Source organism: Oculina patagonica, chromosome 9, assembly GCF_052425735.1.
Source record: "Oculina patagonica isolate OP01 chromosome 9, crgOcupat, whole genome shotgun sequence".
In the NCBI taxonomy this organism is placed as follows: Eukaryota; Metazoa; Cnidaria; class Anthozoa; order Scleractinia; family Oculinidae; genus Oculina; species Oculina patagonica.
Genome location: NC_135766.1, coordinates 38,461 through 90,096, shown reverse-complemented (window position 1 = coordinate 90,096; position 51,636 = coordinate 38,461). Strand labels below are relative to the sequence as shown.

At 38.5% G+C, this 51,636-nt stretch overlaps 3 protein-coding genes across 6 annotated transcripts; all 3 read right to left on the bottom strand.

Annotated features, from left to right (window-relative positions):
* Positions 1-6,480: 6,480 nt before the first annotated feature.
* LOC144665353 (pancreatic secretory granule membrane major glycoprotein GP2-like) lies at positions 6,481-19,361 on the bottom strand. 2 transcript variants are annotated; one of them, XM_078526593.1, is made up of 5 exons: positions 19,058-19,089; positions 17,633-17,714; positions 9,829-10,184; positions 7,846-7,995; positions 6,481-6,848 (listed from the first exon to the last, which is right to left on the bottom strand). In XM_078526593.1, exons 3-5 carry the CDS (start codon positions 10,136-10,138, stop codon positions 6,487-6,489), a joined length of 822 nt encoding a protein of 273 aa, XP_078382719.1. In that variant the 5' UTR covers positions 10,139-10,184; positions 17,633-17,714; positions 19,058-19,089; the 3' UTR covers positions 6,481-6,486. The 2 variants fall into 2 exon arrangements, with proteins under 2 accessions (XP_078382719.1, XP_078382720.1); XM_078526594.1 differs by lacking the exons at positions 17,633-17,714; positions 19,058-19,089 and adding an exon at positions 19,294-19,361.
* A 3,145-nt stretch (positions 19,362-22,506) lies between these two features.
* On the bottom strand, positions 22,507-33,263 carry LOC144665298 (uromodulin-like). The gene is made up of 7 exons (XM_078526523.1): positions 33,149-33,263; positions 29,286-29,693; positions 28,623-28,772; positions 27,761-27,883; positions 27,011-27,145; positions 23,917-25,132; positions 22,507-22,595 (listed from the first exon to the last, which is right to left on the bottom strand). The coding sequence occupies exons 2-6, from the start codon at positions 29,593-29,595 to the stop codon at positions 24,765-24,767; spliced, it is 1,086 nt and encodes a 361-aa protein (XP_078382649.1). The 5' UTR covers positions 29,596-29,693; positions 33,149-33,263; the 3' UTR covers positions 22,507-22,595; positions 23,917-24,764.
* A 2,977-nt stretch (positions 33,264-36,240) lies between these two features.
* On the bottom strand, positions 36,241-47,822 carry LOC144666071 (uncharacterized). 3 transcript variants are annotated; one of them, XR_013573112.1, is made up of 5 exons: positions 47,594-47,822; positions 45,726-45,812; positions 42,406-42,705; positions 38,919-39,713; positions 36,241-36,743 (listed from the first exon to the last, which is right to left on the bottom strand). XR_013573112.1 is itself a non-coding variant. In XM_078527422.1 (4 exons), the coding sequence occupies exons 1-4, from the start codon at positions 47,744-47,746 to the stop codon at positions 39,645-39,647; spliced, it is 609 nt and encodes a 202-aa protein (XP_078383548.1). In that variant the 5' UTR covers positions 47,747-47,822; the 3' UTR covers positions 38,454-39,644. The 3 variants fall into 3 exon arrangements, 1 of the variants encoding a protein (XP_078383548.1); XR_013573111.1 differs by lacking the exon at positions 36,241-36,743 and adding an exon at positions 36,778-37,107 and having other exon boundaries at positions 38,888-39,713; XM_078527422.1 differs by lacking the exon at positions 36,241-36,743 and having other exon boundaries at positions 38,454-39,713.
* Between the last annotated feature and the right edge of the window lie 3,814 nt (positions 47,823-51,636).

Here is a 51,636-nt window from a genome sequence, read left to right as displayed (position 1 = left end):
TTTCTTTGAAATTCACGGAGGTTTTCCTCCATCATAGCTTGCAAAACTTCTGACGAATATCTTGCGGCAGCCATCTGTTGTATATACCAAAGAAAATATTTGTTCAATTGAAAAATAAATATAGCACACAGGTGGCGCTCTCTGTTGCTGCGGGCCGTTAGAGGTGCCGCCAACGCCTTTTTTGCAACTCGTGTCGCAAGAGGGGTAAGAAAGGCGTCTTGCGTTCCGCACACACATGTAAATTAGGAGTTGTGGACACAAATTGTGACAAGGAGCGAGGCGAGCCGAGCGAGTTGTCACGGTTTGTGCCACAACTCCTAATTTACATGTGTGTTGTCTTAAACTGTTACGAGCTTAGTATTTCCAAATTATTGCATGTCAATGTAAGGCAAGACAAGACATGCCTTGGTTCTTATGTAATTCTCTTAAAAACATATAAGATATTGACTATAATTTTGTCTGTGCTATGGCAATTCACAGTGGGGTGGTCTTGATGTGTCTTTAAGTTGTGGACTGGACTGGACTAGTAAAACGCGGACTAGTAAAACGCGGACTAGTAAGACGCGGACTAGTAAAACGCGGACTAGTAAAACGCGGACTTGTAAAACGCCTCTAGACACTTCCTTGGCCACAATCATCTTACGGCTCTCTACAATACATAATGTCTCAAAAAAACAGTAACCTCAGAAAGAAGTCAGAAGCAAATAAGGTCGAAAGACCGAATTTGAACATATAACGGCAAATGTTCTAATGTCACGAACGTAGGAGTCGTGTAGGCCCGTCACCTTTATTTATCACATACTGCCCCCAAATTAAAACAGTACCCTCAGAAAGAAGTCAGAAGCAAATGAGGTCGAAAGACCGAATTTAAACATTTAACGGCAAATATTCTAATGTCACGAACGTAGGAGTCGTGTAGGCCCGTCACCTTTATTTACCATTGACTGTTGATTTCTGGACGGGCCCCGTTCTACCTCGTGCGAGCAATACAAACGACTGCACTCAACAGACGTCAAGTAGTGGAAAGAAAGAAACATATGCACACAACTCATAGCATCAATCCCGTTGTTTTAGTAGGGGTTTGCAGAACGAACATGTGCTATACTGCAAAAACATCTCCACGCTAAAACAGACCATAGAGTGCTCAAAAAAGCTAGAAATATGCCGTCGAAGAAACACACAAGAGCTTCAAACACAAATTGTTTCGCTCGCTAAACCGTTTAGTTTTATCCGATTTACAAGCGCTTGTTTTATAAGTCCGCGTTCTACAAGTCCGTGCTTAACAAGCCCTCGTTTTACAAGTCCGAGTTTTACTAGTCCGCGTTTTACAAGTCCGCGTTTTACTAGTCCGCCTTTTACAAGTCCGCGTTTTACCTGAGTCCGCGTTTTACCTGAGTCCGCGTTTTACTAGTCCGCGTTTTACAAGTCCGCGTTTTACTAGTCCGCGTTATACTAGTCCTCGTTTTACAAGTCCGCGTTTTACTAGTCCGCGTTTTACTAGTCCAGTCCAGTCCTCGTTTTACTAGTCCGCGTTTTACTAGTCCGCCTTTTACAAGTCCGCGTTTTACCTGAGTCCGCGTTTTACTAGTCCGCGTTTTACAAGTCCGCGTTTTACTAGTCCGCGTTATACTAGTCCGCGTTTTACAAGTCCGCGTTTTACTAGTCCGCGTTTTACTAGTCCAGTCCAGTCCTCGAAATACAGTATGCCAAAACTCCCCGCCCTCTAAAGATAAGTCCTTGACGGTTCTTGTCGTTTTTCGGTGCCTATTCATCTTCGGCATCTTTCTCATCCACCTCTCGTTCTGTCCTGTGTCTGTCATCACACGAAAGAAAAGCTGATTCTCAAAAAATCTGCCACAAAAGGAAATTGACAAAAACAATATGAAAACCACTTATTCTAAAATTTTATCATACGTCTTAATTCAGAGCTACAAAGAAGTTCCTCCTTTTGAGTTATTGATACTGTTCTTACAGTACCTCTTTCCACTAGCGAAATTTTACAAAATTCCTTCGCGGCGAAAAGGTAGCGCGAATCCAGAACAGACTCCAATCGAGAGTGGGTTAATTCTAGATTACTATTAATTAACTATTACAACATTCATTTTTAAAATAGTTTCCCAAGCCGACTAAGCTAACTAAACGTCGAGTGTATCTTTCAGTAAACAAAACATGCCGTTATGACGCCGGAAATCCAGCTCACGCATACTATACCCCGTGACTCACGCAAACCTCCGACTTACGTGCTACTACAGTCATTCCTTTCTAAACATTTTTTTTTTTGACCACCACCGTACCTTTCTACCCAAAAAACTCATGAAACCGCCCCGTTTTAACCTGTTTTAACCTTTCAAAAATTAGAGCGTTCGAAACTAAATAAGATCTGTAATCACAAACAACATACAGCCGTTTACCAGCACTCTTTAAAACTCCTGAAACCCTTCAAAATCAGGCAAAATAAATCTTTGAAATAACCTTTATCAATGTTTCTTATTTTTTATTCAGTTCTATAAAATGCCTTTCATACACTACTGTCAAACAAAAATTTCAATTTCCTCAAAGTTTCAAGACAAAAGAATAACAAATATTTCGTGCACAATGTAATTTGATTAAGCCAAATTATCACGTCTAAAAATACTTCAAGCAATTCAGTGAAAACCCGTTTTTTTTTTCGTATCAACGAAAACCACTTTCGAATAATCAATACATGAAAATAACAATAAGATCAAAAGGAAGAAAGGAACCTTTCTAATTATTTGAAGACTTTCAAAGCCGTGATATTATGCATCCAATCCGCGATAAAATTTAATTACAACAAAATCCAAGTTCTCATTTTGAAGTCCATTTTTTTCAGTTGATACCTTTATCCAACTTGTGAAAAATTCCATTCAAGTTCCTATTAATACTGTACATTCCCAATGTTTTGCTCGGGTCTTCAGAAGCGTCTTACTAACCAAATCTAAAATAATTCCAAAACATGCTGTACAAACATTCTACTCTTTGTGACAAACGACTTGACGACCAATTGTTCAGAAATGAAAATCGACACAGTTCTTGCTAAATAAAAAAAAAAGTTTTACGGCGGAGTCAGGCTCAAAAAATATACCGCAAGATCACACCCCCATTCATAGTCAGAAACCAGCAAACCATCTAGTTTGCTAAAAAAAAACACTGCGTGACATCAATGACGTTACCTTTTTCATTTACAAAAATAACTTTAACTTGTCAAAGTAAGTGCAATTTCACAATGGTGAATATCAGTACAGTATGGGGCCCAGTTGTCGGCCGGGTCCAGTTCTCGGCCACTTTGTGTTTAACGCGTTTTTTCACACTCCAGTTGAATTAAAAGAAAAAGGTATTTCCTTCAAACGATAGACTGATTCATGTGCTTTAAGTATCTTAAGTTTGATCGTTCAATTCGATATAGAAAGCTCACACGTCGAGTTTACGCGGAGGTAGGTGAATTTGCATTCCCGAAAAATTTGTTTGTTTACGGCTCCTTAAAATTCATGGATGTAGTTAAATTCGTATTTTATCCAAAAGCCCCCACCATACGAGCTAATTTTTGGCATGTGAAACGTAGAATAATTCAGCTTTCTGCTTTAGTTAACTTTTCGTTGAAGCGTTGTATTTTTTGGTCTTAATTTACTTCGAAATTTTTTCTTGCGACGTTTGCGTATTTGCCAGTTCTCGGCCACCCTGCTCGCTATCACAGCTTAGCGCTTGGTTTTTAATATAATTTCATCTGCTGCTGCCAGAATGAAAGAAATAAATGTTTTAAAAATAAAGTTCAATCTTATCTCTAAGTTTTGAGCTGACTCTTGTCTTGTCTATTATTTCTACAACACCTAAATCTTTCAAGACCTTTTCACTGCAAAATAAACCATCTAAATGCACGGGTCACACAATGCGGTTTTGCCAGAACCTGCACATAGGCAACTAGGCGCGTTAAAATCCTTCTTTTCTAAAGTAAAACAAAGCCTCATAAAAATAATTTGGGATCGATATAACATAAATAGGTTTACAGAGTGATTTTATGACTGTGAAAATTAATTGAGCATTTTTTTTACAGATAATTACGCACAAGCTTTTTAGTGGCCGAGAACTGCGCCAAGGTGGCCGAGAACTGGGCCCACAAATGGAGCTTTTATTTTTATTATTGCTCGGGAAAATTAATTTTTAATCGGTCGATAGCTTTACACCAAAAAGCTGAATAATGTAGCTAGCTCTGGGAGAAATTTCAAGTTCCTGCGGTTCTTCTGAGGTAAGAAATACAAGTTTACGTCAAAAGTGGCGGAGAACTGGGCCCCATACTGTACTTTGCCCCGTAAGCTTTTTTCTCTGTCCTTCCGCCGAAGCAAAAAAACACAACCTGATTACACATTAACCCAAAAGTCGACCAAGTGTGCCTGCAACGATTTCCTGTCAAAACTAAAATGAAAACCATTGCAGTATGCGTCACCCGTAGCGGTTTTGTAGCAACCCCAAGCTATCCCCGTCTTTTTGGCCGCGCCAGGAGACTACGCTCTAGGACGACCAAAGGGTAAACTATAAATCGGCCACGCCCGATTAATTAAATACAACTTAGAGAATAAACTGTAGTCAATTTTCAGGCCAGAAGCCGAGCTTTGTTTGCAAAGAGCGCTGTAAGAAATGTAAACCAGACAAGTGTTGGCATAAATTTTGGCCACGCGAGGTGGCCTATTTTTAGATTTAATCATACATAGTGTATTGGACATGGATGCGAGACAATTAAAATACACAAAGCAAATGAATTAAAATATACGAAGTGGAGGAAGGGTGGAGGAGGGTTGAACTCGCAGAACGTAAGGTCGGGAGACAAAGAGGATGAAATCGAGGAACACGACAAGTCTTATAGCTCTCAATAAAAACGAAGCTATGTACTTTTCCGTCCCAACTCTACCCCTGTGACCTGTAGACACAAGTATTATACCTCCCCCCCCCCCCCCCCCTGCTCAAAAAAAGTAAATAAATAAATAACTAAAAGATAAAAACATGCATAAAATAACGAAACTTCGAGTTAGGCACGCGCAGAGGATATTCAAGTTTAAAAGGCTAGGTCGCGGTATTTTTGGTACACTATTTATACATATATTTTCGTCAATTGCATGTTTAAAACTTTCCTTTGGCAGAGCAACAGTCTTTTTTGGGAAAATTACGGCTACATAATAAACAGCGTTAATTTCTGAGCCTATCATGACATTTTCATACATCAGACTCAAATCCGCTTTAACCTTCTCAAAGTTTGTCCATCCATGCCTATCTTTGACTTTCTGTGTTTCGTATGCGTTCTTCGACAACTTTTAGCCGCAATTGCAATATTAATATTTTTTTTTCAATTACAGTCAACTCACGCTTTGCGGACACCTCTCTATTACGGACACCCCGTTATTACGCAAAGGATCTGAAGTCCCGGCAAAAAAGAAAAAAATGAAAACAACTCCAGCTACTACGGACTTTCTCTATTACGGACACCAAATTGTGGTCCCGGATGTGTCCGTTATAGTGGGAGTTGACTGTACCAGTTAAAGGGACTGTGACACAAATCTTAGCCAAATTTAGGCATGGGAAATGGCCATAAAATTCGGTGAAATATAAAACGAACTTCTTAAAAGAGTGAATGAACCTTTCAAGAACACCGCAAATACAAAAGAAGGTACGGATGGCAAATAGCGACGAAGATTGAAACGGATTGCAATATGGATTTTTGAAATATTGTTGGGCTTTTCACCTAGATCCACAGAGGTAATTTCTTTGCAAGCATTAAGTTTCACAGCAAGTATTTGGCAAAGCCTAATAAAATAAACCTAACTCAGCCGTGACACAGTCCCTTTAATCGGCGCTGAAATTGCCTGAACTTGCGTGACCTATGATTGCTTGACCCATCGCCTTAACCCTATTCAGACCGGGCTTTTTTGGACCTTCTCTGACCGGGGGAGATTCGGAAGCCCTCCTATGTAACTTCCAGAATATTTAAGCAATCACAATGAAACTTATAGGATATATTTTATGTCCAAATATCTTTCTTTTGGTATACGACACGTGGGATGGTGTCGTCACATCACGTGACAATAACATCATGATGTCAAAACAGCCGCCATCTTAGATCTGCCATCTTGGATTTCAAATTTTTTTCCAAAATGCCAGAAAACCACCCAAAATTACTGCAAAGTACTCAAAATCAGTAAAAATTTGCTTTAAACCCGAAAAAATGTCAAAATAGTTCCATTTAAGTTGATTTTATTAACAGAAACACGCAAAATTACAAATTTGGGAAAATATGCCCGTCAAAATGCCGTTGATGACACATCATCCAAACCCTACCAAATTATTGCCAGATAAATTCTAGGAAAACTCAGAAAGTTTGACAGCGTTGGAAAATTTTTAAAAAAGTTATGAGTTCAAAGTCAGCGCCGGCCTCAAAAGCCCCCCCCCCCCCCTCCCCGTCTGAATAGGCTTAATACTCTTTCAGTCGGTGCCACAGTAGCGGAGATGACAAGGATTAGCTGGAGGTGTTCCACTGAAGCGATAAACGAAGTAATCACCACAGTTTCGTACTTGGATGTTGATGGCCCATTGACAGCAATTAGCGTAGCTGAAACAGACTGGTCTGGTAACCTGATCCTCTTCCACTGTAGGATGAGTAGCGTTTAACCAACCAGAGGCATGGGTTCCACAACGGCTATTAGGGACACATGTGGTTGGCATTTTTGTTCCTGCGTCTCCGAGGAATCGAAACCAGGCGGGGCCAAGGAATCTGTCACACCCTCTGCTTGGGCCGTATGTAGTCTTCCTGTCACCATCGATCAGGGCTTGGTAGTTATAACATTCTAATAAAATAACATGAACACATTTTAACTCTTGCTTGTCAGGTCAAAAAACAGTCAAAATTTACTACATTTTCCCTTTATTTATTTTCTCAGGAGATATTTACAACTGAAAGGGAAAGCCATATCTCGTTTGAAAGGTTATGAAACAGGCTTTCAGAAAAAAAACTGTTGACCGAAACAACCCATAATATTTTTGAATATATTTATCTAATTAGCATAAATTAGAATAAAGTGACCAAAAATTTGGACAAAAAGCAACAAGCTTCTCAAATGTTTAAGGTTGGAGTATGAGTACGAGATCGAGTACGTGTAACACTTTTGAATTTCAATCACGTAAGGCTCCCAGAGCTCTCATCCTAGTATATACCAGTTGAAAAGGTGACAATGAGTACCAGATTGGTGCGAAACAGGAAAAGCAGGTTTGAAAAGTCGTATTCGTTCTCCAATCTGAAGGTCGCCAGTTAGACTGCGAGACCAAGTTTTCTATGAGCAAATATACAAAGTTGACAACTTCTTTTAGTAAACGAGAGCGAAAGTATAATTGTTTTAGTAGAAAATCTAGGGGGCTGCAGATCAAAACCAGCTGAGTTTTATGACCTTTTAGGCTAAAAAATAAGGAGAAAAAAGGTCCCATGTGCGCGGTCGTGTTTTCTCAGCGAAAAGATAACAATAGGAGAACCTGTCAGATTCGCATATATGCGATAGAACACGGCTGATTTTCTATAAAAAAAAATAGAAAAAACAATTTATGCAGCTGCTTAATCGAAACACTCAATTTGATGTTCAGGTCGGAAATTTTGAAACTTGCAGATTTGAACGTTGACGAACGATTGCCCCAGTGTTTAAAACAGATCGACTTGTCGTAGTATAAGTTGTAACAGTACTAGAAAAAAATATAAGGGGCTCCATAAAATACATTTTAAGGAACTTGCACTTACTGTCATACAGAACGTTGCACATAATCAAGTGATAAGTAATGAGAACGCGGCTTTGATACCTTCTACCAACATGTTGCATGGAACCTGCTTGGCCTCTCCTGGTATGATTGAATCGAGCCAGTAGTTACCGCTGTCAGCATTTTCTCCTTCACTCGCCTTGATCTCGGCGCACGACACAGCAGGCAACGCGGGAGTTGAGCCCAGGGGAACTGAAAACGAATTTAGAAATCGATCTGTTAAATAATTACAATGATAGCATTATTATCTTTGATACCGTTCAACGTAGCTTCTTTAATTTGTTGCATTTTCCCTTATTTTTGCAATATCTTAAAACGGCAAGATTTCACCCGGAAAGCCATAGCAAAATCCTAAACCCTTGTGATTACAGAGCTGATTTATTCACATATTTTTAACATGAACAGTAGTTCCCTTCATACAAAGTTTCAGGCTAATATACTTCTTTCTTCTTGAGATACAGATGTTTTTAAATGGCTTTGCGGGCCCGTTAAGTTTCCGGGGCTTTCGAGAAACGGGCTCCTGACCCTCTAAAGACGATTTATGATATGGTAAGTTATTTTTTTCTTTGTTCGTGAGCGGGCGGTATTCTACAAATCCCGCGCTCTGATTGGTTCGGGGAGCGGGCGGTATTCTCCAATCCGGCCCGCTCACAGCGAGCGGTATCCGTTGCGAGATAAATCGTCGAGTGTACTTTCCGCGCGAAATCAGTTTGCAGCGTTGAACGAACAAACACACGAAAGATTTGCTCGGCAAAATCGAAATTGCCGCTCACCGTACAAACTGTTGTAAATGTGAAAAGACAGAATAGAAAGGGAATTAAAGGCATCGAAGTTCTTCTAAAGGCGAGTATTCATTTCTTTATCGACAAAACCAAGTTCTAGATTCATAGTTTGTTGAGTTAGTGGCTGATTAGTGTGCATTTACAAATAAAAAATTTGAGTTAAAACTGTCTTTTAATCGGCCACATTATTGCCAAAGCAAAACACCAGTTGCCATCATTCAAGAAAATGAGTTTCGTTAATTAAAAACAGCCAAACTAATTCTCGCAATATTGTACTGTACGTCCAAACTTCTCATTCCATTCAGTTTCACTTTCACACTGTTTATAACAAAATAATTATGCTGGGAATCAACGCAGAGCTTTTTAATTCGTTAAATACAAGTGTGTATAGCTATACCGAAACTGTCTTTCCGTCAGATTGTATTTTTTAGTCAGAGAAATTCTCCAACTTAGCATCATGCGAACAGAGTTCTTTATCAAAACATTCATCGGTAAGCCGGAATCGGCGTTTAGTTTTGTCAATGATAATGCTTTGGCTCGATTTTACATTTATGATATATTTACTACTTCAATTTCTTTGATTGAATCTCTTCAGTGTTTATTAAATATGCTGAACCTTTCTGTAAAAACGGTTCATTTAATTTATTTCGAACTAAATAACAAACAGCATTTTACACTCTTGCTAACCCGTCGATCGACTCAACATTGAAATTAAATGGCGCGCGTATACAAACAAAGATTTTGTGACACAATCTTTCTAGGTTTCTTTTAAAAACAAATAAAGTAGGAAAAAATAAAAACGTTATTCACCAGCCTAGGTCGGTCCGTATTGGGAAAAACTGTGCCCGAGGTCTTGGAACCGCCCTAGGCCTGCGCCCGGGGGGGTCCAAGACCCCGGGCACAGTTTTTCCCAATACGGACCTCCCGGCTGGTGAATAACCTATATATATGATATGGGTGCTTATATAGCGCATTTACAAAGCTCATGATCAATGCGCTTTACAATTAAAATCTATGGGATGAGACCGGACATCAGCATATAAAGCGCCTATGGCAGCCGCTATCCGTCCATGTGCATGATCTCACCCCACCACCAACCCATGGAATAGAGAACAGACCACAACACCGGGAACTTTGTCTGTACAACATAAATTATACATTTATGAGTTATTAAATATTAGAAAAAAATGTAAATTTAAAAATAAATAAATAAACAAAAACACACGGCTTGGCGTCACAATACCTCTTTTACTTAATCGCGTCATGTAAACACGACCTTTGCCGGGAACAAAGTCGTCAGGTCTGGCTTTTTTGGTACGGTTGTTTAACTCGCACATGCCCTCACTGATGACGTAATTTACGCTCTGACATACTACGTCATCGTTACACGCCTGCACACACTTGGGCCAGTTATTGGCTTTTGTTTTGCTGAAGGTGTGTCCCTTTAGCGTCATGCCGGAGGCGGAATACTCGTTTCGACAAGACTGGGCCTCTGCTACACAAAACATCTGACATAGAATGAGGAATGACAATGCTACGATACTCCGATACATGATCAAAGAACAAGGAAACCGCTAACAGGTAACAAGGTTGTGGATCCTGTGAAAAGAAAAAAAAGATTAATACATGATCAAAAACACCAACTGTGCCCAGTATTAACCCTCGGACGTACAAGCAAATTAAAGGGACATGGTCAGCGTTCTTACTGCGCTGACCTGGACACTAGTTTTCACGTTTTGAAAAAAGACCATTGTGGACTTTTTTCAAAACAAACCTTCAGAAATCTGCTTCAATCTTCTCAGTGTTTCACTAAATGGGAAAATTTAGAAGAAAGAAAAACACTGAGAAGATTAAAGCAGATTTCTGAAGGTTCTCTACGCGTATTTTGATTTCGGGTTAAGGTGGACTTTTTTCAAAACGTGAACGCTGACCATGTCCCTTTAATACCACCACAATCGTACAAGAGGGGGAGGGGTAATGGACAAACATTGATGTATAATCAAGCCAGATTTCTTATGGAATTTAAAGATAATCAAATCGTACAATTATGTTTCAAAAAACTGTAAAAAAAAATAACGAAAAATGCTAAAAATGACGATTTTTGCCAAGGCCTGTTTGTAAGTATGACGTTGACATGGCAACGTCAAATACCACGGACACATGGTTTACATATCATAATTTTTGCAAAGGATGAATGAACAGCTGATGAAAGTTTCAGCATTGTAGAGTAAATCCTCTTTTCAAAATTTCGAAACAGGGAGGGGGGAAGCAACTTCCCATACATTCTCTTATATGAAATCTGAGCGATGCTCTAACAATTTGCAAAGGAATCATCGGGACGGTAGTCAGCGGATGTCTCCTAGGTGCATGAGCAGCTCCTTTTTTGTGAACTTGCCAAAACAAAAATTCTTTTTTTTGTAGTGAAAAAAAAAGGTTTTCTAAGTTTTGTCTTTAAAGATCTTTAAAGCGGCGAAAATTCTCCGAATAGGTTCTTAGTGTCAATATGTTGTGTTTATTATAGTATAAAACTATCACGAAAATGGTAATGAAAACGTGGCGATCAAATATCCCCGCGCCGGTCAGGGCTATTGTCCTTGCTCTATTGTTTCGAGGTTTTTTGTTGACTTGGTCGTTCTTTGTTTTACCTCATTTACAATCCCCATCTGGGCCAGTTGAAAATCGTGGTACAATCATTTGCATTTCAGCACTAAAAAGTAGCACGGCATCACAAAATTCTGCGTTGACGATGAATAAATTTTCAGATTAACACACTGCTTTGAGATTTATAGTTAAGAGAATTAAACCCCTTTATAATAAGTGATTCCACGGCATGGTAGTCGTGATTGCCATAGCTTCCATTTCGCGTGTAAAGATTGCCTCTCTCGTCTAAATTCACTAAATATAATCCACCCGTGCGCAACAGCACAAAACAAAAAACCATAAACACAACTTTAATTGCTATTGTGTGCTCACTGGAGGCCGCACGGTTTATTATTGACTGCAGACGTACAAGGAGTCAAATATCTTGAAAATAACGAAAAAACCTGATTGACATAAAGAACCTAGAAAAACAAAACTAGGAAAGTACCAACGAGCATCCATAGGATGAAAAAACCTCACCGCGCTCGTAGCGGAAACGTGGAGGAAAAACCCCAGCCCTATGGATAGTACTCTCCGACCTGCTGGGCTCGGTCTTATTAAATTCCTAATGATTTCGAAACAGAGAGCAAAGATTCAAAATTATCTTTAACGTATCCATCTTTAGCATTTTCACTTTGCCAACGACCGTGTCTCTTAAAGAGTCTATCAACAATCCCTGCATTGGCGGCAGCAGTGGCTCCTCCGGCCCTGAGACTGTGAAGACTTATGCAGGAAACGTCAGTGATGTCCTAGAAAGCGTCCTTAACGATCTCCCTGGTTCTAGTGTAGCTTAAGCCCTGGCGCCGAACTGTCGAAGTGGACCGAGGAGACGAGAGGGCTCTGAACAAGGGTAAATCCTCACAAAGATCAATTTTTGCGGCAGCAATGTATTGCTCTAAGGCCTTCACAGGACAAGTTTCCCGGTCTGATCTCGCGATTGCAATCCAAGCTCCGTCACGGAATTGGTCTGTCTTGGACGATTCTAGAAATATGGACACATAAGTAGGAAAGAACTTTATGTCACAAGCTCTTATGGCGCATAGCTCACTGAAACGAAAAAATCCAGCATAACCTATAAGACATAGAGCTACTGTTCTCAGATCCGATAAAGAAGGACACTTATCTGAAATCTTGGAATTAACAAGCGTCTTTAACATTTCCGGAGTGACGGGTTCCTTCTTCGATTTCGGTTTCCCCAGGATCCTTTGGGAAGCGCTGACCAAAGAAGCAACCATGGAATGTACTGAGACCTTCGGCAAACCGGCCAACTGTTGAGCCCAGTCGATACTGTAAACTGCATTGAGAACTGGCGATGGAGAATTCGCATCGAGGATAAGGCATTGAAGGTAGACCACAACATGGAAAAAGTTGGCTGGCATGTGGATAAAACAATTGGACAAAGCCCAATGTTTCCATCGTTTGAAACCGGCCAAGTAACTGCGGATAGTACCATCTGCTTTGGACGCCAGCACGGTTTCCTGGACGCGGCTAGCCAACGGCTGCAGATGATCAGGAATTGACGAATAGAATTCACGCCACATCTCCGACTGGAACACATCTAAAATTAAAAAAGAACTAACAACCAAAAAATGAAACTAAACAGGCACAAAATGAAAAATAACCCAACTTTCTGGGCGCAAAAAATAGCCAAAAAAAATATCATGCACAGATGGTCCAAAACTCATCAGACGCAAATATAACTAACGTCCCGAACGGACACAGAAGGTCCTATACCTCTTGGACGCTAGAGGCCTCTTGCCTTCAAGGAACAGGAAGTCCGATTCCTCTGGAGCGTAAATAAGCCTATGAAATTTTGTCACAGACGGTCTTGAACTTCTTAGGCCCAACCTGTCGGACACAGAAGGCCCCATTCTCCTCGGGGCAGAAAAAAGACCGCTCATTTTTCTAAACATTTGGACACAGATAGTCCCAAAATCCTCGGGCGCACAAAAAAAAAAAAAAAAAAAAAAAACCTTTAAAAAGTTTGGGCACAGATGGTCCCATTCTTCACGGGCGCAAAAGGCCCTTGAGATATTTGGGCACAGATGGTCCCATAACCCTCGGGGGCACAAAAAGCCCCTAAAAGGTTTGGGCACAGATGGTCCCATTCTTCTCGGGCGCAAAAAAGGCCCCTAACATATTCGGGCACAGATGGTCCCATACTTCGCGGGTACAAAAAAGGCCGCTAAAATATTTGGGCACAGATGGTCCCATTCTTCTCGGGCGCAAAAAAGGCTCCCAAAAATAAATAAGTAATTGGTCACAGACGGACATAACCTCCTAAAAACTACAAAGCAAAGGTACATCGTCCTAATCATCTGAAAAGGAAAGAAACAATTCTAATCATAAGAAGATAAATATAAAATTCAGTCGCCTCCAGAGAAGAACACCAAGATGAAGAAATTAGCATACAACGACTCCTAAAATACTCTACCAAATCCCTAGACAGTTCATACCGACGAGAGAATATTTTTCCGCTAATTTTTCAAAAACGCGGAAAAATTCGACTCTCGTCTAAATTCACTAAATATAATCCACCCGTGCGCAACAGCACAAAACAAAAAACCATAAACACAACTTTAATTGCTATTGTGTGCTCACTGGAGGCCGCACGGCCCAAGAGTACAAAGAAAGAAATGGATGACAAAAAAAAAAAAAAAACCTACGAAAATACAAAATACTAAAAGAAGAAAACCTAGCATGCAAAATGAATTCTTAAAGCAAGCATTCTGAAATTCAAATTCTCGTTACCAAACATACTATTACATCTTCCAGGAATGAAAGCTTCTTTAGCAGTTGGTAAGTCCATCCAGTCAACAACAAAGTCAGAAAAATTATCACCACCGGCACTAATCATCGGCCAGAACGGAGCAGAATGCCACAAAGGAACAATAAGTGTCCCAGACGCTTGGCAGTTGCGCATATGTAGTAACACTCGCGGAATAAGGCAAATAGGGGGACACGCATAATTGTTCTCCCCCGCCCAGTCCATAACAAATGAATCAATACCTTCTGAACCCGGATTCCAAAATCTAGAATTAAATCTAGAAAGCTTAGCATTTAAATAATTAGCAAAACGATCGATAGAGTGTGGGCCCCAAACTAAATCAATGTTTTGAAATGTATTCCACGAAAGACCCCAGTCATCGGAATCATAAATGCGGCTGAGAAAATCAGCTTTGTCGTTCTGAGATCTTGGGATCCATTCCATCTCGATCGAAATACCGCGAGAACAGCAAATGTTAAAAATAGACAAAGCTTCGGACTGCAAATGACCTTTACTACTGCCAGATGAAATGATCCTAGGAACGTTCTGGTTGTCCGTGAACCATTTAACAGTCAAGCCCGACAACTGGTCTAGCAAGGATAAAAGAACAAATTTAACAGCCAAAATCTCCCGCATAGTGGAACTCGTGCGCATTTCCTTGTCGGACCACGTACCCGAAACTAAATCCTGACCGCATTGAACGAAATAACCACCAAAACCAGTGTCACTTGCATCAGAATAAACAACGCCAACAGCACTAGACTTAGGTGACATAGGCTTCCCATTAATAAAGTCGATATTGTTTTGCCAAAATAAGAGTTCATTGCGAATCTCAGGGGACACGTACAAGGGTTGATCCCAAGAGGCTCTTTGCTCAATGGCGGCATAACAATTTCTGGTCAACAATCTCGTAATGTTACCAACAGCACACACATCGATATAATTTGCCCTGTAATAGAAGCAAGACCTCTGGCTGAAATATTGTTACTTTGAAGGCAAACATCAATGGAAGATTTCAGTTTGTGTATTCGCTCTTTAGGAATAAGAATCAAACCCGTTTCAAAGTCCAGAACTGAACCCAGAAAAACTAACTTCTGAACGGGCTCCCAATTCGATTTTTCATCATTAGGTGTAAAACCAGCCGAAGAAAGATCGTTGCGGACTTGAACACTGATGTTTTTGGCACTTTGAAAAGACAAATTTCCCCCGATGCCATCATCGAGATACATCAAAGCCAAATGGCCGCGACCCCTCCAAAACTTAACTAACTGGCGCATCACTTTGGTAAAAATATAAGGTGCTGAAGTTAGGCCAAAAGGCAACACCTTAAACTCGTAGAATTTCATTACGCCGTCTATCGAAGGCCATTTGAACGACAGAAACTTAATATGCTCTTCACAAATGTCAATGTGATGGTAAGCCGATTTAAGATCGAAAGAGAAGACAAACATTCCAGGCGAAAACATTTGAAGAACAGTTCTTAAGTCTTCATATTTGATGGACTTCTTAACAATAAACTTATTTAGATGAGACAAATCTAAAATGAGACGCAGTTTCCCAGATGATTGAACCGCGACATGAAGGGGATTACAAAATTGCGGGTAGTATCTGACTTCTCGTATACAACCACGTTCCATAAGTTCTGAAATTGCTTCTCGAACAAAGGTGTCCTGACGAAGGGCTGATGATCTGTTTTCAATCGAAAATGGCAAAGGAGATTCCTTGAAAATAATCTTGTAACCGTTTTGAATAATGTCTAGAACAAAGTCAGAGGCCTTGACTGAATCACGCCAAAATGAAAAGTTAGCATGCAACTTTCCCTGTGAAAAGCTGGATCCTTCGACGCCCTGTTCAAATTCTGATTGCTCCAATAAATCAAGATTTTGCTCCTGAAGACGAAGGTTTATCTTTGGTGTTGCACATATTGGCCCAATGCCCTCGTTTCCCGCATCGATAACACAAGTCGAAGGCTCTAAATGAGTTATAGGAGTATCGACCTTGGGGGCGAAAATAATTAGAAGCTGAAGGAGAGCCAGACGGACCGCCAAATCTGGGAGCGCTAAAGGTCGAAGGCGCAGTAGAGGAAACTTTTGGGCTGGTTTTTCTCTTCTTTTCTTGCAATGATTTAATCTTAACACCAGCTCTTTTTTCCGCCTTTTTAATCTTTGAGGCGTCGGCCTCGTCGTCGGCCAAATCATCGTTGACATATTCTTGGACTGTCGCCCAACCGAATTCAGATTTATCCGCCAATTTAATAATCTTCTGTCTATTATTAATCAAAGAAATACCTCTATTCAGCTCTTCCTTGGCTTTGGGAACATTTCCACCTTCAAGGGCTTTCAAGGCTGAATTGCTTGTCTTGACAACTTTGCGATTAAAGCTGAACTGCTGCTCGTTCCCTTTCTTCTTAAAGACGTAATTGTCCGGTTGAAGATCCGACGCAATCTGGACCGCTAAATCGGACTGTGCTTTAAGCAAATTGGTCTGAAGACCTTGAATTTGAGTGTTGACTGCCGTTAATATCGCATTTCTCTGTGCATCTAAAATGGCACTTAGTTCCGGCGAAATAGAGGCACTAGCTCCTTCTTGTTCTCCCATACGATCAACGAAGACTAAAACTAACTACCAACACGAATAAAAGTCAGTCGCCTCCAGAGAAGAACACCAAGATGAAGAAATTAGCATACAACGACTCCTAAAATACTCTACCAAATCCCTAGACAGTTCATACCGACGAGAGAATATTTTTCCGCTAATTTTTCAAAAACGCGGAAAAATTCGAGTTGCATCCTTGTCCAAAAACCGCTGATTACATCGTGAATTGAGCGCGATGCCAATCTCGAGCCCAGAGTCCGTCGGTCAGCGGTATGCGAAGGTCTCTGGGAAATGGAATTGATCAGATCGTTTTCAGGTCGCTTTCAGGTCAGAAACTTGGTCTTACGGTTTTTATTGCGCATGCTCTTAGGTCTAAGCGGAAGTAAATTTCCCAGAAAGGAAGTAAATCGAGAAAGTTAAACTATTTCTAACACACTAACGACGGAACTGGCGGTTATCTACATAACAAAAGTATGAATAATATTGCAAGAAAGAAGAATAATGATTTAACTACAGAGCGTCTGGCGCTTTGATTTTGATTTTTTTGAGCAATACACCGAATCCAAATATGGCGGACCACTCGGTTGTTGCCTGGGACGAGCTGCATGAAAGCGAGGCTAGTCAGGCTTCGGTGTTGTGTTTTGACAATGCTTTCGTACAGAAGTCTTGCTTATTCATCGATCTGGTGTGTTTCTTTTCGCTGCTGCTACGAGTTGCTGTGTTTCTGAATGCCACGAGAAGTGATAGAAGTGTTCACTGTTTGCCTCTAAGGGAAAAAGTGGATCAATGCAATTCGTTGAGACGAAACAAGTTATTACTTGGAATCGAACAACGTCTTCGATATTTAGTTTTTCAGCCGAAACAGAGATTTGAATGAAAACAGTAGTTCTAGCGAGATTTCCGAGGATGAATTTTAGACTTCCTGGTGGATTTCTATTGGTATGTGAATGACCATGACCCCCCCCCCCCCCCCCCCCCCCACCCCCTGCAATAAGCTTTTTATTTTGGCTATTCGCACGAGCTCGAGCTGACAGCAATGACTTACCTTCTCATAAAGTATCCATAGCCTCGAACTTTGAACGTGAATGTGCCCAAATAACTTGAGTTAATAATTAATCACCTTATGTCTACAAAACAAACCAGGCAACTCAATGTATGCATTTTTTTCGAATCTAGCGCCCAGTAGCGACATATTTTCCATGTTATTTTAACTCGTCGAAAATGCAGTACAAAAATCATGGGTTAATGTTACATTTTTTAAGCTAAGTTTGAAAGGGTGTGTGTGTGTGTGTTTTTCAAGTCGAAAACCGTAATTGTCTTCATCACATTTTGTTTAGAAAGTCGTTTATATATTGTTTTAAAAAATATATATTACAACATATCAATTATTAACCGACCTGCTTTTGTCTTATTGTATCACTCTAGGTTTAGTATGAAATAACAATCAAATCGACTTAATGAAAATTATGTCTCAAATATATATTTTTTTCTTTCGTCTTTCCTAAGTAACGAATAACTAAGACAAGCGAGAAGTCTGTATTGTAGTTTTTCAGAACAATTTCACGTCACGAATGTCAATTTATGACAAAGTGTTCGTCCCCAACTTTTTATTATATATTGAGTAGTAAGAATAGAAATATATAAATTGACTAAGGCGTTGCGTTTTGGTTGGTTATCTTGCGACTCCTTAAGATTTTAAAGGGGCTACGTCACGAGGATTTAGCAGATTTTTTATCCAAACTGCTCTGAAATAAGTGGTGGGCAACTTTACCCATGGAAATCATTATCCTTGAACATCTAAAGGAAGATGCAACGCTAATTTACTGTGACGGATCAAACCTCGCCGGAAATTATTGATTTTGTGAAGACTCGCCGAAACCATTTGAAAAATTAAGCCTCAATGTTAAAATCGCAATCCATTTTCATCCGAGCCATCCGCAGCCAAAGACACTTGTTTTATTTTAATTTACAGTTCCAATGTCTAATATAGCAATTGTTAATGAAAATGGACCATTATTTTTAGGTTTCTTACAACCGAAATATAAATTTTGGCTGTTCAGAAATTTGGTAAAAGCCATGACAAAGCCCCTTAAGATTTCGCTTTAGAAATCCAGATTCACGATAAAGTTAAAATTATTAGCCATTTCCCTCCTGTATGGTGATATTCCTTGTGTTAAAGGAGCTACGTCGTAGTATTTTAAGTCATTTTTCTGATTAGTTTCAAATTTAAGGAAATTCAAAATAGTAGTTTTTTTTATGGAAGAAAAACAGAAACGGATTTATAAAAACCCGAAATAAACATGGAAGGTTCCGAATGAAAAAGATTACGACGGAACATAAGCAAGAAACTTGAAAAAAACTTGCATATTTTTTCAACTTGAGTTGTCCGTAAATTAGTTAAGTTTAAGTAAACCGAGACTCGGCAAATTGAATTATTTTGAATCCAGTAATTTGCCATAGTTCAGCATACCTTCCTTCACCTTTCGAGCACTTTGAGAAAACATACCGAGTGTTGATATAGAAAGTTCTCGATCATTATATGTGCAATTATACTACACCAGTGATATCTTGAAGTATTTATATGCGATCGATCGCGATAAAGCGTAGTTTAATTTTCATTTAAACTGTCAGTGACAACTCGTTTGAATAATTATATCAACGTTATTTCGATGATCACTTAAAATGAGAAATAAACTGATTACGTACCTCGGTTTAGTATTATTCGTTCTTGGTTTCCGCATTGAACTGCAGACCTCGAGTCGTTTGTATAAGAATCTTTGAAAAAAAACGCTGTTACCATGCAGTGATTGCATAAGTCAGGATTTAAAAGTAACAAAAACAAACTCTTCTTTTTGAAAAGGCTTTATCCGTATTTTTTCTTTAGAATTGAATTGCATCATGCAGGGGAATAATGTTTTAACAAACAGCTTCGCGTCCTTTGCATTTCAAAGGATTCTTCCCGTATAAAGAGTTACTATAGTTCTAGTACATTCCGAATGTATCCAAATATAGCATATTGCGAAATATTACTGGCTGATACGACACCCCGAGTAGTTGCTTCCACGCAATATTTTATTATTTAAACCGGTTCAGTGTGAATTTAATGTAAGCAAGGATTTCTTTCACTGAGAAAATCTTATCTGTATTTTGTAAAGGCACGCGTAAAGATGTTGCTGACGTCATGTTTTGTTAAATGTTTCTTTTATTCATATAACGTTTACTAGTTTGTTTAAGTACACTCATGTACATTCATGGTTAAAATTGTAAGGGAAAGCCTTGAATAAATGAGCTGAAATTTGTTGATATAAGGCTACAACGTCATTGGATCTTCATCCGTAATCTTTAGTAACCTTCAGAATATGTTCGAAACTAAAGAAGGCTCGACGTAGTTTTCTTAGCGACCCTTCATTTTTTTTATGACGTAGGGGGTGCTGGTGGGATCAGGGGGGGGGGGCAAAAATAGTGGCTCCAAAGGGGGGGGCAGCCAAAAAAATATGGTCTGTAAGGGGGGGTCAATGAAAAAATTATACTTTTAAGTGTTGCAATGAGGGCTTCTGTAATAGCAAAAAATATTGCCAGAATGCCCAAAATAGCATTCCTGAGGTTCTGAAAATTCAAATTTTCCCGGGCCCCTAGCCTGCGAACAGGCTTTCCGGAGCGCTCGACCGGTAGAGAAAAATGAAAGGGGAAAGCCTGCATGCATCTCTGAGAATCGCGAATGCCGCCTACGAGCACCCCTCAGATTGCTTAGCTTGTCAACTGTCACATTTAAGCAAATTCAAAAAAAGTTAAACTCAAAACTAAGGTAGACAATTTATGGTACACATGAGATTTTGGCGCTCGCGAGAAACTCCAAAAAACTTTTTACAACCAAAAAACAAATAATTGAGCCAAAACAAACTGAACTAGCACAGCTCGTGGCAGATTACAGATTTTGAGGTGTCATTTAACTCTACAAACGGAAAACCACACATCGCGGACAAATGACTTCTAGACACTTCCTTGGCCACGGTCTTACGGCTCTATTCGCTGCATAATGCCTCCAAATAAAAACAGTACCCTCAAAAAGAAGTCAGAAGCAAGTAAGGCCAAAAGACCGAATTTAACATAGAACGGCATATGTCACGAGGTCGTGTAGGTCCGTCATCATTTTTGTTTACCATGACTACGTCACGAATAATTAAAATCCACCAATCAGCACATTGCGTCCAAAATTTGGACGCGAACACTTGATATCCTGAGAGATGCGCGCAGGCTTTCCTTCTCGGCGCTTCGCACCTCGTCGCGCTCTGGAAAGCCTGTTCGCAGGCTACGGACCCCCTACTTTGTTATGTACCAAACGCCATTTACTCAACCCAACAGCTTATTGGTTACAAATGCAGTCAAACCATACTAACATAGGGCATCCAAAATACACAGTGCAGGCAATGTCAGCCTTTGGGAGATGTGGTTTTTGTACACTGATCCATTCTTAAGTCATAACGCTTGATAATGTTTTAATGTTACTTGGTTGTTGGTTTTCTTTGGGTCGGGGGGGGGGGGGAGGGTAATCGAAATAAATTGGATTTCGAGAGGGGGGGGACAGGTATAATTTCCGATGAGGAAGGGGGGCCATTATATATTACAGTGACCATCTATCAAATCCCACCAACAAAATACACATTTTGATAGATTAAGAACAAGCTAGAAGCAAAATAGTTTTCAAAATATGAGATCTGTCTACCGAGTAAGTATAGTAAATTCAAACATATATTTAGCTGCGAATTCATGTAAAATTTGAAAGATTTCATTTAAGTTTTTTCCCTTGTAATAAACTAAGAGTTATGAGGGTTTCCGAAGATTTCTAATCTCCTCGTTCCGGATGACTGCGTATAATTTATTCGACTACAGACCACAAAATTGCAGGCAGCGTAAAAAGAAACACAAAGACGAGACAAAAGCAGGTTACCATTTATTTTAATTTATTCCCTTATCTGATATGTTGACCCCTGTAAAGCATGAAACGATTAACTTGCAGCCTTCGCTGCTTTTTATTAGAACCCAGTCATTTTCTTAATCAGCGCCACAGTATCGCAAATGACACGGGTGCTCTTGAGGCGCGCCATCGATGTAATAAACAAAGAAATCGCCACAGCTTTGCACTTTGATGTCGATGGCCCATTCACAGCAGTTATAAATCCAGCTGAAACAGACCTGCCTGGTGACTACACCCTCTGCCAAAGTGGAATGAGTGCCGTTTAACCAACCTGGGGCATGGGTACCACAACGGTGTCTTGGAACACATGACGTAGGCATTCGTGTTCCTGCAGCTCCTTGGAGACGAAACCAACCTGGTCCGAGGGAATCGTCACAAAGCAAACCTCCCCTGGCCAATTATGACAGCAGAACCAGAAAGTGCATCATTTAGTACTTGTGATCACGCATTTGAAAGCTGGCGTGATTTTATAACTTTTGTTTACTATTTTAACAAATTTTCTGAGGAGTACTGATTGCCGGAAGGAAGTCATCTCGGAAATTGGTGGGCTGCTTAATCACCAAATCCCGTTTTGCCGTTTGAGGAGGTCCGCTCTCGAACACACAAGAATCGATTTAAACCATCAGGAATTGTGCCTTGGAAATTCAAAAAGGGATGACTACCCGAGAGATACATCCGACAATATAGAGTTAAAATACGCGCTTTGTCACTTGAAGATTCATTTAGTCCCACATTTTGCAAAAAGGGATACTTCCAATGAGGTCACACTCAGAATACGGTTGGATGGGTACAATATTCAAATCAAATTTGAAAGATTGAAACGAATAATGCAGTCCGTTCGCCGCGCTTAATATTTTGACTCTAATGAACAGTTAAAATTCTGCTTTGAACCATCTTCACGTTTTGTTACTGTTTATTGTTTTGTTGCCAAATAAACATACTACTTGCTGAAAACGGTGAAAATTTAATAATCGTCTAGTCTCGAATAAGCGCCCACTCTGAAGGTCCAAAAATTTAATAAAAGCCTAGGGCGCTTAATCGAATATTACGGTGATGTTCTTCGTAAAGCAAGCGCATTTGTTGACGCCACATTATCAACATTTTGCCGTCACATTCAACATAAAATGAAAAAACCATGTATGATTGTCTGTTATTTTGGGCCGCGTAGCTTAATTTCGTGAAACTGGACATGCTTTGCTTATCGTCGTGTTAAAATATTGCATTGTAATATAGCAAGGTGACCGCAGCAGAAATAAATTATACTGGGAAGTCTAAACGGTGACCGAGTCTGCTAAATAGAGATGACCGCTTAATAGATATCTAAAATACAGTAAATATGGGGATTTCTGGGGATTTCAGAGGGCTGTTTAACAGAGGTTTAACCACAGGTAGCCAAAGCTTAAAAAACGACTGAAAATAAATAAAATGATCCGAAATTATCAAAAGTTTATCGTTTTATCGTTTTTTTTTATTACATTTCCGTGCTAGCTAGAGTGAAAATTAGTATTTTTCTTAATCGCTCTGAACCTTTCCAAAGTGGAGCGAAAGGTCGCTCAATCCAGCCGCGAGAATGCCAAATGAAGCCGACCTGTTTTCAGTGAATGAGCTGTTATTCTCAAAGTTTGGTGGCTTAAATCTCCTTAAAGCTGTTATCAAACGTTAAGCTATCAATTAAATGTTCTCAAATGCCTTTAAACACCCTAGATGGCATTTAAAGAACTTTAAGCCAACTTAAAGTTCACGTCAAATTTTTAATCTCTTTAAGCAATCTTTAAACATGTGTCTTAAGTTGATTCCACCGAAATAGAAGGAGTATTAAAAATTTTCTGAAACTTGGTCTAGGTTACAATCATGTTATGAGCATTAAAAAATTCAATAAAAAATAGGGTCACCGCGCTTGTTTTTGCGTAAAATGGATGGGCATTATAGTAAATATACGATCCGCGAGGTTTTTCTTAGGAACCCTAGTAATCCGAATGGGGAACTATTGTTTCTAGAAAAAAAGTTATTATTACATTAAAGTATTAGTCTAGTTCAACACAATAGACTTTGATCTCATATTAAAGACTATCCTTATTGTACAGGAATTAAGATGATGAAAGAAATTAAAGATTTCGCTTCGTGTGCATGTATACGGTACTATATATATACCTAAAAACGTGTTTTTTAAGGCATTAAGTTAAAAAAATCTCAATGCAGAATTTTAAACTTTCTTTAAATCGCGATATATTGTAGACAACCGTATGACATAAAAAATAATGTATTAAAAAATGGAGGTCGCCGTGCTCGTTTAACAGAAAACACCATTTATTTCCCTACACTGTGTGCGTGCGCTCGTGCGCGCGCTAAATGACGCGAAAAGTTATGCGCAGCAAGGATGCGCAATGCAATACAGTGGAATCACCTTAAGCTGGCTTTAATGTCAGCTTTAAACAATAAAAAGTTTGCGTAAAGCAAAGTAAATTTCAAATTTACGCCAGCTTTACTTCAGCTTTACACCAGTATAAAGTTATGTTTTCGTGCTGTGAACGTTTAACTATTTCACACGATATTTAGACTATTTTACACTATGTGCAGATGTCATTTTTTATTACAGAACCTTTCTACATTATTTCTTCATGAGATTAAGTCCTGGATCTAAAATGGTTCCCCTTGTTTGTTTGTTTGTTTGTTTGAATTTTTTTAAATGAAACCAATTCATGACTTTATTCAATCGGCTGCCCTTTTTCCGCAGTGCCAGCCTTGCTAACAAAACGTTTCGTTTAGTTACACTTATAAGCACTCGAAAAACGTGTTCTGCAGAGGCTTTGCACTGGCAGGAAGAGGCTTTTTTTAAATCAAACATTTCACACCGTACATTGCATACATAAAAGTAACAATGTTTACTCGCTTTGTCTCATACATACACATTACACAGTTGCACAATCATAGGAAACTTACATTATTGCATCATAACCGTATGGACCTAAAAAACCTTAATTAATAGCATTGTATCTGCACACAATTTATTTTCAATTATTCCTAAAATTTATCTAGGTTACTATCTGGTACATATGTACTTTTTAGTCTGGTACATGGAGTCCACTTTTGGTTTAAAACCCTGTATATTCGGAACTTTTTAATTTCTTCAACAAATAGTTGATGAGCGTATAGCGTATTACTTGGAGGCACCGCTAGTTTTCAATAGGACCCAGCCCCTTTCTTAATCAGCGCCACAGTAGCGCAGATGGCACGTATGCTCTGGAGGCGTGCCGCTGATGTAATAAATGAAGAAATCGCTGCAGTTTTGCACTTGGATGTTGATAGCCCATTGACAGCAGTTTGAGTAATAATTGAAACAGACCCGCCTGATGACTACACCCTCTGCCAAAGTGGGATGAGCGCCGTTTAACCAGCCAGGGGCATGGGTACCACAACGATTTATTGGAACGCACGATGTAGCCATTTCTGTTCCTGCAGCACCTTCGAAACGAAACCAAGCTGGTCCGAGGGAACTGTCACAAGTAAATAACCCTGCACTGTATGTGTTTTTCCTGTCTCCATTTGACAACGTTTGATATTTTTGACATTCTAAACATGGAGATATTTGAATGTTAAAAAAGGTAGCGTCGTCTATTTTAAAATCGTTTCGAGAAAGCATTGTTAGATAACAGTAATAACTGAACAAAGTTTGCTTGGATATTAAAATTTACCAATATGAGTGAGAAATTAAAACAAAATGGCGAAAGAAAAGAGGAATCAGTTCTCGATTTCTTTTAACCCTATTCAGACCGGGCATTTTTTGGTCTTTTCAGACCGGGGGGGAGTGGATTCCGCCCCCCCTCCGTAACTTCCAGAATATTTAAGCAATCACAATGAAACTTACAGGATATATAGTATGTCCCAAAATCTATCTTTTGCTATATGTCACGTGGGATGATGACGTCACATCACGTGACAATGACATCATAATGTCAAAACAGCCGCCATCTTGGATCCGCCATCTTGGATTTCGAATTTTTTCAAAACGTCAGAAAACCGCCCAAAATTACTGGAAAATACTCAAAACCAATAAAAATGTGCTTAAAACCCGTAAACAGATGAAAATAATTGCTTTAAAGTTATTTTTCATTAATAGAAACAGGAAAATTACAAATTTGGGAAAACATGCCTGTCAAAATGCCGTTGCCATGGTGACGTCAAGTTCCTGACACAACAACCTACCCTACCAAATTATTCCCAGATAAATTTTAGATAAAGTCTCAAAGTTTGGCAGCGTTTGGTTGAATATTAAAAAAGTTATAAGCGTTCAAAGTCGGCGCGGGCACTTTCCGCCCCCCCCCCCCCCCCCGGTCTGGATAGGGTTAAACTAATTGAATATTTTCAATTTTTTACCACGGTTAATTTTGCTCCATCACTTTGTTTTGCAATCGTGAATCAGTTGCGAATAAGTTTTCTCATTAGGGAAAAATAAAAGTTAGCCGTTAGCCGTATGACGTCATTATCCCCCAAAAATCGTTAAAATTGAAAACAAAAAATAATCACCAATTGGTGACAATTTGCTGTCATGCTGCAAAGCTTGGTACAGTTCAGTGTTTAATGCTAATGTTAATTGGCCGCCTGGCTCCACTAGCCCCTATGGTTATTCCAGGCAGCCAGTACTCTTACTTTATTTAATTTCCTCCCTGTATTAATCTTTTCGTGTAAGTGCAAGAGAACATTAAAGATCGTTGAAAATTTTTGTTGTACATGGCAGCCAATTCATAAGCCGAAGCTTGTCAGCGATGATTCCCGTCCAACGGATGTGTTAGTAGTCTCCATTACTAGTAAGACTCGTTTTATTGAAATGACACTCAATCGAATCGTCATAGTTACATTGGATGTTATAACGATATTTATTTTACCTTGACTTCCTTGGCTTTAAATTTCACGAATACAATTGTTGAGCCTCTCTATGGGTATAGGCTCGCTTCGCTCGCTTATTTACTCTGTAAACTTGCGAGGTCGACTTGTGGCAAGTCTATGGGTATTTCCGAAGAAATGGAAGACGCGAAGATTACCGCAGAAAAAAAAAACGAAGATCCCAAAATTAAAGCGAAGATCTGAAATTGAGCCAAATTCGCGTGATCAAATTGAACACTCAAATAAAAAAAACTGTCAAAACTTGTAAACACTACAGGAGATATCTGTAATTTCTGAATTTTGGCATTTGACCACATTTCACGGAAAGATAAACGAAGATAAAACGAAGATATGCTTAAAAAACGAAGATTTGAAAAATAATTGCGAAAAAAATGAAGACCGTGGGTACCCATAGAGAGGCTCATTGTTAGAAGCCGACGTATTAAAGCTTTAAGCCTACCACGGCAAAGTTTTAAAACAACATCACGTTGAGAAACTTGTAGTGCCTGAATAGCCCAAGATGCATGGTTATCTTACACTATGTCAAACACAAGTACCGATACTCGCCTTGAGGTAAACAGCTTGTTTTACCATCTCCTGTGTAACCATGGTTACAGGTACAGTTGTACGATCCAACTGTATTTGAACATGTAGCTCTACCGCTGATGCAGTTATTAGCACCGCTGGTGCATTCATCTATATCTGCAGAAAGAGAAATGTTCAGCGATGAACTTTACTAAAAATAAGGTGCCAAAGCAATCAATTATTGAGTCATACGTATTGCCAGATTTATTGAAGACCTGGCCGAGTTGTTTATGCCGACTAATCTAGAATTAAAAGTTTATCGAAACATTTTTTTTTTTTTCTTGTCTTTCATTGCTAATGATTGTAAGGTAAAACAGAATTCGGAAAACTCACAGAAAAGTTATAAAATTGAAAGCTTGTAACAGCGTGAATATTGAATCCAGTTTTTTTAACTTTCGGAGGGTGGGGGTGGGGGATTGGTTTCTCTTTTTTTCCTCCTAATTAAATTTGCCTTGGATCAAAGTCAATTACTACAAAAAATGCATCCCCATTTCAAAACACTGTTATAAAAGGGAAATCCAAACGTTTGAACAGAGCTGGAATAGACGATAACTCAGTACCAAAATACGTCATTTTTTCAATGACCTTTCACCTATATTTTATAATGAGCCTGGTGCAAAATCATTCCTATAGAAAAGTTGTCGCGACATGTGAGTACCCTGTAAAATATAACTGAGATTGTCCATTGTCGCTGAAAAGGCTTTTAAAGAAAATAAAAGAATTTTTTTTTACCAGAACAGGTGAATCCATCGCCAGAGAAACCTGGTTTGCAGGCACAGATAAATGAGCCCACGGTATTGTGACACTCGGCATTAACATCACAGATAGGCAGGGAAGCATTGCATTCGTCTGCGTCTAGATATTATAATTTCTTAATAAGTCAGTAAATCCGGTCGGCTGGCTAGTCAGACAATAAGTCAGTCAGTCAGGCAGTCAGGTCGTCATAGTCAGTCGGTCATTAAGTCAGTCAGTCAGTCAGTCATTCACTCGGTAAGTCGATCGGTCAGTCGATACGTAGGTAGGCTGGTTGGTTGGTAGGTAGGTAGGTAGGTAGGTAGGTAGGTAGGTAGGTAGGTAGGTAGGTAGGTAGGTAGGTAGGTAGGTAGGTTGGTAGGTTGGTAGGAAGATAGGTAGGTAGGTAGGCTGGTTGGTTGGTAGGTTTGTAGGTAGATAGGTAGGTAGGTAGGTAGGTAGGTTGGTAGGTAGCTAGGTAGAGGTAGGTAGGTAGGTAGGTAGGTAGGTAGGAGGTAGGTAGGTAGGTAGGTAGGTAGGTAGGTAGGTAGATAGCTAGGTAGAGGTAGGTAGGTAGGTAGAGGTAGGTAGGTAGGTAGGTAGGTAGGTAGGTAGGTAGGTAGGTAGGTAGGTAGGTAGGTAGGTAGGTAGGTAGGTAGGTAGGTAGGTAGGTAGAGGTAGGTAGGTAGGTAGGTAGGTAGGTAGGTAGGTAGGTAGGTAGGTAGGTAGGTAGGTAGGTAGGTAGGTAGGTAGGTAGGTAGAGTAAAAAACAATATACATATACATGATAAGTGAATCACATGAAGAAAAAAAGAAAGGTAGTACTCAACATTAACAAGTTCGAAAGCGAAAATGTACTTACCTACAGTAGACATGTTACAAGGGGTCTGAACAACCTGGCCTGGTTTGATCGAATCAAACCAGTAATTTCCGCTGACCGCATTCTCTCCTTCACTCAGTTTGATCTCGGCGCACGACCCAGCCGGCAACGTGGGAATGGAGCCCAGGGGAACTGGGAAGAAGCACATGAAAAAGGCAAATGAAACTATGCTTCTTCGAGCTCTCCGGTTTCATCAGAATCACGCTATTAAGCAGGTAATTTGAAAAATAAAGGCTCTGTTTATCCTTGGGATATGGAAAAAATATAAACGTATTTTATATAATGATCTATGAGAAGAGATTGCTTATTCTCTTCCTCATAGCCCTTTCGTTTCTCTTAGCCAGCTTGGCGCGAGAAAACAAAGGGCTCTGGGGACATAGGATTTTTGAATTAATTCGAAGTCAAAAACGTAACGACTCTCTCATACATTCTTTTGAAACATCATGACTGCATACATACATACATTGATTAGCCATACATGAAGACCAGAAGTCCTACAATCTAGGACTGGAAATCCTGTGTCCCCAGAGCCCTTCGTTTTCTCGTGCCAAAGCCCAGCTGAGAAGCGAAAGGTCTATGGGGACGAGAAAGGAGATTGCTCTCTTAAAAAAATTAATTTAAACATTGAAAGTAAACAAACTTTACCTCTTTCATCAAACCTTTTTATGTAGATGTGATCACCTTCCGTGACAAAATCTTCAGGCCTGGCTTCCCTGGTGCGGTTGTTTAACTCACATATGCCTCTAGTGATGACGTAATTGAAACTTTGACATCTGAAATCATCGTTACACTTCTGTAAACACTTCAGCCAGTTTGCAGTCTTAATTTCCTTGAATGTATGCCTCTTTAGCATCATGCCGCGGATGGAATATTCGCTTCTACACTGCTGAGCATCTAGTTCACAAAACATCTGGCACATCAGAAGTAGAGCTGTGATGATCACATGTACATTCATGCTCAAAGATTAGAAAAGCCACTGGCCTGCTTTTGAAGCTGTGGAATCCGTAATGATAAACACAGGTTGAGTCTTGAATGAGATGCTATTTGTCAGCCCTATATAACAAACAAACAAACGAACAAACAAAATTTAAGATGAAGCCAGTCATGGCGTTTCTGTTAAAGGAGCTACGGTCACGGACAACACATTTTGAAAACAAAAATGGCAATTTTTTCAAAATTGTCGTTCGAAATTTGTCTTAATCTTTATCAGTCAGAACTATTCTTGGTTATTTTCGTTTTTTAGCTCTTTTTCATTACTTCCTTGTTGTTTTTCTATGTTAGAAAACTACTATTTTGAGGTTTCCTTCAATTTGAAAGGAATCAGAAAAATGACTTAATATGCCATAAACATTGCTTCTTTATAAGCTTCCTTATATTTCGAAAGTATGTGTTTTGTATTGCGATTAATTTGACATAGAAAATAAAATCGGTATCGGGGAACATTGAGGGTCTCGAGGAACAAAATTCACTGTTTTCCTTAGGACCAGTCTTAAAGTGCTAGGTATTGATTAACAAGTAAAGAAACAGTGTCAAGGATATTGGCCAAATATGGATAAAAAATGGACACCAAATTGAGTGAAATATAAAAGATGACCCCTACAAATTAAAAGAAAGTACGGATAGACAAAAGTCAAGGTGGAGGGAAGCCCTTTTAGCAATACCACTAATATAATTTAAAGCGTGCTTAATAAAAAAAAAACGTCAAAGCCATGTATACTGTTAAAAGCACTCTGTTTCTTTGAGAACACTTAAATATAGCCTGCGTAGCGGGCGTCTGTGTAGTTTTTGAGCGCGCGTTTGGAAAACGCGAAAGGCGCGGGACGGCCACGGGAGGGAAAGAGTGAGAAGACTTCTTATTTTTCCCTCGCGTGACCGTCTCTCGCCTTTCGCGTTTTCCAAATACGCGCGCAAAACGACAAAAAAATTACGCAGGCTAACTTAAATACAAACTGCCAGTTACACAACATCCCTCTAAGGTTCATATTTCCTAAATTTCTGTTGTAATCTAGACTGATTCCCGTCGTGATTTATGACAAAATAATATATAGTTTTCTCGTCAGTATTTGCTATAAAACAAAAAAAGATGATAGTAATGATGGGTAATTAAACTAAGCATATTACAAGTAGACTAAGTGGAAGCTAAACTGAAGCCCTCTTGGAAAAGCCACTAAATATATATTTTTTTCTTTTTGCAAATGTTTTAGTGGAGACAAATTTATCTGAAACGAGCTGCATGATCGAGACGGAATTATTATTTATAAAGAAAACGTCGAGAATTTGACAATCTCATCCTGTATTAGACAGTTCAATTAAAACAAAACAATATTGTAGGTCTTAATTACTGGTGAAAAGCTTCTATTATTCACTATCTCGAGTGAACGTACAGAAACGATATTTATCTGTCGTTTTTATTGTTGAGATGCGATCGTAATATTTTAAAGATCAAGTAGCTTAAGATGTCATATTGATGACAGAGCCCGCTCTACTTCTTGAACTGAATTCTGTGGGCGCGATATTGGTGCCCCGAAGAAAGACACCTTCGCGAAATAGTAAAACACGGATATCAAGGATTTTCTTTTTTTGAATATCCTCCCTAGTTTAATTTAGCATTGCTTTGTGACAAGTGACTAATGTTGTTTTGATCATATAATTTTATTATTGAAAATCTATGTTATAGAAAGCGTGGATTTAGTTTGCCACAATTCTTATACAAAATAATAGAAAAAATCATTTTATGTCCAGTTTAAGCGAAGAAAACGCTTCGTCTTATAAATTTTTTCTTGTAAATTAAGTAAAATTTCCTTTATCTTTAACAGCTACAGATCCAAAGAAAATAAACAACACAGAACTGTCACCATATCAAATAAAACAATTGAATGTGTGTGACTTTAGAAGTTAAAAATTTGATTGTACGATGGCAAATTTAACTAAATTGTAACTGAATCCGTAATTCACTCGATTCGATTGAATAAATGAGCTTATATCTTTGCCTCAATATAATATAAAATTATGTAAAACTACAAGCAATTGAGGTTAACTGCCCCACTGACAAACCTTTTCGATATCTTTCTTCTGGTGTTTCAACACCTTCGAATTAAACCTCGACTGTTGTTGGTTTTCGTAAAAAAAATTATCACTTATATACGCTCAGTAATAATTAATCACACACTTGCATTTCCTTTTGCAATAATTTAAATTTAAAGTGACACTGTTCTGTTGGACATCAAAGGGTTAGCCCACGTGACCAGCTAGATCCAATAGAATTTGTTTAAATCGATGTGTTCGATCAGTGATAAGATACATATTTAAATTCTACATCTGCTTTCTGGGGAGCATAAAATATATTTTGTTTAGCTGTTCTGTCATCGCTTGACCTAACGCGCGTATGACTGACATGTCCGAGATAAAGTTTTAGTCCGAGTATGTCAACACGCATGAGTTTAATTTGAAGACAGAAAGATAAAATTAAATTAAACGTTAGTAATCCTGTAGCCGAGTTCAAGATTAGTTTTTTTAATAGTAAAAATCCTCAAAGATCCAGTGACTGTTTAGGTATTTACTGTTTATTTATTATTTTCGCAGTAAATAACTTTGTTAATTATATTTATGCGAAGTCAGTATCATTTCAGTGTTTCTTCAAGAAACTTATTTAACCCATTTCAAGTACCTTGCTAGCTGTTGACATTTAATTTACCGAAGGAGTTTCATTCGATATTTTCGTTACCATAGTTTAAACAACAACAACAACAACAACAACTTTATTTGCACCTATTCATTCAATTATTAGCAAAACGATAAATAAAATAAATAGAGTTAAGTGCATGGCTGCCCAGAATAACCACGATTGGCTAACAAGATTGGGCAGCCATACTTAGTTTTTATCACAATAATTTATAAAAAGGTCAAAGGTAGCAACGAGACATTTTGTTTAGTTACAGACTCTAATCCTGGCCCGAGTCCTGACGCAGTATTTAGGAATCCTCCACTATTAAGCCCCGGCCAAATTGACGCAACATTTCAACGCAACATATCGCAACATTGCCGGGTCATGTTGTGAGATGTGGTGAAGCTGCTGGCCAAACGCACGCAACATTTCAACGCAACATATCGCAACATTGTTGTGCACAACATGTTGCAAGCGTTTGGCCGGCCGGTTGCAATATGTTGCAGCATGTTGGGTGGCGCAAAACGAACTAGTGCGCATGTTCCGGCGCAACAATGTTGCACGAAAGTGGCCAAACGAGTACAACATCATGCAACATCCAAAAATATTGCACGATGTTGGGAGAAAAATTTGACCATTTTCAAACTTGATCCAGCATCATCAACATGTTGCAAAAGGGTGGCCAAACGATTGCAACATGCTGTGCGTAACAATGTTGGAATCAATCGATATAATAAAAATCTGCAATATCACAGCGACAAACCGATGCGTGATGCGATGTTGGGATATGTTGCGTTGAAACGTTGCGTGCGTTCGGCTGGGCTTTTACACAAAGATTGCCTACCTGATTGACGTGTGTTTGGTATAATAGTTGTCATTTACTTGCAAGTTTTTTTGGAGGGTGCTTCAAGTAAGGTGTCGAAATAATAACAACATTTTCTAAGGGAAGTCTTCTCTCAGTTTGTCCTTGGGTATTTACAAAGGCCGGCGACAGAACGCAACGAAAGTTATTATTGAATTTAATAAAAACGCTGTCGCTTCCAACCAAAGAGACAGCGGAGGGAAAACAAATATTTTGTGTTTGACAGAAAGATTGTCGCAACCTAATAAAACACAGTCAGATAGCAAGAGACCTAGTCGGTATTTCTTTTATTTGTTTGCGTTTACTTACAACTTAATTAAATTACAGGCCATATGTTTACATGGGAAGTAGAAATTATTAAATGTAACGAGTGTTAAAACAATAATAAGAAGAGATATTGTTTAAAAGTTACTTGACAGAAAATGCATTATCATTCCATGCAAGGGTTCTAAGATCACATAATGGGAATTCTTCTCTTGAGTGTCTTGACGCATTTTTGAAAACGGATTCGCAAGCCTGGTTCCATTTCCCCGGATCGAGAGGAAACAAAAATGCCATACGCCAGATGCACATTTTCTTTTCCTCTTTTAGAACTCTCTTGGAAATCTTCGTACTTTTTCGGTAAATGACCGAAAACGTTGGCATTACCATCGGACAATCTTAGTGCAATTTTTTGAAAATAAGGCTTCGGTAATCGCCGAAATATTCTTAACAACAACAACAACAACCACAACAACAAAGTTTATTTGAACTGTAAAATTACAAGGAAATGTTTAAACAATAAATAAATTAAAAATACATACAGTCGCTGGTCACCCAAAATAACTAAAAAGCTAAACTAGTTGGGTGACCACCATTTATTACTTTAAAATAAATACAACGTCAGAAAAGAGGCATTTTACATTTTACAATTTTACACAATTAATTAAGGTGGTAGATTACAGAACAAATAATTCTTAAACACGTATGTACAACAACAACAACAGCAAAAAGATAATAGTAAAAAGGAAAAGGAAAAAAAATTAAAAAATGGTAGAAATACCAAAATTAAATTATTAGTAGAAAAACTTAATAGATCTTATTACTTATGTTGGGGATTAATTTTTTTCCATTTAGTTTGATTTTGTTTCCTCTTGTTTTAGATTATGAAAATAAGCATGAGAAAATGAAAAAATACAAATTTAACTGATTCGATTTTTTTTTCAACCAGCAATATTAAACCACAACATATATAACTATTGCTTAAAACACAAATAAAATAACATACTGCTGCTTGGAGATATGACATTAATTTCTGTTCTCGCTTGTGAAATACCAAGTTTAACATTCGAATCGAAAGGAAACGAACGAACGAACGAACGAACGAACGAACGAACAAACGACGAACAAACGGAGGAATGAAACAAAACGAACGAACGACCAACAAACGAACGAACGAAACGAACTTAATCACTTTTCAAACATTATTTTCATACTGATCATGATTGTAAACAGCTTTTTCTTTTCGAACTTTGCAAGCAATCTGCTTTCCTTTTTCAATATTCCTCAACCACCCTTTAAAAATGTAATGGTAAGCCTCGAACATTGCATGCGATCAGGCGGAGGGCACCAATCATAATGCATGCATCAACCTTTGCGTCTTGGACTCTGGAGAACATGATTGGCTGGAAGTTACTATATTGTTAGCGGCTACTTATTTTAGCGATTTTAGCGTGCTGGGAAAAAAATTGTCTAGGTCAAGTTTAATACGCGTTAAATTAAGCATTTCCATCACCATAAAAGCAGACAAAAATAGACATAGTTGCCTTGTTCAACTACAAGATAACGCTAGAAGGCCAGACAACAATTAACAAGGGTTGGGAGAGAGCCGGTATCGCAACTACCGTGGAGGGCAAGACTGATTTGCCGGACGAAGACCCATTTTCCGACATTTTCAATTAACTCTTTTCATACCGAAAACGAATATTGTTCGCTCAGTTTCAATGACGCTGTTCTTTTCTGACCCCCCACGCCACTGGACATATATTTCAATCTTAGCTATACATTTCCATAAAAAAGTAGTTTACAAAAGAATATCGCTCATTTTTCCGTTTGTGGAAATCATCATTTATAGCAGTCGCTAAATCTTTCTCAGAGCAAAAGAAAAACAAACTTAGTAGCCGTTAACAATAGTAACCTTAAGGTGGCTCGTAATAGTTAAGTCAGAATTAGACATGCCCGTCTTTGGTGTTATCGCAGCTATACCAATTATGTATAAGGAAATATTTTATTACAGACGTGTGCAAGTTTTACACACAAATAAATTGGGGGCCTTGTTACGTCAAAATTTGTTGTCACGGTAACGTCACATGAGGTCAAAGATACCCTATTTTTGGGGCTAATAACTCCAAAATTACTTGTTGAAAGTTCTTGTTTTTGATATTTTTATAGAAATAACATTTTCGCCGATTTTTTTTTAAAAAAATCTGTAGGCAGGATTCGGGGCTATGTTATTTTTTCATAGATTTAAGGTGGCTCTTAACCCCACCTACAGAATTTTTTGAAAAAATTGTTAGATTGTTTGTTCTGTCCATTAGACAAATATACATGAAAAACAAAAACCTCCACCGTCTAGTTTTTAACCCTATTCAGACCGGGCTTTTTTGGACCTTCTCAAACCGGGGGGGGGGGGCTTCGGAAGCCCCCCTATTAACTTCCAGAATATTTAAGCAATCACCATGAAACTTATAGGATGTATTGTACGTCCGAAACTCTTTCTTTTGGTATACGTCACGTGGGATGGTGACTTCACATCACGTGACAATTACATCATGATGTCAAAACAGCCGCCATCTTGGATCCGCCATCTTGAATTTCAAAATTTTGCCAAAATGCCAGAAAACCACCCAAAATAATTGCAAAGTACTCAAAATGAATAAAAATGTGCTTTAAACCCGTAAAAATGTAAAAATAATGCCATTTAAGTAGATTTTTATTAAAAGAAACACGCAAAAATACAAATTTGGGAAAACATGCCTGTCAAAATGCCGTTGCCATGGTGATGTCAAGGAGAAAAAATATGTCGATGACGCGGTAATTTGTTACGTTTATTTATGATGTCTAGTCATTTGGCAGCAAAGCAGGTACTGTACTCCAGTGAACTAAATAACTACTATTTTTTTCTTTTATTAACTTGGTAATCTCAAATGCTTTAACTTGTCTCGCAATTTTATCCAGTTGCCGCCAAATTTTATTGTTTTTTTACAAAGGAAAAATGCAAGAATATTATAAAAAATATATTGTGATCAGTTTATTTCGTAAAAAAACAATAATTATTATTAAAAAATAACTAATAGTTTCTACCAACTTGTCGTATAATGATCGGAAATTCTTAATCCTAATTACTGATTCTAGATGGAGCGATTTTCAATTGCGTATCCTCAAACCAAAACCAAAGAAATCACTGTGGTCAATCATAAAAGAAACAGGCAATAATTATATTCCAGTTAACCAATCAAAACTCGAAGCAACTACAAGTAGCCGCGGCAAAGTGCGGAAAAACGTGTAGGGGCGAGTTACGATTGGTTTGGGTTTTATACTTCTGATCGGTTGAGAAAGTGACGCCATTATTAAACCAATCACTAAGCGCATTGATGCAAAACCAAAGCAAATGGGAATTACTTTCGACACTCAAGTGAAAAGCGCTCTAGTTGTTCTTTAACACATTCACATATAACGCTAGAACTTAAATATTAATATACAGGCGTTCCAGTTGATAATTTGTTCTGCTTTGGAAAAAAAATAAACAATAAACAATACAACGCCCTCACATTTCTTATTCCAAATCGTAAAATGCGCTAATATGCCATTAATACTAGATTAAAAAGAGATTAAAAAGACCTCCGCAATGTGCGAGAACTGATTATATCAGCTCTATTATCTGCTTCAATTGTTACGATTTGCTTAAGGTAGCTCGATCGGATTTTTGAGTGACGATACCTTGCAACTTTGAGCAACTTGTACGCCACCGCAAACAATCCGACTGAAAATCGATCAGTACAGCTGTACTAAAGAAAGATGAAAATTTCGAATGACATAAGTTTCATCGAAATCGGAGTAACCATAGCAACATAATGACGTCACCACCCATTTTACACGAGACCGATTATCTTGTAATAGACGGATAACTTTGAAAAAAGGCTTCTAGATCTTGGACTTGACATAGTTTTCTCACGGTCTGCGAAATTTGAAGAATTTCTATGAGAGCGTTTTCGAGAAAATTTTGGATGAAGTTTTCAGGTGCTAAAATACAACAAAAACAAAGCAGTCTTAAAACATTATTGAGAAAACGTTCACAAGGCCTGATCAAGTAACATTTTGGCCTTAAGTGAATCTTGTACTATCTAATTACCATGGGAGAAAATCTCAGAGAAATCGTTTCATTTGATTTCTTGAAACATCGGCTTGAATATGAACTAGTATGAAATGTTATTTCGCTCTTTAATTGAAAAAGGGCCTTCGCTTACTAAAATGATCGAAAAATAAAAAGCGCTCGATAGAATTTTTTTAAACTTGGCAGTCAAAAAGAAGAATAAGTATGTAATGAAATGTCCGATTTTCAAAATAATTGAAACATTCTAAGGCAGTTAATTTAAAGCCTTAACTCAAGTAAACATTGCGCTGTTTTCACCCTACATCGGATCGCTGCCTCATTATAAGTCTCTATTGTGTCGAGCCCCGTGCATTTGTAAATTTCAGCACATCTTGAATATGTATAACAGCCGCTTTTTTCCGAAAACTATATAGAAACAAGCTAATTTAACAAACCAAAATACAATAACAAGGAGGAAAAGGCTAGTAAAGCACTTGTATTAAGGCCAACAGTTTCAAGGCCTAGGCAGAATTGTCACAAAAATATCCAGAAATAAATAATTAGTGATTCATGATCTACTGGAATTTACAAATGCACGCCGCTTTAGACAATGGCGACAGATAATGAGGCAGCGATCCGATGTAGGGTGAAAAACAGCGCAATGTTTACCTGAATTAAGGCTCTAAATTGACTGCCTTAAAATGTTTCAATTATTTTGAAAATCAGACATTTCATTACATACTTATTCTTCTTTTTGACTGCCAAGTTTAAAAAAAAAATTATCGAGCGCTTTTTATTTTACGATCATTTTAGTAAGCGAAGGCCTTTTTTCGATTTAAAAGCGAAATAACATTTCATACTAGTTCATATTCAAGCCGATGTTTCAAGAAATCAAATGAAACGATTTCTTTGAGATTTTCTCCCAAGGTCATTAGATAGTACAAGATTCACTTAAGGCCAAAATGTTACTTGATCGGGCCTTGTGAACGTTTTCTCAATAATGTTTTAAGACTGCTTTGTTTTTGTTGTATTTTAGCACCTGAAAACTTCATCCAAAATTTTCTCGAAAACGCTCTCATAGAAATTCTTCAAATTTCGCAGACCGTGAGAAAACTATGTCAAGTCCAAGATCTAGAAGCCTTTTTTCAAAATTATCCGTCTATTACAAGATAATCGGTCTCGTGTAAAATGGGTGGTGACGTCATTATGTTGCTATGGTTACTCCGATTTCGATGAAACTTATCTCATTCGAAACTTTCAACTTTCTTTAGTACAGCTGTACTGATCGATTTTCAGTCGGATTGTTTGCGGTGGCGTACAAGTTGCTCAAAATTGAAATGTATCGTCGCTCAAAAATCCGATCGAGCCACCTTAATTTACAGGTATAATTCTGGGTTTTACTTCTGATCGGTTGAGAACATTAAAACCAATCACTTAGCGCATTGATGCAAAGCCAAAGCAAATGGGAATTACTTTCGACACTCAAGTGAAAAGCGCTCTAGTTGTTCTTTAACACATTCACATTAACGCTAGACATTGTAACATTAATATTATACAGGCGTTCCAGTTGATAATTTGTTTTGCTTTGGAAAAAATACAATACAATGCCCTCACATTTCTGACTCTAAATCGTAAAATGCGCTAAATGCCATATCAGATTAAAAAGAGATTAAAAGACCTCCGCAATGTGTGAGAACTGATTATATCAGCTCTATTATCTGCTTCAATTGTTACGATTTGCTTAATTTACAGATTATAATTCTGCGCGCCTTGCTTCACTTTGTCGACGAACAAAGCAGATTTTGTTATCCCAAAAAAATACGAAGAACGATAAGAACGATACAAATGTAAAACTAAGCAATCTAGTCTCCTAAGTAGTCTATAATTACACCGTTGTTCGCACGCTACTTGAAAAAAAAAAAAAAAAAGAAAACGATAGATCCATGTTTACATGTGGCAATTAACCAATGCATGGTAAAATATGTCTGCTCCTACCTACTTCTACGATTATGACTGTTGTTCGCGCAAACAACACTTGGTAAAAAGAAGAAAAGCGATCTTGATAAAAATTGTTTTCAATGAACTGTTTGTTCGCGTGCATTATAGTATTTGTATCGCGTCTAGTCTCTAGCTAAGTATGGCCGCACCACTTGGATCTTGCCCTTGACCACTTGGCGACATTAACGGGACGTCGTACTAAAGAAAAGAGAAAACAAAAATCAGTAAAGTAGAACCATGCCAATAACAATTTATGACTATCACGCGGTGGCCTAATGGTTAGCGCGCTGGTCTCTTGGCTGGGGCAACTGTGTTGGGCAAAACACTTTACTCTCATAGTGCCTCTCTCTATCCAGTTTATAAATGGGCACCGGCTAATTCAATGCTGGTGGGTAAACCTGCGATGGACTAGCATCCCATCTGGGGGAGTAGAAATAAAAAATTACTTTCCGACTGGTAAATTGATCAATCGAATGGTCAATTGATTTGATATGGACACCGTCTAAATCATGGAATGTTGAATAAAGGCTTCAGTTTACGAGGGGAACATTTTACAGTTAACTTTAAAAAGGACCTTAGTCAGCCACGCCTTTGTTTTTGTTTACATACGAGAGTTTCGGTATTATATTTTACGTGGAGCGTGTCTAAACGAAAGAGATCTCTGTGAAACTGCTAAAAGTAATTTAACAGAATTCCAGTAATACAACTTACAGCAATTTTCATAATTTCGATGACATCGAAAATGACGGAGGCTGACAAGGGTTCTTTAAGTTATTAATAACTATGAAACCCTCTAACATGTACAAATGTACATACATGTGGATGTACAAATGTACAAAACAACGTAAAAAACGATTGCATTTTTCCACACTAAGTTCTCTGCACTAAGCATTTGTCTGTTAAGGTTGGTACTGTCAAGTTCTCAGTATCTTTGCATTCATTTTCCACTTATTATAATTTGCTGGTAAATTTTCGTTTTATGGTATTAATCAAATCTGCGATGGATAGTTGTAAATGTTTGTTGTAATGTTTGGGAAAAAACCTTAAAGTGTGTATGACATGAAAAATATTTTCTGCTAATTTGAAAGGCCTTTCGAAATACAGAAGAATGGCCTTTTTCTTTTCGAAATATCTTTTTTCGTTTCAGAGATATTGACGTTTTTGTATTATGCAAATTAGATCAGTGATGACGTCATAAGATTTGACTCTAAAAAATGGTAAAATACTGAATAAACAATATCTCTAAAACTATTAAAGAAGTGTTCTTGGAACTTGGCACCACAAATGTGCATCACAAAATAAACAAAATGTTACTCTTAGGGCTGTTGCCATGACAACAGTTTTGCCGCTGGTGCTGTCTCAATAAAAACTGAAATTCCCAGTTTTTGTCTTAAACCAAGAACCATCTAGCGCAGCCAAACCAATGGTGGGAATTAAGGCAATATGGGAACTATGTCTGTTCTAAGCAGGTCCCTTTGTCTCACTTTAGAGGTCAGATATGGGGATATTTGTCTTTTTGACAGAGAGAGACTGGAGCTGAAAGAGTTGCTATGGCAACAATACTAAGGGTGTCATTTTGTTCCTTTTGTGATGCACATTTGTGGTGCCAAGTTTCAAGAACACTGCTTCAATAATTTTAGAGATATTGTTTATTCAGTATTAATTTTTACCATTTTTAGAGTCAAATCTTGTGACGTCATCACTGATCTAATTTGCATAATACAAAAACGTCAATATCTCTAAAACGCCATTCTTCTGTATTTCGAAAGGCCTTTCAAATAAGCAGAAAATATTTTTCATGTCATATATACACTTTAATAAATAAAATCGACCACATTTTCCCAGGGTCTACACTCATCATTTCGCTACAGAGAAATGATGCCATGAAATACCCAAAACTTTTCAGTGAAATCACTTGAGTTTTGAACATTTAATGACGTTATTTTCTATGGTCCAATGATCTATAAAAATGTAAAACATGTAAAAAATGTGGTCGATTTGTTAAGGTGGCTGATTACAGTTTCCGCCTGCTCTTTAGATTCAGGGCTAACGTGAGTCCGAGTGCACGAGCTCAAGACTTTGAGAATAGCAAAATTTAAATGCTGTGCGTGTGCAGTTGATCAAAAAATTGCGATCGGGCGTTTTTTGTCCTACCAAAAGGACGCGATTTCTAGCGAACCAGTAAGAAATTCTGCAACGTTGTACTTTAGAAAGCAAGAAAACTGCTGATAACAAAAAATCTGGAATTTAATAAAGGGATTTTGAAACATTCCAGGAAAATACGTGAAAACACAAAAAAGCCAAAAATTAAAATTCCCTAAAAGTTGTTAAATCTTTATTACTTCAATGTTAAAATGTCATAATTTCTCCATGTTTGTTGCAGACAAACGATGAAAAAAATCTACATTGTACCAACTGAATTTTCTGAAATCTTAAAAAATACAATCTTTTTTGGTTTGATTTATAATCAGCTGTGTTGCCTTGGTAACGCATCATGGTCATAACTGGCATGCAAAAATTACAAATGCAGTAGTTTATCTTGTAACTTGCCAATTTTGAGCTCGTCAGCTACAACGGTTTGGACGTGAGAGCAAAATAAAGGATAGGTACTCTAAAGATCGAAAAACTGTGTTCAGCCACCTTACCCAAGAGCAATAAATAACAAAGAACTGCGTATGTGCTTACGCTTCATTGCATACGCGCGTCTGCGTATGTGCGTATATGCGTCTGCGTATGTGCGTATGTGCGTATAAGGTGCGTATACGATGGACGCTTATTTCTGAGCGGTACTGTAGTTTGTAATCACTTTAAGCTGAAATTCATTCTAAACCACAGTTGAACAACAGATATACATTTAAAACAAATATTAAAATAAATTGACTCTACTTACAGAATCATTTGTGAGTGGTGTCTGCCGATCCTTGATAAAACACAGGGCTACTGACCACATTGCCAATATTAGTTCAACCACAGTGAATGCATAAATTGAGCCAACGACAGCAAGCTCTTCTTTGTGTTTAGCACTGAATATAACAGGTGCATTAACTGCTGTGAAACTCTCCTCAAGCCCAATCCTATGATAGGACTTATGTGTTTCTCCTCCAGCAACAGACAACTCGAATGCATTAGAAAAGATGATTAAACCAGAGAGCACACCACATGTCAGGGAAAAGCCCATGAATGACATTGCCTGTCAAATTAAAATAACATGACATAAAAACTGTGGCCAAGCCCAATAGCCCATATTCAGTGACATGTTACCTGGGACTTGACAATGGCTCACAATATATATAAATGATATTGACCCTCCCAACTGTGATCTATTACTACAGCAAACCATATGATCAACCCCATTCCTAGGGACCTTCTTATCCTCCCTTCTCCCCCCCTCCCCCCTTCCACCCCTCCCCCCTCCCTCTCATTCTTCCTCCACACGGTGGGGCAAAGAGATGTGTTGTTGATGTATTCTTGTCCCCTGAGCCACTTGTCCCTCTTAGCCAGCAGAGCCTGGGGCACGAGGAGCAAGTGGCTCTTGGGACACATGATTTCATTGGCTAAATTTTTAACAAAGAGAATTTGAATCTAGCCAATCAAAACAGATCAACCATAGTAAAATCCCTCACAACAAAGGGATTTTAAAACGGTTGATTTGATTTGCTAAATTTTAATTTCCATTATGGAAGATGTAGCCAATTAAATCATGTGTCCCCAAAGCCACTTGTTTATCATATCACAGGCTCTGCCAGCTAAAAAGAATATGCAGCTCTGGGGATGAGAATGTTGTTGATGAAGAAAGTAAAGCAAAGTTATTATCAACATGTACATGACATCAAAATGTGTTGCCATAGCAACATCAAACAAAGTCAAAGGTATCTGCTATTGCCACTCAGATGTGGTTAGATTAATATATTATTTATGGGTAAGTAATATTAAACCTAAAATTACAATATTAGTCCATATATAGTCAAATCTCCCAGTGTGCAACCACTTTTCCAAATACCATATTTATTTGATTAAGCGCCCAATCCCTAATAAGCGCCCACCCTGAATAAGTACCCACCTTGTAGGCAGGAAAATTGCCTAGCCTCAAATAAGTGCCCACCTTGAGAAAGCACCCACTCTCAAGGTCCAAAAATTTAATAAGTGCCCAGGGCGAATAAATATTGTGCCACAATTTTGGTTCATTGATTGAAGTTGTTAAATCAATATGGTCAGAAACCACTCATAAAAGACTACCTCTCATAAGCAACTACAACCACTTTAATGGCTGATGGTTTGAAGTTTTTGCATTGTTTAAGTTTTCTTCATTAAGACCACTACATGATTGTGATATGACTTTTCTACAGGTGTCAAATGGGTAACAACATACATGTACCTTACTGGAAACTTTGATAAGACCATAAAGTTTGTACTCATAGAATTATACAATTAGAACATTTCATTACTCATAATTATTGTAAGTGCATGACTACATTGTACTGTAGAATGGTCGACCTCTCATAAGTGGCCACATAGGCTTGACATTTTTGAATGTGGCTTATGGGTTTTTCAACTGCACTATATTTTCTAGTTAATCATGACTAAAACAAAATTCTCGAATCTGATCAAGTTAGTTAATTCTTAGCACAACCTATTTTTCACCGAATCTGATCAAGTTAGTTAATTCTTAGCACAACCTATTGTCCAATAACAAAGTTTGCGTGCACATGCATGACTTTTTAATAATTTGGTTCCTTATTGTGACTGGGAGGCGCGGTGGCCTAATGGTTAGTGCGCCGGACTCCGGATCGAGCGGTCCAAGTTCGAGCCTAGGCCGGGGTCATTGTGTTGTGTTTTTGGGCAAGACACTTTACTTTCATAGTGCCTCTCTCCACCCAGGTGTATAAGTGGGTACCGGCGACATAATGCTGGGGGGGGGGGGGGGGAATCCTGCGATGGACTAGCATCCTATCCAGGGGGGAGTAGAAATATTCCTAGCCGCTTAATGCTACGGAAACAGGGATAAGCTCCGGCAGTGAGGGCCGCATGGCTCGTGGCTTCCCTTTCTTTCCTTATTGTGACTGAATACTCCTAGATATTCCTAGAACTTCAGTTTTAAAAATTGCATTTTTTTCATAGTGTGGATAAATCCTGAATTTAAGGATTCCTTTGTCTAAATTTCACCAAAAAGTTTGTTATGCTTTTGATTAATTGGCAATAGCACTTTGTTCCAATTCTGTCTGTAAGCATACTCATGTCTGGTGAATAAACAGCTAGATTGTAATTAGTTTATTAAAAAATAGCAAATCCCACTTAAACATATTCAATTAATAATTACATCCATCTGCTAAATTGTAATTAGTATATTTATGTATGGGGATCTTCTTACAAAAGCTCAGTAGAGCTTGCTGAGATCTCCAGCCATTATATACATTATCTTATGTAGCAGATATATTTGACATTTTGTAAAATAGAATGAATATAATGGAAAATAAAGTGAATAAAAAAAAACAAAAACAAAAAAAAAAAACAAATCTGACTCCAGTTCCCGGGGGGGGGGGGGGATACTTTTTGGGTGGATTGATTTAAGTAGGGATATTTGGGGGTATTAAAAACAATCTTAAGATTTGTGGTAGCGCCTTGGCCGCATATAGTTTTGCAAATAAAGTACAAACACCAAACAATTGTCTCTAATTTTATTCTTTGTGTTATATCTTTGAACAGATCATTCCCCCTTTCTAAAAAAACTAATGGCTCAGTCTAAATTCGGTATGGGACTAAATTTTTTGGGAGTTGATTTTTGGTCAAGGGATTTCTTTGGGTTTTGTTGGAAGCCCTGGGGAATTTTTTTAGGTCTTGATTTTTGCCCCTATTCGATCATCCCGTCACTTGAAGTCCCAATTCCCCCCCCCCCTTCCCCCTTGGACTCCTGTTCCATGGTTGTCTGATTTTGTTAATCACTTGTACATGTATGAATACAGAGCAAACTGGACTCCACTTAGCCTGCGGCTCACCTTGGGGCACTGCGCGATATAACAGGGCACGCGCAACTCACGAGTGTAGAGCTAGGGGGCGAGAAGATTGGTGGTGAGGCGCCAACTCGAGCGGCGAAGCCACGACACCTGCTCGCAGGCTAGACTCCACTCTTGAAGCTATTACCATTGTTAATGAATTTACTGTTGATTTTTAACAGCTTGCAATGTATAAAATTATTCAGATATAAGAACATACCAGATGTTGAGGAATAATAAACACATTCGACTTCTTTTGCAGGCATTTAAAAGTAATGAAGACACCAAATGAACCAGTGATAGCAACCTGTTGAACAAATGCAGCTTTGGTTGAGAAGCTAATCAAATAATGTTCTTAAATACAGACACATTCAAAACTAAGGATAAAGTATACTGTATCTACATTAGCCTAGATAGCCTATCAGCTGGCATAATCCATAGCTTCAAGTTAAGGCCATTCCATTTTATATCCACCCCCCCCTGCCTCCCATTGGCTTGATTAGTCAACCCCCTCTCCCCCCCCCCCACCCAAAAAAAAAAGAGAGGAAAGCAATCAATGAAAGTGCCTGCTTGATGCCTGCTCAGAAGTAGCCAATTTTACCTAATACCCTTACCCTTTAGAACTGAAATATTAAAAAGAACAAAGGACACCGAGGGCACAAACATCTCAGAAATGACTTTCAAAGCCCTTTCAGGAAATCCGGTCTTTTATAATGGTGTGCTCATGGGCCCGATGAGGATAAGTAAGTAAGGGATGGACCATTATTTTCTTAAAAGGGGGGGGGGGGGGATGAAAAGTTTTCCTCTGCAAACTTTTTTTTTTAGTTTATGCACCTCTGCAAACATTTTTTTTTTCGAAATTCTTACTAATTTTTGTTATACATATCGTGTTTGCAAACAATTTATTTTGTCTTTCCAGGCCCTGCAAACAATTGTTTTCAATATTTTTCATCCCCCCCCCCTCCAAAAAAATAATGGTCCGTCTCTAAGTGGTGGTGGTGGTGTGGTGTGGTGGTGTGGTGTGGTGTGGTGGTGTGGTGTGGTGGTGGTGTGGTGTGTGTGTGTAGGGGGGGGGGGTGTTCTACATGTTGGACAGGCTTGAGGGGCTAGGAGTATTGGAGAGAGGAATCAATTTTGACAAGTGTGGAAAATTACAGTTAGAAATAACAGATACCAAAGACAATACAAAGAAATAGATCAGAGAAATAGATCCGTATCAGATGATCATGTCAATGATTGGGGAACCAAGGTGTTTGATAATAATAATAAATAAGTATTTTTTACCGTGGCACTGTTAATCCTTCATGTAATGTTCCAAATGGTCGAGACAGCAGCAAAATTGTAGAAATTTTCAAAAATAATACGACTTTTTTAATTTTCACAAACATGTTTCGACGGTACATCCGTCATCGTCAGTGTGACGGTAAACTTTCATAACCGTCACACTGACGATGACGGATGTAACGTCGAAACATGTTTGTGAAAATTAAAAAAAGTCGTATTATTTTCGAAAATTTCATGTAATGTCTTTTTGGTTTCAAAACACTTTTGTTTATTCTTGGTAAAAAAATTAGTTATCTCGCATTCTGATTGTAAGTGATATGTATGCTGCACATTTGACACGATTTTGCTGATCACCCGGACAGGGAACGATTTAGCTGCACAAACGGCATGCAACGACCCCCCAAAATTAGCAACGTAGCAACCAGGAAAATATTCTTGAATCCTAAAAGAACGAGGGTCGTGAATTTCGGAGGTTAATTGCACTTAAACCTAAAATTACATTTTGTTTTATTTAGACACGGTGGTGATTAAAGCTATAAGCTTGTGGGGCCGTGTATTCCCGATCGAATTGGAATTTGGAAGTGTTGGTTTTTGTGGAGGGAGGAAAACCGGAGAACCCGGAAAAAACTCTCAGAGCAAGGACAAGAACCAACAACAAGTTCAACCCACAAATGACGCCGAGTCCGGGAATCGAACGAGGTCCACATTGGTGGGAAGCGAGTGCTCTCACCACTGCGCCATCCCTGTTCCCGCACATTTCTACAACGTTAATTATTAAAACACATGTAAAAGTAAATTTCTCACCCAAACTCCAGTCCAAATGGGCATACCGAGTGCACTGTTCCTCCATTGAATTCGAGCGCGTTCCACAATACCTAGCACTATCAACCATAAAGCTATCCAACATTGGATCACGGACAAAACACGGAGGAGTTTTATCTTCATGGTTAATGCCATTTTCGTTTTGCAGCAGGCTAATTATAAGCAGAGCAGATCACACAAATAAGCAAACAAGCCAGCAAAACAATCAACTCGTTTTAATCTCCGCTGACCTCAAAACACAAACGTCTTCCCAACCTGTTCCCAACCAGGGTGGGGACAGTCGGATTCTTGTTTATGTATTTACTCGAATAAGCGCCGCGGCGCTTATTAAATGTTTCGCTCCTCAAGTGCGGCGCTTATTCGAGGGCGGCGCTTACTTGAGGGCGGCGCTTATTTAAAATTTGAACACCACCAAAAATCTTATCTTTTACAGTAATTGTAAAACGCGTCTTTTGATTGTCAGTATTTCTCTCTTGCTGAGTTAAAAGTGGCGCTAGCTGCCCTGGCAAAGTTTGCAGCGTTCACAACATTTACAGAACTTTGTATTGTAAGAATGTTAAATGGAATAACTAATAAGCGAGCGGTAAAACAACCACTTTGAACTACAAAATATCGCTATTGATGAAAAAAAAATGTTCAAGTTTGTTTTAGAGTTGCTTTGTAGTGCCATTTTTAGTTCAACGAAATTCATCAAATAAGCGCTGCATCGGGACCGCGGCGCTTATTCGGAGGCGGCGCTTATTAACTTTTTTGTCCCAAATGCGGCGCTTATTCGAGGGCGGCGGTTATTCGGGGGCGGCGCTTATTCGAGTAAATACGGTACCTCGGTTATGCAATTGTAAGGGGTACGGATGTTATACAAACTGAGGATTTCAGCAACACTTGGGCATTTTTTTCCAGGCTGTTTTGAACAGAACTGAATCAATTCCGGTTTTCTTGGGGGAAAGAAAATTTGGCAAGTATTATTTTGTTGTTGTTGTTGTTGTTTTTTTTTTTATTGGGGGGGGGGGGGGGGTTGATTTAAGTAGTGATACTGCCATTTAAGTACCCAAAAAACCCGGGCGATTTTGATGCATTTTCGCCATAACTGAGCTAAAATTATACCTATTCACAAGATGCACAGAGAACACCAAGGTGAAGATATTACGTGAATATTTCAAAGGAGAGCAAAACGTATTTAGTTTTTAACGATTTATCCATGAAACATGGGCAAAGTTTGAAAACGTCTGGACTGTTAGAGTCATTTTTCACAAAGCTAGACCAATGTTTTAAAGTTTCCATTAATATAAATATTTATTTTGACTTTGACTTTTCGAAGTGATTCTCGGGATACTGCCCCTTTAAACTCAATCTAAAGACTAGTCAGGTATAGGTTGTGCCTTGGCCGCATAGTTCTGCCAAGAAAGTTCAAACACTGAGCGTGTTCTAATGTTTTTATTTGTGTTATATCTTCAGATCATTCCCCCTATCCCCCTTACTGAAAATTTAATGTTTCAGAAATTCAGCGTGGCATTTTTATTTTTTTGAGGGGGGGGGGGGGTATTTTTGGTTCAGGGTTTTTGGGGGGTTTTGTTTAAAGCACTCAGGACATTCCTATTAATTATGTAAGACCTCTTGGAACGTCATCGCTTCCGCATGCTTTGCGTCCCTTTTATTTGATATGTTGAAGTATAGTGGATTGACTACCTGTAGACAAAATTTTAGAAAAATCTGTAAGAGTGTTTTAGAGTAAATCAAGAATGAAAAAGGGAGGAAATTAGCATATCTGAGATCCGCTCGCGCAAATTAAAGACAGCTAATCATACGGTACGCGGTACGACAACAGTGCTGTCGTGTCTATCGACTACGCATCAAGAAAAACAACAGTAATCAAACAAAACTACGTGAGTGACATTCTTTTATTAATTTATTAAATTCCGTAACTATCATGGTCTCCCCGAGGCTGCACAGTCAAAGCTTGCGTGAAACAACAACTTCGTAAGGTGTTTTGGGTGGGCTTATAAACGGAGGGGCTTATATCCGGGAGGGCTTATAAGCGGAATAAATAAAATGTTTCGAAACGAACCACGGCAGTGTTGATCGAAATACGTTTTAAAGTTAAAAAGTGTAATACAGCAACATTTAGCCGTGTCCAGAACTGCCATCCAGTGGAGGTGGGCTTATATCCGGGGAGCTTATAACCGGATGTATTTTCTTGTTTCCAAATGGATGGGCCTATAACCGAAGGGGCTTATAAGCGGGGGGGGGGGAGGGGGGGGCTTATAACCGGAATGGAATTTTACGGTAAGATAAAGATAAGACAAGAGCTCTTAGAGCTTACAACTGCGCTGGTCTCGTGAGCACTTTACGGGAGCCATGTGGGGGGAACAAAAAATGCACCCCTCCCCCCTTATCCCCTTTACCTGCGTCGAACAATGTTGCGACTGACAAACAAGATGGTAAGAAAACACCTTGCGTGACATTTCATGGTTGACTAGTTCCATCCGAAATTAAATATTTTTCTTATATGCTAATGGTGGCCAAATTTAATTCCCACGATCCTGATTCGTGAAACAAAAAAATCTTTTAAATCAGCATCCAGTGTTGTCTTGAATTACCGTTTAAAGATTGAATAACCAGCTCCGAAAATGGAATATTGGAGCAAATAATTAAATCAAATTTGAGAAGAACACTAGACCTGCGTTTTGCTGAATGGGAATTCCCCGGGGAATTAATTTACCAATGAGGTAACCCTTGCAAGTCAGGGCATGTTTGTCTCAGTGGTTTTCCATCAGATTTTAGAAATCCTCTAGATGACACAGCTCCAAAAATAAATAATGCTAAAAAGTCGAACATTTCACACTTAACATGCTAAGTTTAGACCAGAGGATTTGTTTAGTTTCCGTTTGTAGCAGATTTAAACCTTTCAGAGCATTGCGTGATTCTTGCCGATCAGTGCCTTGTGAAAGTAGAAATTTGCTAACGCCAGCACATTCCAGGACACAGACGTAATGAAAAATAAGTGTAAATTCTTGCCCGCTAAAGCGAATTTTTCTTTTAAAGCATCAAATTTTAGTATTTTCTGACTCAAACGCTTCAAAATACTCCACACTGATTTTTTTAAGTAAAGACCAAAGGATTCGCAAAGATTTCAAAGGAGGCTGGATAGCTTTGAAAAATTACGTGTCGAAAGTGAAACTTGTCATGTCAGCACATTCTTTGACACCAACGTAATGGCATTTATTTACAGATTCTGGCCCGCTGAATTATATTTCTCTTTGAAAACTGGCCCAGTGACAATGTTTTGTAGTTTCTATACTGTTGGTATTATTTTTGCCCCTATTTTGGTTTTCGTATTACAATAGACGGTTGTAAAAATGCAGCGACTGACAAACTTTGTGTGACATTTCATGGTTGACTTGTTCCAGCCGCGATTAATAATTTTTCCTATATGCAAATTCTGGCCGAATTCTCACGCGCGGACGCTGAATTAAGCACAGAGGGAATTTTCCTAGCATACTGAATGACGTAAGCGGTACAGGGCATGTTTGTGAAGGGAATTTTTCTTCATATCTCTAACCTTTCAATGACACAGCCAAAAAATAGATTACGCCATAAATTTGTTTAGTAAAGACCAAAGGATTCGCAAAGATTTGAAAGGTAGCTTATAATGGCTTTAAAACATTACGTGACTCGAGGTCTAGTCGATCGAAAGTGAAACTTGTCATGTCGGCACATTCTTTGACATCAACGTAATGGCATTTAGTTACAGATTCTGGCCCACTGAATTATATTTCTCTTTGAAAGCGTGGAAATTTAGTATTTTCCATGAGTCAAATGCTTTAAAGTCGAATATCTCACACAAAACATTCTTTGTAAAGACAAAAATAAGAAAATTTTTCCATTTGTTACTGATTTGTAGCTTCTAATCATCGCGTGAAATGAAGCTTGACCGAGTGGAGGTTTGGGACAGGTCACCGACATAACGAAAAATAATAATAAACCCCGTGCAGAGCAAGAACTGCGCAGCGCAGTTAATAGCGGAG

What these genes read in the sequence shown, in the direction of transcription:
- LOC144665353 (XM_078526594.1), bottom strand. Translation starts at nt 10,138, where the DNA reads ATGTATCGGAGTATCGTAGCATTGTCATTCCTCATTCTATGTCAGATG. An exon ending in GACGCGATTAAGTAAAAGAG is followed by an intron (nt 7,996 to 9,828) that starts GTATTGTGACGC and finishes ATTCGTTTTCAG; the next exon opens with TTCCCCTGGGCTCAACTCCC. An exon ending in ATGCAACATGTTGGTAGAAG is followed by an intron (nt 6,849 to 7,845) that starts GTATCAAAGCCG and finishes TTATTTTATTAG; the next exon opens with AATGTTATAACTACCAAGCC.
- LOC144665298 (XM_078526523.1), bottom strand. Translation starts at nt 29,595, where the DNA reads ATGAATGTACATGTGATCATCACAGCTCTACTTCTGATGTGCCAGATG. An exon ending in TTGTAACATGTCTACTGTAG is followed by an intron (nt 27,884 to 28,622) that starts GTAAGTACATTT and finishes TATAATATCTAG; the next exon opens with ACGCAGACGAATGCAATGCT. An exon ending in AACAAGCTGTTTACCTCAAG is followed by an intron (nt 25,133 to 27,010) that starts GCGAGTATCGGT and finishes CTCCATGTTTAG; the next exon opens with AATGTCAAAAATATCAAACG.
- LOC144666071 (XM_078527422.1), bottom strand. Translation starts at nt 47,746, where the DNA reads ATGGCATTAACCATGAAGATAAAACTCCTCCGTGTTTTGTCCGTGATC. An exon ending in CCATTTGGACTGGAGTTTGG is followed by an intron (nt 45,813 to 47,593) that starts GTGAGAAATTTA and finishes TTTGTTCAACAG; the next exon opens with GTTGCTATCACTGGTTCATT. An exon ending in TTATTATTCCTCAACATCTG is followed by an intron (nt 42,706 to 45,725) that starts GTATGTTCTTAT and finishes TTAATTTGACAG; the next exon opens with GCAATGTCATTCATGGGCTT.